Source organism: Diadema antillarum, unplaced genomic scaffold (assembly GCF_040938485.1).
Source record: "Diadema antillarum isolate AM-2024a unplaced genomic scaffold, OU_Dant_1.0 seq00000173_RagTag, whole genome shotgun sequence".
Lineage (NCBI taxonomy): Eukaryota > Metazoa > Echinodermata > Echinoidea > Diadematoida > Diadematidae > Diadema > Diadema antillarum.
Genome location: NW_027271242.1, coordinates 659,930 through 732,018, shown reverse-complemented (window position 1 = coordinate 732,018; position 72,089 = coordinate 659,930). Strand labels below are relative to the sequence as shown.

Sequence of the window (72,089 nt, the reverse complement as noted above, 5' to 3'; positions counted from 1 at the left end):
AGAGTTAACTCTTGCAATGAAACATCCATAACGTGCACCAATTAGCCTCTAATCATGTAAAACTGTTCTCAATATTAAAGCAAAATCAGCCAACAGTTTTTTTTTTTTTGGACAGGAACGCTTACATATTAGAAATAAGCGTATTTTGATGTTTCGCTTAGTTTGTTTTATTTCTCCCATTGAGCTTGTGATTTCATAAGAAAATCAAGAATTGTCAAACAAATATAAGCAAGAGTACTCAAGAGAAACCGATATAAATACGTGCATGATAAACATACATACATTTCATCGAAATTTATGTACCTTATAGGGTACATACATTATATCTATCGTATCTGAGGTATTTTAACAGGACTGCTGGAAGAGACCGTTATCGATAACTTAAGCAATTTGCTTGACCAGGAAAACAGCCTCTCTGCAATGTATAATAATGCTCAAATATATGATATATGTAAAAATGATAACATACTTTGATTAGGTAAGAGTGTGGTAAGAGTGATCTTTACATATTAAAATATGTATAGTATGATATAATATAATATAATATAATATAATATAATATAGCATAGTATAATATAATATAATATAATATAATATAATATAATATAATATAATACAATATAACAATATGATATAATATAATATTCACATAGACAAATACAAGTGGTATATAAATAATCAACGAATAACACGCTTCTTGCGCCTTGCTTACATTTCCTTTATGATATCAAAGTTTAGCCAATTAAAATTCATTTCCTAGAATCACGACCTCGCATCCTCCCCCACAGAGTCGTTGAGGCGGTACATTGTCTCGTCCAAACATGTTTTAATCAACTAATCCCTGTCCCACGTGTACCCTGTATCCCAACGCCCCTTTTCGCTGCACCGGATATAGGTATTTGCTGATGATTATAGCCCCTAAAGTTGTGGCGGCCCGAGTTGCGGTTTTGATGGCGTAGTGGAAAGGACACCGCGCGCAATCTAGACCACTTTTGATTTTTCCAGGACTACAAAGATGTTACTTTTTTTTACCTTCTTGAATCATTATTCATGTGTTATCCGCTTCATTCACGCATGCTTTTGTAGAAAGTTCAAATTAGCCGTCAGCTTCCTCATTGGAAAAGACTTAAAGAATTCAACCTTTGCTTTGACATTGTTGACAATTAAATGCTGTTAACTAGGCCAGCAATCCATCATACAATCATACATACATACTAAATGCTTTTTTATGTTTCTGTACTTGAGTAGGTTTTATTTACTGGACGTCAAAGTCAAGCTTGTAATAGCTTGAAATGACGAACCACACAAAATGTATAATTATGGCACATATATGTTCCTTGTACAAGCTATTTATATATGTGTGTATAATGCATAATATATTCAAATTGTGAATAAATCAAATCAAGTCAAATCAGATCAAATCAAATTAAATCATTGTGGGAATGAAATAATCAGAGAGACGGTCATGCGCTGCATTTTTTTTTTAAATTTAGAAAGGAGTCTAAAGGCATTGCTTTTCCCATGGCCTTTGGCTCGAAAGTTTTTTTGTTTTGTTTTGTTGATTATTTGTATTTGATTTTCCCCAGAATGCAAGCACATTGCACCGTGCTTGAAATGAGATGGCAACAGAGGATGAAGCCACACTGTAATCTTTGATGAAGTCATGCTATAATTCATAGCTGATATGAGTTTATTGACCTGGGAGTTTCAGTCATTAATGCTATCTCTCAAGTTTCAAGTTGATTTATGTCATTGCCAACAAACAAATAATTAGAAATACAATGAAACACTCGTATACACAGATGTAAGGAAATCAGTACCACAATGCGATGAACAGAATAACATTGTAAAAGAGATACAGGTAAATTATCAACGGAGATACAAATAACTGTTACGTCACTGTGGTACATGCATAAACAATATTGCTGGAAATGGAGGGGACTGCTTAAAAGCAGAGCTTGTAGAATGCAGTCCCCTCATATGCTATCTCTACGTATGCTATGAGAGAGAGAAAAAAACAAGGAGTAAAACAAACCCACAACTCTTGGTTGGAAGAACTCTTGCATAACGTGAGAAGGACAAGGTGTGATACAGATACTCTCACTAATTATGTTATTACTGGTGTGAGAATATCAGCCCAATTAGCAGTACACCCTCATGGCTGCCCAAGGTGACTCTTAAAGCATGCTTTAAAAAAAGGGGGGAGGAGCATCTGGCAGTGAAACTAATCCGTGCTCAAGTAGACTTTAAGATACCGTTGCGCAAAAAGTCACCAGTAATATCAACAACAAAAAAGAAAAAAAAAAGTTATGGAATCACATAGTCCCTTGTCCGCACGAGAAGGTAATATCTGGCAAAATTATAATCAGACCTGCAGAGGCAAACAGCCAATAACTTCTTCTTTTCATATTTTTCACTATCCAAGTCACTTTCATTGCTTTGTCTGTTTGACTTTACGCCAGTCAACATGAACCATGAGTGATGTTTCGATTGTGCATGTTATTGTTTTGTAAACTTTGATTTCAGAATACGAATAAAAAAAGATAGTTGGATGGATAGATAGCCGGAGAACAGAAAAGAAAAAGAGGACGAACCGATTAGTATGGGTTGTTATTGCTGAATACTGTGAAAAAAAATAAGATCACCAGGCAGCGAAGTAAAAGTTAAGATTTTGATTGCACTTAAGACTAGAAAATTGAGAAATTTTAGTTTCAGAAACAGCACTTTAAGTAGCAAACAAAAGTTTGTAAATGCGATGAAAAGATGACGTCACAAATAACTGTCTTATGCATCGGTCGTTGGAAGACTTATGATGTGATTACAGCATTATCTTACTAATTTGCATAGACGCAGTGGTGACGATATCATTGTTTCTTGAATTTACATAAATCTTGAGCATTATGCAATTTTCATGGTCTGTAGTCTTAACTCTGTTTTCTCAATAAAACTTCTGTCTTTTCGTTGATTTTTCTTTATGTCTTATGGTAAATGTGTGGATGGAGTTGAGTGTCACCATAATGGGGCACATTATTGTGACAAGCCAGATCGATAATCTAATTGATAAAAATTGGTATAAAAATACAGACATACACACGACTGAACACACACATTATCAATATACATATAATGTATGTAACCATTATAGCACTGGAAACGATGACAATAGGTACATATCAATATCAGCCGTAAACAAGGATCCTGGGTATGGTTTAAAAGATTTCTCCTCCTTCCTGGCTACACAGGACCTTATTTGGGCAAAAAAATCAAGACGATAATAGCAAAAACCGGACTGACGTACGATAACAATGCATTATTCTTAGAGTTTGTAATATGGGGGGGGGGGGGGGGGGTAAAAACTCCCCCTAATGGGAGAGAAGGGTAAAAACACTTGCATCTTCCGATGGAGTTTGATAGACAGCACGGGCTGGGGGTCACCGCCTAGAATGGGCGTGGCTGGTCGGGTCATGTGCTCCCACTCCTATTTCTGTCCCCCTCAACGCCCATTTTGTGGAAAAGGAGAGGAAGATAGAAGATGAATATTAAAAGAAAAATAATGCACCAGTGCTATAATGGTGTCTCCCGTACCTCCCCCCCCCCCCCCGTCTCTCATTCTCTTTCTCCCTCTTCCTCCTACACATGACATTCAGGTATGGCGTGTTGAAGGTAATTAATGCCAATAGCTTCCAACCGCGATGATAATATTAACAATTTGCCAGTATCGTTGTCGTCCTAGCGGTTTTGACAGTTTTGATGGTATTAGTCATGAACCTTTTTATATACACTCATAACCAATTTAACAAAAAGAATATGAGTTTGATATGAGTGTTGGAACACTCATGGAAAAAAATGCTTGCTTAAAATCACCTTACATTTTGAAGACCCTAATTAATAAGTAATAAGTAATATTGATTTGCACTTCAAAAATATCAAAGTGGTTTTTTTTTTCTTTTCAGTAGTAAAGTCCAACGAGAAAATATATCTGGGACCATTTGCTAGGTTACCCCTGTCAAACTATATTAAATTAAATAATCAGATTCATTCAATTCAAATATCATACTTCTATGATACTTCTACACACACCACAATGGTGGTGGATAAGAATTTTTAAGATACTGAATGTTAGCAATGGCGGCCTTGTGACTTATTGTTATGTATTCTAATGCAATTAAAGGTCTGCAAAGACTGGTTTTAACAGAGAACGTAACATTTGAAACTCGATCTGAAGCTTGGTACGTAATACTATAATGCCTTTTTCTCTTCTTTTCTTTTAATTCTCTTCTTCTGACACATAGCAATTACGATATTCTGCCTCACCCACCTCTAAAAAGGTCATATCCCTTAAAACTCAAACAATAATTCTAAATTTGTATGATGTACATCTTGAATTGGAAACAAAATAAGTTTATGATAACGGACGGATAAACATTGTGCAGGAATTGGATAGAGGATTAGACAGACAGAATCCTATTGAATCCTACCAATGTTTCGGTGTGTTTAGGGTACTAAGTATGGAATTTTAGCCCTTTTTAGAATTACACGGAATTATCAGTTGGCATTAATGTAAATAACAACATCAAATACCGTTACAACTGAACTCTTGATTAAAATCAAGCAAAAGCGTAGCAGTTTTGGAAATTTCTGCTTTTTATGTTGCCAAAAATTATCACATTGGTTGTAATTATGTACCCAAATTAGATAGGTAATTATTTTAATGTTTCCAGGTTTCCAATAATTTGCAAAGCAAACAAACAATCAAAGCATAAAATCATTTCTATACAATACTAGTAATTGTAGCAAAAGAAATCATACGAATTGTCTACATTTTCAGCGTTCGTTGTATCAAATCAAAGTTTCCAGCTAAATCATACACAGATTTTTTGCCATACACTATTTATCTTCAACAATCATATCACTTAAACAACTTAAACAGCTGAATATTTCCACGTTTACATAAAGAGATAATGGAGAAACCTCATAGTAGACACAAGAGTTACACTGGCGCGCCTCCCTTGGCTCGACGAAACATTTGCATATGTACCAGATGTGATATGAAACACAGGAAAAGATGTATGTACTTCCGTATATGAAATACATGAAAGCCAGCCAATACCGTCGAATGAATTCCACTGATATCCGCTTTCTTCTACACCCGTATGTTTGTCATAATTCTTCAAACTAAGTGAAGGTTGAGCTGCTTTGAAACTATAAATAAATTATGATTTATTTGGTGTGGTCAACATAATTATTATCAAAGTCACAGCATAGCATGAAGGCATAAACGCATCGAAGTCCTAGGTGAGTATCGTCTGTGAGACGTTTTCATATTGATTTGATTTTGTAATATCATTTTCCAAGAAATTGGTGCACATTCGTTGGCATCTTTTTTCAGATGTATTTTGATATTGTTGAGCAGTTCTTAGGCTTATAGAAAAAGACTGCTCTGCAATCTTTGACATCTATTGTCTCATTTCATTTTGCTCTTTATAATTTTTCTCTTATCATCGCAGATAGCGCAACATGTACCATCATCCTTTCGGCTCCGATCATGCCGCCGTTCCAAGAATCAGCGACAACACTCTCCCGTTCGGCCTCGGACTCGGAGTGCTTGGATCGAAACTCACGCCGCCGTCGACCACGTCGTCCGATCCACTCGCCAGCCATGACGACATGGCTCACCATCCGTCGTCACATCGCCAACCGATGTCGCCCGAGAGCGCCAGCGGCGACATGATGTTGCCAGAATCGGCGGCCAGCGGCATCCCGCGATCGGCCAGTGGCGGCAGTGGAGGTGGAGCTGGGCATCCTCCACCCAGCTTGGGCATGGGTGGACAGCTGGTTGCTGGCTTGCACAACCCGACGGACCGTTCGATGACATCGGACATGGATGGCCTCGGATCGCCTGCTCCACGGACGGCCATGGGATCACTCGGGTGCGATGAAACAGCGCCATCTCCAGGCGGAATGAGAGATGATCCCGACAACGTGATTCTTGACGATAATGTCGACGATGGAAAAGGTAAGGGAACTTTATCAAGGTCTTGCCGGACTAGAAGTATGTGTGTGTGTCGGGGGGGGGGGGGGGGGGGGGGGCTGCAGTAAAACTCTCTTGAATTAGAGCCTTGTGCCGAGGTATTGATCTTGACCGGACGGATGGACAACGTGCTAATTTTTACCTGTCCTTTAATTTAAAAAAACAACAACTATCAGATAACTGCTAAATATTGTATTGCAAAACTAATATGTCGGCATTGCGCGTTGCAATGAGATATTTTCGTTTGCAAAATCCTAACACGAAAATAAATCATTCGTGTTCAATTTTTGTTTAACTTAATTCCAAAATTAGTTAGTGACGTGTTCCCTGAATTAAGAACAATGAGCCTGCACAAGGAGCATGCTATCTACGCAGACCTAACGAGACCTATGAGAACATAGTATAAGAATGTTTAATGTAGGGCTCATTCAGACTGTAGTACCGCTACATACCTGGTCAAGTGGCATCGTTATAGCCCTATTCAATCTCAACTGACGCGCATCTTGACAATACCGAAACGCCTGCAGAAAAAGTATGATAGCCAACGAGAGAGGGCGTACAATAGGCTGTGAAATCAAGACTTCGTGCTCAGTGCTTCGAGACGAGAAGGTCGTTCGCACTGGACACGAACGTGCATGAAGTATACGTGCAGTTTTACCTATTTTTGTAGTAGCTCCTTGTCTGGTCTATGTCACCTCATCCCATTCAATGATCGTTGTTGCAAAGTCGCCAAAAAAGCTCTCTAATGGTCCGAAGTTTTAGAACATTCAATAGAGCTGATACTTGAAACTCCTGTGTGAGGGCAGTGTTGTGTGTTAAACCACTGTTCTTTCAATATGAAGCTGTAATTTCTCCAGGTTTTGCAATATATTTTATCATAATTTTAGCAACGCAAGCACAGAAAGATGGATGAAGTTCTAGAGATCTCCTAAAGATAATTCCCCATGGTATGGCAGCCAACAATTCAATTACTTCAAAATTATGCTGTTGCTTGTTGCATTGTCGTCATCGGTACAGTGCACACCGTCACAAGCGGAGAACAATAACTGATTCTAGTTTCAAATGAGTTCGGAGGAACGCGACGGTTTGCATTGTCTCTTCATGTTATTAAAGTTGCAGGCAATCTGAGCATTTTTATGATGACGTAACACCACAGATTTCTGTCTTTATACAGTGGCGGATGGGGGGGGGGGGACGCATCGGGTGCACCCCCTTTATTTTTTGTTAAAACAAAAGAAATAAAAAGAAAAAATGGGGGGGGGGAAGGAGTGGGTGTGCCCCTTTAATTTTGTAAAGGCATCCCCTCTTTACGGAATTCCTGGATCCGCCCCAGTGATATGTCGTCAAAACCACTGGTTAGTACATTGTAGTTCGGCCGTAATTTGGCTTTAAATGCCAGTCACTGCGGCACTGTAGTTTTGCCGCGTTTTATTTCATTTCAAGGAATTATACCCAACATCTTACAATTCTACACGCAACATTTTCTCAGAGCCCCACCCCCACCATAAACGGTGCCCGTTTGACCCAATCATCAAGGAGTTATAGCGGACGCACGTTCCATAAATTAACTCAAAATAACGACTTAAAGCGATACACACCGTATCATTACTTTCTGGCTTCTGATGAACACTTCTCCGCGAGAAATGGAATTCTGCTACCGTGATCAGATGAAAGAAGGGACATCATAAGACTTCAAAGAAAGAAAGAAAAAACCCTAATTTTAAGAAAGAGATATTCAAGCAGGACCACTGCTGAGTACCGCATGATAATTCTTATGACGTCCTTTTTCTAAACGCTGATATTGGCATGGAAGGCACACGGAAATTAATCGACTACCTGTACTGTAGGGAATTTTCTTACAGAAAGTACAAAAAAAAAAATCGCATAAGTTTGCTACATGAGGTGTCGTTCGAAGCCAAAGTAGGCGATTACTTCTCATAGAGCTGCTAACACCATTCTAGTGGTAAACCGTTAATTCGAAATAAAGTCAGCCGCTTTGTACAGTTTACGTTCTCTATTTTCGGAGAATGTAAAAAAAAAAAAACTAAAAAGAAAGGAAAATGTAATTCCGTCTTTAACAAAGGGTACTCAATTGCTGCATCACTGTCCTTGAATACATCAAATACAAAAGTATGTGTGCCGATGCGAGGTGAGGTGGCACCGTTTTTATAAGGAGTGCGGCTTGAAAAATGATTATCCGCTTACATAACGCGGCAAAGCGGATACCACCCGCGGCTCAAGAATTGTTTAGTCTTCTATAAACAGAAGTTTTAAACCCAAATTTCGCACTTTTGGGGCCAATCGGTTATTCACAGTGCATTCTGAGTTTTACTGAGGCCTTTTCAGGGAGCTCGAATGGTTGATATCGCGTGCGTGTGTAGCGTTAGCAAAACATTGGTATAGATCTCATGTGTCTCGAATTAAGTGCGGAGTGTCATGATTATTCATTAGCTCAATGTTAAGTAGGATAAGATGGCAACATAGACGACCAGAAGAGACAGACACACAGAGGTAAAGCAGCAGGTACACTGATCTTTTTACTTGTTTATTCATGGATTTGGGTTTTGCAATTGCGATTTGGGGGAATGGATGTTAATGGAGGAAGAATCTTCTCCGGGCTTTATCCCTCGTCAACATCATGGTCATCAGAGAAGACGCAGATGGACCTGGTCGACTGTTCTCTCACGAAAGCACGAGCAGCGTGACCGCCGGAGCACATGGACTGAGTCCTAGACTAGCGATTTACGAACGTTTAAAAGGGAGGGGACATATACGAACATAACTTATCCTCTCCAAATACACCCCTGATCATAAACCTGTAATTTGCTTCAAAGCCTGACACGCTGCGCTCTCTCTGACCACCGGATTTTTATTGGCATATAAGCTGTCACGTCCGTCAAAGGGGAAAAAGAAACGTGGAATGATCGTGTTCCAACTCATTGTTAGACAATTTGGCACCGACACCAACATTACTAAGCAAGGCTCTCACTAGGAACGCAGTCCTACTGTTACAATGGCGCATCGCTGCACTCACCTTCATACTCCGGCGTCATCGCCTGGAAAATGCGGCAATGGTAAGCTTTTCATATATGGTTAAAGTAGAAAAAAAAAAACTTGAGATGAATAGGAGGAATCAGTGGTAACTTTACTCCGCCAGTGTTTTAAGGCGTTCCACATCCCGTTCTGTTCGGCACGAAACTTCTGCATGCCTCTTATCAATCGATCGTCTGAGCTTCCAATGCGCGCGAAAGTGATGTGTGACCAAGGAGGTAGTGTTCACTAGTACCTCCTTGGAGTTACAAATTTCTTGCATTAGTGTACTATGCAACATGTCCAGCATTGGCAATACCCGAACATTGCGTAAAATTGAAGGGATGCTGGAGAAGTAGATGTAAGAAAAGGGCGGCGCGCGGCGGGAGCTGGAAGAGGAGAGACATGCAGCCAGAAATACTGAGTAGTATACTGACAAAAAACACAAATTCAAAATGTTGTTGAAGAACGTAAGAGCAGGGAGGTGTGAGAGAGACACCTCCCTGGTAAGAGTAAGGACCGTCGACCATGGAGCCATTACCATGACTACTTCCTTTTATTTTCGTCTCCGGTATCAATACTTTCATGCAGGTGTTAATTGTCTTCCTCATGATTACAAGTGTATGTGTGTGTGAATACAGCTGACGAAAAATTTCTAAGCTCTGACGTATCCTATACTCCTGCACTTTGTTTAATATCTTCGCTTTCATGATAAATGTCAACAGTTGTACTCCATAACATCGTACTAATATGCTCAAAGCGTAGTCTGTGCAGGGAGGGTCTCACCTCCCTGGTCTGTGCTAGGTCTCCTCGTTCGAATGGCGTGATAATTTTGACATCAGCCCGCTAGAGTTCTTTCGTACTTGTCCTATCGGACTTGTCATGACATAAAGCACAACAACAACAACATTAGCAATAGCAACAAGAAAAACCAAAAGAGATAGTATGGCGAAATGAGAGGAGATACCCCCTAAATTTTATCGGACACCGTAGTGGCGTAATTATGTTTGTGAGATTATTTGCCCTTTACTTTCAATACATTGTCGTCTGAAGCTCGTCAGCATTTAGATATAGAGATTCCTGATTAGTATGAGCTGTGTTATGATGGGTATAATTGGTTCTATTTTGGTCCTAAAGGTTGGCTGATTTGTACAGAAAATGTTTGTTAGGTTGTAAGTCTAACTCAGAGAGCTACAAAACAATGTATAGTCATCGATGCGCCAGGAAATATCTGCAAATATGCTTTGTATCTGCCTGTTGTCCAGTCCATCAATCAATCAATCTATCTATCCATCTATCTATCTATCTATCCATCTATCTATCTATCTATCTATACATACATACATAATATACATACATAGGCCTACATATGCATGTAGCTCTACATATCTGTTTATTTGTTAATTCATACATGTAGGCCTATACAGTATATCGGTATGTATCTATTTATTACTGTTTACTTATCTATATTTTCATCTATCTATTTCTGTCTACCTATCTAGCCATGTATTCATCTATATATTCATAGTTTTGTATAAATCATCTAACTACATTTCCATTTATCTGTCTATAGAGCTATCTTCTCATGTATTTATCTTTCTACGAATTATTAACTACTAATGACTTAATATTTATCTTCTAACCTGCATCTTTTTTCTTATTTATCTATCATTTTTTATTTATATTTCTCTCTAACACTGTTTACTTTAGTATGTTTATCTACTCATACTTTCCCCTGTCTTTCCATCTTTTTGTCAATCAGAATATTTGGGAACCTATTTTTACCTTCAATATGCCTCATGCGTGTATTGCAGTACACGTTAGCTGACGGAGAGCGTGTCGAGTGTGTAGCGATCGGATGTAGCCATTGTTTTGGACGGTGTAGTTGTTTGAATTACTCATAATAGCCTAATTAATGAGATTAAGTGTGACTGGGATTGCTCTAGCGTAGGTGGCGTGATTGAATTGACAACCATTTCGGCACATCAAACAGGGCGGGGACGCGAGGGTACCAAGGACATGGAACTCCCGTAGATCGTGAGTAATGAAAAAAACTAGTGAACGAGAAACTTCGTTGCCGTGTTCCATCCAGGCCAAACATGTATTTGAGTGACGGCTGTCTCATATTTGCCAATCATGTCAAGACCTGTTGCGGCTGTAGAAGTGCTCCTTCTCAGCTAATTCATTTTTGCATATTTTTGTATTGCCCTCTTTCTGACTTGTCTGGAAAGAAACACCCTTTCACATAATTATGATAAATAGACATATTATAAAAAAAGGTGGTAGGAATGGTACATCACTCAATCAGACAGAAACATTAACATCAAGCTATCAAGGTGATACACGACAACACGTTGGGTTAGATATTTGTGCATATATATCATTAAACTGATAGGCGCAATTACGTACGGCGTCTTGAAGGCGCCTTGAGCTGCTATTGTATACACAGCCAAAAAATGACTACCGTAATGCTTCACGATCAGTTGGTATGAATGACAATGATGTTTATATTTCTTGAAACCGTCATTTCATCAGTTGATGATACTATTTGTTACCTGTCTGGTTGGTATGGGGTATTTTGCACTTGCTATTTAGCACCAAACACTTTCTTTGGACTGGCAACAAACGCTGAGGGCTCTAAAACAGTACGTTTCCCTCTTTTTCTTCCTCTTCTTTTTATTTTACGTTTTACAGTTTTTCACGACGCAGAGACTTTGAATTTGTATTCTTATCACCTTGATGTTTCTATGCAATGTTATTTTTGGGAAGGAATGTTGTGAGAACAACAAACGAGTATACGTTTAAAGGGGATGGCTAGTAACCGATCAGTGGGAATCAGTGGGAATGCTGAGGGATGATTTTTCCAATCCTTATGGGATTCATGTAAGAGTACATTATATATCTACTGTTGTGTGAAAATTATTTGCTTCAGAACGGTCTCATATTCAAGTAATGTGCAGATTAATGCCCCGTCACTGACCAGGGACGCTTACCTGGAAACATTAAACTGCACATTACTTGAATATGAGACCATTCTGAAGCAAACAATTTTCACACAACAATAGATATATAATGTACTCTTAAATGAATCCCACAAGGATTGGAACAATCATCTTCCAGCATTCCCGCTGATTCCCACTGATCAGTTACTAGCCATCCCCTTTAAATAATGGTATATTGTCCAACGTCATATATATACTAACGCTTAGTCGTAAAGACGCATTGGTGGGGTGGAGCAATGGTGGGATGGAGGCCATTTAAGATCATCAGGTTCCCGTAAGAAATGGAAATGAGGCATGACAGTTTTGAGTGTTGACAAAGTTCTTTGATGTAAAAAAAACAAACAAACCCAGAAATGAAACTCCGATTTCCATATTGACTAATAGGAAGTGGACGAAAATTCAATAATTTTCTTTGGCAAGTGGGGGTCTGAGTTTGATCAATCTTTAGACACAGCCTGTGTGATGATGTGTACCACAGGTGTGGAAATTGCGAGGAATTAAAGAAGGCGTGAATATATTGGTGAAGGGTATGTAACTGTTCTGTTGATTTGTAGGCCTAGATATCAAAACGCTTATAGATACGCTTTAAAAAAGATGGTAATATTGGTTACTTTGATCCCTCTGTGTATTCGTGTATTGGCAGTCGCATCACTTCTTCCTAAAGTTGATGCTGCTGTTTTCTCTTCACGCACTAGAATCAAACGTGAATTCTTGCGCCAAGAGATGGGAAGAAACGGATTGAGTTGACAAGCTTTCTTACTGGCATGTTCGCCAAAATTCCCTCAAATGAAACAAATTGCGACGAGAGAAATAACGAATAAAGCACTACACAATTGTTAATCATTTAAACTAGTAGGAAAGTTGTCAAATCACGAAAGTAGTCAAATCATGCATGCAATTCATTGCTGAGATGAATAACAACAGGAATGTGGAGAATCCTGAATGACGCATTCAGAAAAGGGATACTCAGAATTTTCCAATCTTGTGTGTGATCACCATTCTCTTCCTCTCGATTGCCGTAGGAAGTGAAATTGTTATTTGAAATCATGTTCGAACAATTAGCAGAACGAGAGACAAAAAGGACGATAAGGTTGACATGGTTGATGGGTTTGATAGGAAAGCGAGCAGCTGTCGTGTGTACTGATATACGAGAGAGTGGACGCCCAACAAGCAGCGCAACACACACACACACACGCACGCACTTTTTCTTTCTCTCGTTATTTTTTTCTTGAAGTTTAACTTTAGTCTTGATTTTCTGCTGGTCGTGTGGCGGTAGATCATTAAACGACATCCACATCTGCATATGGCGTGCTCGCAAGCATAATTGGGATCAAGTAAGGTGTGGTGGAAAACTCTAAAAATAATGTCCACCACTTTTTGCCCTTACATCACGGGAGGGATCAGCGCCTTCGCATGCAGAGGAAATCAATTTTTTTGGGACGAGCCATTTTGGAGCACTCGTGTGTGACCTATGACGGCTGGGGCAGAGTCATCACATGACCCCGTCTTTTTTGTATTAAAGATTGACACAACAAATTTCCAATGTGTCCGAATCTCGTTCGTAGAATTGAAAATAAATGTGTAACAGAAATTTCTCTGTGGATAGAACAGTTCACAGTGAACTTGAAGTGTGCCACCCTGAAGGGTTCTCTCGTCAGTCAGGAGGCAAAAAAGCAAACAGACAAAAACAAAACATAATAAAACACAAAAGACGAAGAAATCAGGTCCAGTAGCTATGAAAGTTGAATAATGACGTTTCGGTAGGCCTCTCTTCTCCCCACCCATATAACAAACCGCTGTTTGTCAACATTTCGAAGCCCCTTTAAACTTTTATACTTGGTAGGAAGGACATTCTTAATTCTACTTTCTCCTCAACAGGAAGAAGAAGTTGGATTATCAAGAACTAACGAAACGTTTGGTTTTGACCAGACAGTGATGTGCGACCCGGAAGTGGTCTACCTCCACCTCCAAATCCGTAACGTGACTTCCGCCATCGAGACCATCAAGGGCAAGGCGTTGTGGAGAGTTGCTATAGAGCGGTATGGAAACAAAATTTCCGTCTCACAGAGAGCGCACGTTAGTGGGTTTGCGAGAGAGAGAAGTTCTTAGATTTTTGATAAAAATTAATGAAACAATAAGATGAAAATCAAGGCAATAGTATCAAACAATAAGCGGAATTGAACGAGCAGCATACAAAGTATTGAACATTTGCATTATCGTATATGTCATCGAATACGACGCGCCATGAGCATTTTTGATTCGCTACCTTTTGAGCACAGAGTGACGTCAATTCCACCAAATTTTCAAACACTTGCAGTTTGCAATTCGTTGGGATCTGTTTTGTATTCTTCTTCTTTTTTTTTCTGTTCTTTAAAACAACAACAACATTTTTTTTTTTTCTGGTGGGGGGGGGGGGGGTGTTCTGTGCAGTGGGTTAAAATGTGCCCCTCATTACCATAAGTAAAACTTGTCATTGTCATTATGCTATATATCAAGTTAGAAAAGGAAGACAATCCAGCATTCTAAACTGAAAAAAAAATAACAAAGGCAATTTTTTTCATTATTTTTTTTTTACACCCATTGTCATCCTCTTCTCAACTAGTGAGACGTTTTTCAGTTTTGCGAGTACGTGATAATGGAAGAGCCACAGCTTGTGCCAGTTACCAAGTTTGATGGTTGACACACAATTGTCTTACTTTTGATTGATGGTAGAAGCAGAATACACCATTTGAAAATAACGTCAAACTAAATGGACAAGTCCCCTCCAGTAACTGTACTTCCTCGGAAAAAAAGTACCCTTTTCAATTTCCTCATTAGAAGTCAAATGTATATTATTTTATCCGTGGCTGGTTTTACTATGCTTCGCTTGGAATGCGGCGATTTTATTTTTGTTATTTGGACAAGTCTTGTCGGTACAGAACCCACCAGAGAGCCGTTGCGGTGAGTGAATTGCCTCTCCCAGCAATCGCAGCACTCGGGGCCCAATTCACAATCTAAAATTCATACCGTACATAATACATACATACATACATACATATACCCAGATATACCTGAGCATTCCAGTCTGTCAAGAACAAACATAAAACCTACGATATGGAATATAACATATATCATTATGCACATACATGTATTTGAACATTTATTCACTCAGTTATACATCCATGTATTCATGTATTCATTCATTCATTCATTCATTCATTCATTCATTCATTCATTCATTTCCTTTCATTCATTCATTCATTCATTCATTCATTCATTCATTCATTCATTCATTCATTCATTCTTTCATTCATTCATTCATTCATTCATTCATTTTTAGCTGCATTTCAAGATGAATCTTCTTCTCGTCGTCTGCGCTAAATAAAAAAAAAGAAACTGAAATGATTATTATTATTTGTAGATGTTATTAACCTCCACTTTTGGATTGGGATCTGTAAATACTCTCCAGCAGCTCTCTTCGAAATATGGAATTGACTAGTTCATTAGAAGACTGTTATTTCATCATACAATAAGCAATCACATCATTATCTTTATCCTTCGCTTCTCCTCTTCCATTCCATCTTCATCATCATCCGTTTTTCCTCCTCACTCTTCTTCTCCTCCTCCTCCTCCTCCTTCTCCTTCTCCTTATTCTCCATCTCCTCTTTTTTCTCTTCATTCTTCTCTTTTTCCTCCTCCTCCATCTCATCTTCTTCCTCTTCCTTCTCCACCGTCTTCTTCTTCCCCTCCCCTCCTCCTTCTCCTCATTTTCCTTTTACATCTCCATCTCTTTCTTCTTATTATCATCGTGGGGGCGCTGTGGCCTAGTGGATAAGAATCTTGCCTTCCAGTCGATGGACCCGAGTTTGAATCCCTCTCAGTGCTTACGTCCCTTGACAAGATGTGTGTCCCTCTTCATCCTGGTGTATAAATTGGTATACGTGACAACGCTGGGGTAATAAGAATGGCAGGGCCCTCTGGAAGAGCAGTGACAACACTGAAGTGGCTACCCTGGATAAAGAAGACAGCACTACTAGAATGTTATTATCATCCTCCTCTTCCTCTTCTTTCTCCTCCTGCTCCTGCTCCTCATCTTCCTCTTCCTCCTCCTCCTCCTCCTCCTCCTCCACCTCCTTATTTCTCCCACCACTTGTGTCTCCTTGTATTTTCTACTTGTTCATCTTTTCTCCTTGCCCGTCACCTCTGCCTTCTTGGACGATTTCACTCACATTATTATAATCCTCCTCCCTTCTTGTAAACCCTCACAAATCTCAAACATGCTTACCGGTAAATTCTCCTCATCTCTACACCCTGATGCCATGGAGCTAGCGAAATGCTGATACACTGACGCTATCGTGCCTATACATCAACCCGCTGCTCACCCCTCTCTAGACCATGGACACTGGTTGACGATTAGGTCTCCTTTGGTGATGACACTAGTCATCCGCAACCCTAACTTTCCTTTCTCAGCGTCATTCCCGCCGTCAATTACAATTCTCGTCATTCTTCTGTTCTCAGGCTCCTGTTTCTCCTCCGTTCTCTAACAATGTTATCATTACTATTGTCTTGTACAATTATCATTTTTGTACCACAACTAATATTGTTATTATCAATATCATAATCATCAATATTATTACACCACCAATATGTTATTAATAAACATATCATTAATATCATTAGATCATAATTGTTATAGTGTCATAGATAGTATTGTTGTTATCATCATCATCAGCATCATCATCATCATCGTCATCATCGTCATCATCATCATCGTCATCATCATCATCATCATCATCGTCGCCATCATCATCATCATAGTTATTACAATAACTACAACTTCTGCTAAACTATAAGAGTAGGACTCTTTCCACCTACCACTGTTTTTTAGATAGGTACCTACATATTATTATGTCAGTCATGCTAGAAAGGAATTGAATCCAGAACCTCTTGTGCCAGGCGACGCGTGTTCACCGTGTGTTCACCATCATACCACCACGTTACCAGGGTATTCCTCACTATATTCCTGCGATGAATAGGGCAATAAATTTTCAACAATAACAATAACTTATTGAAAGACTCGTGGATGTAGTCAACCTTAGTTGGAGATACTTTTCTGTCATTATTGTATTCATCAGTTGTACAAAGTCAAAAGAATTTTAAGGTTTTGATTCCGAGAGGGTTGACACCAGGGCCTCATTTCATAAGATATGTTAGGATAGTAACTCTTGCTGGAATGGCAACTTCCCATAGCAACAGTCAATCAAGAAGCTGGATTCTTTTCGTTTCCATGGCAACTACCATTCCAGCAAGAGTTGCTATCCTTTCACCTGCATGTTTATGAAATGGTGCCCTGATAGTATCATCAGTGTGCTGAAACTGCGCTGATGTAGGGATGAGCATTCCATGTGCATATGAATAGCGTTTCACCACCATAGACCAAACAATTTATTCCTGTGATACACTGGGCGGAGTTATCATTTTTTTTTTAATGAAAGAAAATATCTTGCAATTTGTAGATAAACAGATGACTTAATTCTGAGATCAGTTTATATAATCCACTGACGTGTGTGATTTTAAAAACCTGAGTATATTCCTGATAACTATTAATATTCACTTTGAGTTTGTTTGCAAGGGGAACTGATTATGTTACAATGGGGAGAAACAGCGACCTCTCAAACATCTTCTTATGCTTCTCTGAGCTAAGTTATTGTTAGCACCGACGTTTAGTATTATTATGTTCTTTTTTTGTCAAAGGCAGCAACAGGTATCATGGAGTTCCTTGACGTATATTATGTTTTTACGGAGTATCTTTTCGGTGTGAATGGATTTTTTGGTCCATTTATTTTCATCTTTCCTCCATCCCTGCCTTTTCTGGTCCCCGACGACATTTTCCTCGGGTCCTGTGTACTTTCCACCCGCCGCAGTGCTCCGTCAGAGGTGTATGGACTTGCTGATTGACGAAACTTGGTCCTCAGTGCACGACACGACCCCTCCTCCCCTTTTTCGATGTCTTGGAGGAGGGGTGGGGTCGAGCTTTCATCCGTCTATAACTTCGTGCTCAGAAAGGAAAAAAGGGAGGTTGGCGTAAAGAAACAAGTCATTATGCAGGTCAGCCTAAAGAATTCCTTTGATTGGTGGAACGCCGCCCACCATATCTGCCCAGTGCGCGTGCGCAATGACTCCTTGACACAGCAACTCTTTTGCTCTTACTCTTTCTCGCTCTCACCGTCTCTTTCCCCGTCTCTCTCTCTTCTTTTTCTGTATTCCGGTCTCCCCCATGTCCTTACACATACGCACACGTAATGTTTGTGTACAACGAGTGTATGAACACGTCCAGGGTTGGTTTTATTACATCGACGATAATAAATTAGCACTGATAGCCTTAATACCATTCATAAATTTATTGCGAGTTCCAAATTTGTGAGTGGCTAGTCAGGGTAATCTAGCGTTTATACTCTGACTTAACAACTGTTCTAAATCAGTGGAAACTGTCGGCTTGCAAGTGTTATGCATATAATCATGTTATTTGGACTGGTTAAGCTTGCTAAGTCTTTGCGTTGACTTTTTTTCCTACGGCTAGCGAGGGAGCCCTGTCCGCGTAACGAGCGGGCCCGAGCCTAGCTCGCCTGCTGGATTTCGCCGTAAATCCAAGAGGATTTCGCTCCGAGGATAAACGTACGGGTGTGTCGGGTCCCCACTCTAACCCGGAGTTAATCCATCCCGGATTTTCAGAAAGTTAAGAGAAAAATAAGGAAAAGGTAGGGGAATATCTTGACTCGCTGGAGGACATGGATTCCGTACCTGGGCCATTGTCGACTCTGGAGGACTTAGTCGGTGCAGGAATACCCGGCGAAGGGAGTGCAGCGCTCGTTGGGATGAGCGCACGATTCGGCTGTCACTCGGCCGACACTGCCCCAGCCCCGGGAGGCTATGCCATGGGCTCGGCGGTCAATAACATTCTAGCCGCGAATAACAACGGAATGGGTACGTGTTTCATTCTTCATTTTCTCTACCTTTTCACCCTAGACAAAAATAAGGTCAAATTGTCGTGTAAACTAAACTTGTACCTTCTTGACCTGTATGCTACGTGCAGACTGTATCCGTAATATCAGACAATCATGATTGTTACGTCTCCCAAGGCATTTGAGAATTAAGATAGATATATAGTGAGATACCTATCGTATAAATCACCCAGCAGCTCCCGGTAACACGTTACGTCCACAGTACAGATTTCTCGCTGACCGAGAGTGACGTGTGTAAGGTGCTCTGATGTCTCCACACAGTTGATGATATGAACCGATATTATCACCTGTACGTTGTTTTGGTTACAGTATCCATAATCATACTATATTATGCCACCCAGTCAGGGTTTATGGGGGGGATTCATTATACCCTTTGCATATTATTTATTTGAAATTTTGTCTCCCTTCTGCCCGCCAAACTGCGAAAACCTCCCAAAATGATGAGAAATACATTCCCTCTAATCACTGGCAATCCGTGATTGTTGTTTTGTCAACCTGTCATGTGTTCCATGTAAAAGTTATGCACCTGTGGTAACTAAAGTAGCCATCAAGACATGAAAGTATCATTGAGGCTTTCAAAATTATTGTCTTATTTTGCCGTGAAAGTTGTATAAGTGAAAGTGATATTATATAAATGCAGTAGACATTAGCCTATTCAAAATCAGCCCTGATAATGGTAACATATTCAATGCAAAATATTTTTGTTGTGATTTGATATTGTGAAGTGCAGTGGTAGAAAGTTTAGATTTTTTTTAAAAAGTTTATGGATGTCTGATAAGTCTTCAGGTAGGCCTATATTCTTTTGTTCCTCCGAGAATTCAGCCAGCTAAGTTTCATTCGGAAGAGTATCTCGAAACAGCGTAAAGAATAGACAATTTTATTCGAGATCGTAGCAATACATACACAATTATGTACAATTGCAAGGCATGCCAGGCACTAACCTGTGTCTCGTGATATGACCTTAGAACGTTGCTATCACTTCTGTCGTAATTTTTGCCTAATTACGGCAGACGGCGTCTAGAAACAAAGCCGGGTCACGTGACTATTAGTCATTCTAGCGTCAGTCCAATCACTTTCACTCTTTGCGCCAAGATTACTCACCTGAGATCCCTCTATAGGTTCCCCCGATATTATTCAGACGCCATGGTGTCAAAATAGCGACGAATTCGATGATATTCTTGTGATAAAATCCCTTGTGTATCATAAACTTGTATTTCTTTAAACCACAGTCAGAACGGAAGAGTGATGTTTAGTACGTGTAAACATGTTTGTTTTTTTCTTCACAAGCACTCTCAAGAAAAATGAGAAATTGGAAGAAAAAATATACGCGACTAGAAAAGAAAATGATTTCCGTCTCATCATTGTTCATGTCCGGAAGGCTGTGTTTTCTGTGTCTTTTGTCGCTCACCGTGCAAGTTTTGTGGAAAGGACTTGCTATCGGGTCTATACCTCACTGCGACATGTTGAACTCTGCGTATAAGCTTACATAAAACTCGAAATTTTCATACGACTAAGTGGAGCTGGTATATATACGCTTCTTTTCAGGGTTTAATGTCCCTCCTGGAGGCAACCACGTGCGTTTTGACGTATACGTAATAATTCAAACGCTCTTTCAAATTCTAGAAAGTAGTATATTAACAATTGCTACTCGAGGAATAAAAAAACTTATTTGAACTGGATTTTCTCTTATCTTTTATTCCCCCCGAAATGAGGATAGGCCACTGACTTGACTAGTCACGTAACCGAAGTATGTTTTTTGTCTCTCCCCTGGTGCCGCATTATATTTATAAGTGAGATGTTGTGTGATGTAATCTGTAAGTATTCTGTGACCACATAGAAGTTTGAACAGGAGGAATCACAGTTTCGGTTTTGGAAATTATGATAATCATAACGGTAAAAAATGGTCTGATGCGGTGGCTTCTATTTGTGACAGTCATACGAAGAAGGTTGGAGATTGGACATGTCAGGTGCTGAACAGAAAATGGCATATCCACACTTATTGACTTATAAATATCTCTTATGCCATTATGTATCTACAGAAGACGAAAACTTTGCATAAACATTCACTAAGAACATGCTTGAAAATTGTGCCAATCATCGTCGCCTACCACGAACAATATGCTATGAAATCATTTCTCAGATATTTATATCTCTGAGTGATTTCAAATAATATTTTCAATCATCATGATTTGCTGCAAATTCTACTTAATAACCTCAACATCCTTTGAAGAAAAAAAAATCCCCAAAGAGAAGAAAGGAGATATATGACAATTCACAAAAACAAAAAACAAAAACAAAAGAAAAACAAGACAAAATGTTGACTTTGATGAAGGGAGGAAAAATACACAAAACGGATCTTTCTTTTTTTACTCAAGTTTCAGAGGGCAGAACACGTCTCTACCGGACGTGTCACTCAAGACCCGCAAGAAACACACACACGAAAACAGACGCAAACGAGGTGTAATTACACGGTTGGTATTGTATGCAGACGTGCAGAAGATGAGTCCACATACGGACTTTCTCTTCTTGTTGTTGTTTTTTAAGCATTTTTCTCTCTCTCTTTTCCTATGAACGGGAAACATTTTGGGGACAACAAAAGCGTAACCAGGAAATGACCGAAGATATCGGATGGTTGCTTGAGATATAGTCCTTCTATACTGACAGATAACGAAAGAATCATACAGAAATTTATAATAAAAGCGAAAGAGGCCCCGTCTCATAGATACAAGAGCTGTATATTTTGATTTCAGTGGGTGGTGTTTAGACATGATTAAGGAAAAATAAGACGCTTGCTGAGATGAAAGAACCTTTACCCCATCAATAAGGAAACATAAACAAATACACTCCGTTGATTCCCATTCATCACTGCATTGTCTTGTGAAAATGTCTCACAGGCGTTAACCATCAGTTCACAGCAAACTAACTTTTGTAAACGGAACAGTAATACAACGGTGTTTAATTTTCGGTTGGGGGTTGCTTGTAGATCGTTGTGGGCATTTTGATCGCTATAAAACTTGATTGTTGTGTAGAATCTATGCCGGTTAATATGAAAGACTATATTCCTATAACCCTTTACAGCTGAAATGAATGAACAGCTAAAATGAATGCTGAACTTTGTTTAAAGCTATCCGAAATTTCTGTCAAAAGCCTGATTCAGTTGTAAATGCCTTGGAATTCACTTCGTCTTTCAACAAAGAAACTTTTAGATAACATACGAAATATTTGGAAAAATGTTCATGCTATTATATTAGTTCAGAGCGAATAATAATACGTTTTATCAGTCTCAATTCTGTCAAAAACAAAGAAAACCTTTCATAAGATTATATAATGTTGGTTTTCATGGAGAGAGATATATTTTGTGTTTCAAAAATAGATAGTAATGTGACGCACGTCATTTTCGCTGTTATGGGACATTCCCAAGATTAAGTATTTTAATTGAGCTTTCTCAGTGTTTCCAGAGATCGATCAGGTAGACGATGGTGTCGTATAGGCCTTTCATATGCCTACACAACGTCAACTTCCCGTCAGTCATCTATCGATCACGCGATCGTCGTTCAAGCACGATATCTACTGGAAAGATGAAGCGGCAATTAGAGATTCTTCGGTGCCCGAACCGCTGCGATGGGTTCCAGTTGATAGCCGCTCATCATTCGCGCGCGATGACATACGCCGGTTGTCTGCACAACGGCAGTCAGGCTCGTCCCAGAAGTACTTCGAACTTGAACTTCATTTTTTTTTTCTTTAACCTGGTGGGTCATCCTCCTCCGCAAACACGATTAGCTAAATATTTTCCCACAATTAATTGAAGTCACTCGTACACAGGCAAACGTCTTGAAAGATATGCCAGAGATACCCCCCCCCCTTTCCTTCTTCTTTGTACTCATCTAGGAGCTCACCGGAAGCAAACCTAATCGACGTATCAGCCAGAGGGAGTATAAAATAACTAAAACGCGCAGGAAGTTACAGTCGTGCATCAACTTTTTGCTAAATTTTCCTCTCCAAAGTAGTCATAGTCAGTGGCAGCTTTTTATCTTCAAAAAACTATTCATTATGATGTCTCGGAAAACGTGTAGGTAATTTAGCAAATCTTGGTAGAATTCTTTTAAGAGTGTCTGTACTGTTCCTGTGATCATACCGAACTTAGAGATCTCTGGGGTTATGGCGTTGTACCCCAACGAAACTATCATTGTCTTGCTGGAAAATAAATATTTCGTACCATCTTTCATCACGACTTGCCAACCAAATCGCGTCCAGATTAGCGATGAAAAGCAACCTAAGATGTTAACATGTCTTGGTGTTTGTTATTGAAATTCAAACTTTTACCCATCTCAACTGGCCCGAATTGTTAAAATTGCTTACTTTTTTTCCCTGGGAAATATCTACATGGAAATCTGAAACCTATCTGTTGATAGCTACATGCCTCGATCGAAAAGCACAAATGAAATGCGCATGCGTCAATAGGATAGATTTTTTTTAAAAAATCTCAACGAAGGTGTTGATATTTGTCAAAAGAGTAACATCATTTGACAGGAACTATAATTCTTATTGATCGAGAATCTTTGAGCAATGATGACGTTTTACTGGCTTTCATGGCAATATCAGTAGTTTACATAAAGACGCATTTAGGTTTGTGAATGAGGAACACAGAGCAGTATATGATTCGAAAGTTATGCCCAACTTATGCCCAAATTGTTTGATTTGTGATACAGCCCTGTCACGCAGAACTATATCCGTATGATACAAATGGAATACGGAAATGAGTGAGAACTACAATTTTAAACATTATTACTGCACGAATAGACGTCTTTTTTGTCCTCCGTTCAATAATGAAAAAAATTTAAATCTTCCAAATAAAATTGTGAGACATATACCATTCATATGACCTCAGGTTAATAATAGTAAATGTACACGCTTGTATCTTAGTGAGTTAAACACATTTTGTGCACAAATATGTTCACATATCAATAGACCATACGTTTGTTTAATTTTCCACAATAAATTATGATTCGCATTCTCAACTTTCCTCCGAGAATTCAGGTTCAGTGTTTGTTTGCTTTTTCACGTTAATTCAGTGACACTCATTGCCAGCAAATATAAATATATATGAGTACAGGTAGCATGCGATTAATTTTAAAATGATAGGGGCACATCTCTAGAAGTAGCAAAAAAAAATGTGACAAATAAATATTGACATTCCACAATAATATGCAGTCATAGCAAATAGAAATAGAAAACTGAGACGAAGGTTGACAAAGACACAGACACAGACACTGACACTGACATAAGCAGACAAAAACAGAAACATAGACTGGGATATACAGATGGAATGAAAGAATCATCGTTTCAATGCCCAGTAATTAAGGAGATGATTTGAATGGAAATTATTTTTCTTCTTAGAATCGGTGAATACCAATTTTTTTTAAAAATGGTTTTATCAGCTGTATTCATTATGAAATGCACATCACAGCGAAGTGCCTCTGTGCTGCCTTCTTTACCTTACAGCGTTTACACACGGTGTCAATATTAAGATAATCGTGTTATCGGTAATGAGTCCATCGTTGTGAAATTGACAACAATTGTTTATCTACACAGTCACATCGACTTGCAGGTTTATATTTTGTATAGAAACTTCGGGATGACTAAATTTAGTGATGAAAATGGCTTTCTTGCTCAACGAAACCGTATGCATGCCATGGTGGGTGATGAGGAAGCCAGAATCGCTGGCTGGCGATTCAACTCGCACCCTCGCCGCTCCGCACGCTCCCTCTCTCGGGCCGGGCTCCCTGACTCAGGTCTGATTTTTCCCCTCCCCACCCGATCGCATTGTAGTCAAATCGGGTGCAACAAGAGAATCGCGTGTATTCTGTCTGAATCCTATACCCGAATGTGGCGGCCCTGGCGACAGAGGAAATTTCGACCACGGTTCAGATTTATCTCCTGGTATTTCTTTCATTCTATTTTTTTTTTCTCTTGCACATATAAGTTAATAAGGACAGAACATGTTTGAAATATCATAACGATACGCGAAGCTTGCAAGTGCAGTTGAAACTTGAAGTTCTGTCTCGTAACTTGCAATGTAGTGGACGACGTACCTGTCAGCCCGTGTCTCAGATGATAGACATTTTCAGAAATTTTGTAACATAGATCATATTTGGATGATAGTAATGGTCCATTATGACGTATGATAATGTCACTATAGCCTGCCAACTCGGATTCTTATAACCTTTATCTCGGCAGCGTTTCCAATGAGCAGATTTAGGGGAGGCCTCGTATATCTCTCCACTTATCCCCCTGCCTGTTCTCTACAAAAAGAATTTACTAGTGGGAGTCTGACTGTGACAAAATGTTTCGCCGACTGACTATTCTTCACCACAAGTTAGCATTTCCGTCACTTCCCACGTCGAACTGCGTGATATGAGCTAGAAAAACAATCACAAACAAATGAGGAAGAAAAGAAGAAAAAAAAAGAGGAGAAAAAGGACTGATTTTGTTGTTTCTTCTCCTGAGGCGGGCATGGCAGCACCCAAGACGAACAGTCATCACTCTCCTTCTAACTCACTCCGATGGTCTTGTGGACGCGCGTCCTGATTAGTTTCGATCTGTCTAATCATGAAAGTATCTCCAGAGGACTATAATAGTGTCAAAGTTGTTCTGTTTTTGCTTCCCCATCATTCGTTCTTCTTCTATTTTGTTTGAAGGGGTTGCTTCATGATTTATTGTGTTACGTCTGTTTTATATATATACATATTTTTTTTTCATAACACATGTTCATCCCACATCTCTCTTCTTTTATTTTTGTTTGCGTATTGCGTTTGTTTTTAATTTGCATGATTTCACCACTTGAAATCCGATACTTCTGCGAGTTAACTAAACACGGATGATACTCTGAGTTGGATGCCCGCTGTCGGGTCGCGCAAGTTTGTAGCGGCCTATTATAGGGCAGAAGAAAAGAAAGTGGCGACGAAGCAGCCTTGACCTGCGCTGCCTTGGCGGGGAGATGAGTCAAGATGTGCTACAAGTTCACATGTTCAAGTACGAGATGGTGGCTGATCAAAGAATGATGATAATGATGTAGAACGATTCCAGGTAACCCAGAGAGATTACCGATCATAATGAATTCAAGTAATAACATGCGTATTTTCTGACGGAAAAAAAGAGAGAAAAGACTTAGTGTTTCTTTGATGTTTGAAAGACGTTTATTCGTTTGATTGTTTGTTTGTTTATTTTTGTATACTCTATTTATAATTGTTGATACGTGATACTTGTCACATAATAATAATTGTACTCAGACTTAATGCTGAATATGTTTTAAAAGATTGGTATCTAAGTAAAAAAAAAATACAACCCAAAGTTTATGAAATGTTCCTCGAGATACAAAATAAAAGCCATCTAACATTGCTTGTAAGACGTTCTGGAAGGAGTATTTCCCACATTTCCATTTATGCTCATGTATTGGTTGGTATACAAAGCACTCTCTTCAAGTAACCCAAATTTGCCAATACATGAGTTATGTGGGGAACATTTTACTTTGTGCATATTAGTAAGTAGTTATCATATTAGCAATGAAGAATCACAGGAAACATCGGACTATATAATATCCTCACACCCTCAGAGCAGATCATCATAATTAGTATTATTATATTATATCTTCGCTGGATTTGAATAGACGAGAATGCACTCCAACTTATAAATAGTACGATACAATGTCATAGATATCAATTCTTCGTCAGTTGGCATCAACTTATCTTGTGAAATAAAAAGTCAATCAAACAAAACACTATAGGAACTGTACTATTGAGTTCTTCACAATATTACGGACTCCGCTGCGAAGAGTATAGGCCTAGATATAGGAGCTCCTTGATTCTCCCAGTTCTCAAACATAGTATTATCCTCTCTTCAAACAGTCACTTCTGGGTTTTAAAAAAATATTGATGATATTATTATCATTTTTTTTTTTGGTTAAATGCGTCGGTGCGCTTCACTGATGAAGATCGTGTGGACGGTGCTCGAAATTGCGTGCTGCTTGTATGGCTTTTCCCCACACTCGTGCTCAAACAATTTTCCCCAAGTTAGCAAATACCGGAGATGGGGGCTTTAGCCTTTCAGTCCTGAAAGGCGGAAATTCCACCTGAACGCCCATTCAGAGACTCATAATTGCTTGATCTCTTGTCTTCTTCCTACGAGACCTCCCCCCTCCCCCTCCTTACCCTTCTCTTCAAACAACCCCATCCCCTTCTATCACCTTCCCATGACTATATAATTATTATAGTACAGACTTATTCCTTGTGCTTTTCTGCCCCAAAACTACAACCTATTATGAATGAAAGTTCAGTCAAATATCCAGTCTTTTACCTCAGGCCTGACGTGACTAGCCTGTGTCATCATGTGTTGTACCCCATAACTTGTAATCCCGGAGGAGTTTCATAATTACTTCATGAGTGTCGTCTGCTTTCTTCATGCCCTTTTTTCCCGCCATTATGAGAAAACAAATAAAAGAATAAAAACAAAACAATAAATCTTCTGTCGCTGAGAGTAGCTTTAAAAAATTCGATGTCGGCCTTCTTAAAGGGGAGAAGTAACCCTACCAAAAACCCCAAATACAAAACTGGTATAGCTCAAAACAGCTAGCCCTGCCAAAAGCAGCAACTAAGGGGAAATTCTTAGAAAAGTTTTTACTTTGTCAAACTGGCATAATTATCATGGTATCTACAATAACTTCCATGACCCTTTTAGGCTATGCTTAACCACATGCTTACTGTTCCTTTTGCCCAATTTTCAACTCTTTTAGATTGTACAGAAGAAAATAATGTCCTTTTTACATGAATTTGCACGCCAGTGTATTGGCAACTTTGTCTTGAAGGGCAATCAAAATCAAAATAACCAGAATTGCTTCGGGGTTTCATTCATTCATTCATTCATTCATTTTTTTTTTTTCCATTTTCAACAGAGACATATGAATATTTTACAGAAATTGAATCCATAGATTACATCACAATACATATTAAAAGATAAGTTTACAGATTATTTCAAGTAAATGGAAATGCTGGAAATGGAGAGGAATGCTAAAAAGCAGTGCTTGTACGGTGCATTCCCCCCCCCCCCCCCACACGTAAAACAACAAATTATATGATTGATATACTGTCATACATAAAGAGCGGAAATACAAAGAAAATAAGATGTTTAAACCAAACAAAGTCGAAACAAACACCCTGGAAAAATCCCTACACTAGCACTACTAGCACGCTGAAATCAATAGAAAATTTTCTTGTTAAATAGGACAAATAAACCAAACAAACAAAAACGAAATGAGCGTAATGTAATTTCCAGACCTGACGTCACAATCTCGTGAGCGAAGCACTTTTGTGAGATGTTAATGTTACTGTATGTAGGTATAGATAGTTGTCTTGACCCATTTCTTTCTACCCCCAGTGTATTTTAGTAACATTTCGATAAAGACGTTTCTCAATATATAGTATTATTATGTGTTGATGAAGGGTAATCAGAATAAGTATCAATCAACTCAGTGTATGGAATGAATTACATTTGTCCAGATTTTGGCCTCGAGAATGACATTTTTTTTTAATAAAGTTTTTTTTCCCCTGTAAAGGAACCAGATACTTCCTTAATGACGACAGCACAAAAGCTCATTATGACTTAATTCAATTTTATAGAATAACGAATGACGACATTCTTGACGTAATGAGTGATGGAAAACTCAAGGTATCATCCTCATTTGGCCAATATACGTCTACGGCTACTGATGGTTGTTATCGGATACGGTGTGATTTGAGGGCGGGCTAAAAGTGAGCAGTCCTGCTCCCAAGAGTTGCGGCGGGTGTGAAGTCTTCACGTCGCCTATCGGAGCGGCGCTGTTTAGAGCAAGTACAACTTGAGTAACAATATACTCGCAGTGCCCATACATATCAGTGACTCAACTTTTCTCTCGTTCTTGAAAAAAAAAAAATCACCCAATCTGACTCGCTGTCTTTCCGTCAGATGACTTAGCAACCCACTTACACAATATTGGCAGTGGTTGTGGGCTGAAACGAACGAAGAAAGCAAAAAAAAAAAAAAAAAAAAAAAAAATGAAGCCAGAGTCCGGTTGATTTCACGGAATCATGATTGTATGTATCTGTGTTTTTTCGGTTCTTCTGAGCCATTTTTCATGGTCGATATGAAAACATACTGCGTCCTCTGTTAATCCGCGTACATCACTTTTTTACTGCTGTATTCCTCGACAAAGGTTTCGAGAATAAGTGAACTCAAGTTTATGCGAATATTAAATCAGTTACATAATTATTGTGCCACTTCTTTACATTGTAGGTGCAAGAAACAAAAATCTTCTTTGACTTTGATAATTTATATATACTGTAAATATCGATAGATAGATAGATAGATAGATAGATAGATAGATGGATACATTAATAAATACATTGATATATATAGGTACTGATAATATCATGATACATTAAACAGTACATTTACCGTATGCGGTACAGGCATTCATCAAAATACGGTCAAAATCGTTTTAATTTATGAATCATACCAAACGGTTTCGTGCTAAGAGAACTTGCTATTGTTGAGATTTCATGGGCAGTTCAAAGACCAGTAGAGATATCTGCAAGGACTAAAGATGATTCAGTTCGAAAGACATGGCGACTTCTTGGGGATATTTGTTTACCACAATGTTATGGAATGTCGTATTCTGGAAAACATTATCACGTGAATTTCCTCTACTATAAAAATTGTCATAATCAGTATTTCTTTGCTTGCATCTCACCAATTAGTCTTTGAGTCTAAAGATTTTTTTGTAATTTCCCCCAAAAGGGGAAGACAACGTCATTATACCGGAGACTATCATTATGAGTTTACACATCTAAAACAATTGTAGAAAATTATGATTTCTCAGAAATTTACAGCGAGTCGGATTTTGTAAAGTAATGCAAAATTCCGCCTATTCTTTGGAAACCACGAAGTAAGGCGACAACATTGTTTCGATCTGTGGCATCTAATTATAAACCTTCAAATAATGCTGTCTAATGTGACAGATTTGTGGAAATGGATCTCGTTTTTTCGCCTTTGTTTGTTGCCTTTCATTTTTCTTTCCCGTCAGACTTTTAAACAATGAAAGCTACCAAATTACAGCCGTCAATATATCCGAGTAATTATCAATGTCTTTTAGCAGACGTGAGATCTAGTGGGATTCTGGCCCCTGTACTTTTTATTAGGTCACGGTCGTGGAACTTTGGGCTTGAATTACCGGGTTTGGCCCGATCATCGCAGCGCGGTGGGGCAACAGATACGGGGAGGAGAGAGAACAAATAATTTGCGGTAGTATTATATGATAATTTGGGCGGGTTTCGCGTTTCAAGTATTGGCAGTTATTTGACATTATTTTAACATATCCGTTGTTGGCATCCTATAGCGACGGAATGATGAGGGAAAGAGAAGATTTGGTCGAATTCCATCCATCCTGTCATGCAGTATGGCTGCGACTATAGCCTATTGACAGATTGCTGCTTGTCACCGAATTATAGACAACAACAACAACATCACAATCTCATCAATGTGAAATCTACACAAACGTGCATTTTTGGTCCAATTTAGTGCTAGTTCTATTATGACACTAGGAATGTTACGCCGGTTCATGTCAACAGACACACTGATATGTTTCTTACTCAATAGTTGAACTCAGATGTTACATACATCGACCTAAGTATGTCAGCCTCTGTCATTACTGTAAATGCTTTCTTAAACCTGCCTGTGAAATAAAACCGAAAGTCTGATTATGGTCATAATGTGTCCATATTCGTGACGAATTCTTTTGAGTTCCGCCAACGCTTTCGATTTCGTTCCAGTCTGTGATTTCTTTAAGTTTATGCTCCAAAATTACACGTTCTGGCGGATACACATGCACTAATGTGCCTTTAAAAACATCGGGATATTGAGATCATGTATGACATGCTAGATATGTTGTGATAAACCTGCGCGGGATCCTCAACAGTTGTCATGACAACGCAATCTCTTTTCCCGCGAAGGCCTACTTTCTCGGTAAAGGACTGCAGCGATTGTCTTATAAGAGAAGGTCATTTAACCACAATGACACATTGCTGATCAAATATTATGAAGCTTCGTAAATTTAGCGCAAACCTTTACAGTGAATGCTGATAGATGAAATGGGAGTCATTCCAAAAAATGTAAGAACATAAATCATTACCACCCTTCCCATTAATTTGATACTTATCTTTTCTCAATGTACCACAGACAATTGCCTTCATGTTACCAATCATTGCAAATATGTCATGTTACATGTTTCATAATTTCAACTCTACCTTGACAATTTAGTCTGTGAATTTATCATACGAATATCATATAGATATAAATTGCAATCAATGACCTCAGTACCCATGTTCAAACAATCGATTGGCCGTTCCCATGATTTCTACCCACTTATGGCACTAGATTCTTGGTTTGATGGAGGCAGAGAATATGACTGTTTGAGAGGAGTACAAGTTTCTTCCCTAGTAGGAAGGGAAATCATTGGTTAGTCCGTTACCCTGTCAGCGTGATATGATATATGGTTTCCCTTTACAAGCGTAGACGAATATAGATTCGGCTGCAATCATGTGGTATAGGGAACCCTCATGGAGGTCGCATTCACCTCATACGGAGATGCATATAGGATGAAACACCATGTACCATGCGTGCCCTTTGTATAACCTGTTCCTCCTTTTCTCTTTCTTTAACCCACCGCGGACCTCGAGTTCAGCATACCTTTGACATTGCTTACATACCTGTTTGCCGATTTTAATGACAGAGTTAATGAAGGAAACTTGAGGGAAATGACAAGCGATGTCATGAACCAAAGGGCACGGAAATATGCTCTCCTAAATAATTTGAATTTCATCATGAGTGACTTTGAAATACTCTGACTCACTGCTTGGTCGATTCGCAGCGCGTCGTAGTTCTCTTCGGAACATTCTGCTTGTATACTTTCTATGGTGTACCGTTTCGTGTCTTATTCTACGATTTGCAATCAAATAAGAATGACTGCAAAAGGGTCTCAGATCAAATTTTGACCAAAAAAAAAAAATTGTGGATCAGATTGACGAACAAACACGTGTTGCTGCTTGTTGTGCTTTTAGTGGTGTCTGGCAATCCTGTGTTATTTCCACCGTGGTTTGTTTTTGCGTGAAATCCACTTTCCCTGGCTTTCGTCTCCCCTCCTCAGTCCTGACCACACCCATCGTTCCAGAGGAACACCACTGCCCCCCTTTGCGTGCAGGCATCCCCTCTGCCCTGTCCCCTCTAGGCGAGATTTAGGCAAGGGCCATGTCCTGACGTTGTTCAGGAATGTTTTGAACCAAATGGCATGTAATTTGGCCCCTTTCTGAACTAGTGTCCTTGTTCGACAATCCCAGAGACAGTTGCCGTTTGCCTACTACATTGACACATTGCGAATCGAAAGTACAGCAGTTACAAGTCTTCATGTACATCCTTTGAAATGAAATCCATCTCAAAGATATAGATTCTATCTCAAGACGATATCACTTAACGACAATGATATAGGTAACTGAATATGTTTGATTGATTCGATGAATACAAACTTATCTTGCATCGTCTGACCATTTTTCATTTCCTCCTTGGTCCGACTGATCTTCCTATTGCATGGCTCGTGTGGAATTGAATCTACGTTTTCAATGATGAACTGAAGCTCATACATCATACAAGTCTTTTCCTTTGCTTTACTCTACATCATGATAATTTGTATCATTTTCTGTGTTGAATTTTGTGAAATCATTCATGCAGACGATGAAACCACGATCGAAATGACAAAGGTGGGTTGTGACGAATTGAAAAAATAGAAGAATCCAGCTTTATGTGACCTAGAAATGGCTACATCATGAGCATCCTGGACAGAGTTGTTGGTGTCGTTGTTTTTGTTAATTATTTTCCCTCCAAACCGCCACTTCCTCCCCCCTCCCCCCCCCCCCCCCTCGGTATTGCTCACCCTCAACCCCTATCCATACGATTCCGCATCCCCTGTATCAAAGACGCGGGATGCGCCCCTGAAATGTTCTGTCTAACTTTTCTTTTTCAAGATGTCTGCGCGGTTAGTTTACCTCAAGCGGAGATTTGAGGCAAGGAGAACCGTCTTTGAAAATATCAATGCTTGGGGTTTAACAATATTGCTGCATCCGTGAAAGTGGCTCCATCATGATTTTATTGTGGTCTTTTGTTTATTTCGGATATCTCCATAGCTTCGGTTCCAGTTCGGTTTGCATTTTGGCCCTGTTCTAATGATAACTCTTCGATCTTCTGCTATACGTTTCTTCTTCTCAAAGTTACAAATTACATGAAACAAAGTAACAAATTACATGAATTGGAAATGGAAATTATAATCAAATCAATATCAGACTTATATCTCAAAACTCTGAGCTTAAATGTAGATTTATTATTGTATGTTCACGGATTTTATGAACATGCCCATCTCAGGATCCATGCCCAACCCTAAAAAAAAAAAAAAATATCAAGATTAGCGATACCAATAACGTTGAAATGTTGTTCCCACTTTTCATAGAACCGCGGAAGAGTGCAGTTTTTGGTCCATATTCCATGTAGTAAATATGTCTGTAGGTATTCTCTGAACTGTTGTAGTCTTCCATCTCCTTGGAATCTCTAATAATGTGAAATTCTTGTTGTCAGAATAACTATGAAAAGTAATTGCATCCCTGGATTAAATTTCTCCACATGACTATAGCTCAGTGCTATGAGTGTCATTGTGGATTAAGCCATGACTTGTTCAGTTCATTTTCACTTATTTTCCATCCGACATCCAACAAAAAGCATAGCAAAATACGAAGTATAAATTACACCATTACATTATTTGATCAGTTTGAAAAAAAAACACATAACACAATATGAATCGTAAACTATATGATAAGATATAAAATGTAAAACAAAGCAGAAAACTAAGAACATCAATGCAAACTTTGAAAGGTTGAGCAATAAGGATGAAAACAAAGAGTGATCTACTAAAAAGCATGGCTTGTAATACATGGATCACTCAAAACGTAGAAATATGTTATTAAACAACATCATTTTAAACAGTCATCATTAAGTACAAAAAAAAAACAACTTCAGACTAATCTTACAATGTTACAATCTGATGTAGGCACTATTCGCTGAGCCGTATGTGTACCCAACGAGACAATGATGGCGAAGAATGAAATGCAGACAATAGAAAATACATGCACACATAATATTATACTTGTGCAAGGGAGACAATTAACAATTTTGTACGACAATTAACAACTTGTCCGTATAGTACGAGCAACACGTGGAGTAGTGGGGTACTTGATTTGGTGCTTCTGGACATAATTAATATCTATCCTCTGTCCTTCATTTCTTTCTTCTGCCCTTTCTCAAGAACTGCAGGCAACATCCTTCTGTCTCCCTTGCTTTTGGGTCACCTTTCTTCCTAACATAGAAATCCACTCTCCCTATAGCATCTCCTACCTAAATACTACTTCTCTTTTGAAGTTCTGTGAGGAGTTCAGATCCTTGTGTTGGTTTCCCGCCTTTCCCGTCTATCTCTACCACTTCTCACATCCTTCTCGGAGCTGCGGAGAACATCCTTCTCCACCCGGTCCGAGATTCTGTAACAGTTGTTGTCCGACCGTTCGATACCCCCACCATCTCATAAGCGCATTGTCATTTGCGCATCATCGCCTTCAATCAGTTTCTTGAGCTAAAACTCAAAGTTGTCTTCGCTTATCTTCCTCCATCTTCTCCGGCATTCCTCTTCTTTTTCTCTCTCCCTCTCTTACTGCAGTTTAACCTGCTTCAAGTTAATATCCGCTGACTAGCTTCTATCTATCTATCTATCTATCTATCTATCTATCTGTCTGTCTACCTCTCTGTCTATCTATCTATCTATCTATCTATCTATCTATCTATCTATCTATCTTAGTAGCTATCTATCTATCTATCTATCTATCTATCTGTCTGTCTACCTATCTATCTGTCTATCTATCTATCTATCTATCTATCTATCTTAGTATCTACCTATCTATCTATCTATCTATCTATTTATCTATCTATCCATCTATCTATTTACATTGTATCTAGTTATCTATCTCTCTATCTATCTATCTATCTATCTATCTATTTATCTAACTAACTAACTAACTAACTAACTAACTAACTAACTATCGATCTATTTCTATTTCTCTGACTTCATAATTATCATTTCTCGTTTTCAAGTTTCTCGTACTCGTGTTCTCTCTCGTCGTCCGTCTGGCCCATCTATTGATTCATTCAGACGTTCCCGTCGGAGTCAGTCCGTCTTTATGTCTCTCTGTGTGTCTGTATGATTGTTCTTCTCTCACTCTATCTATCTATATCTCTGCCTCTCTCTGTCTCTGTCTTTGGCAGTTGGCTGCCCCCTCCCCCACACTCCCCTTCGAGTCTTTCTACCCTTCCCCTTCCGTCGCGCCCGGAGCAAAGTCGGAAGGCTGTACAACGAACGAGGAGTGTCAACCGCCCGCCTATGCCTTCCTCCACGGCGCAATGACTAAACACCCTATTGCTTTGCGGCCGGAGGCGAGAGGAAACCCGATATGAGCGCTGCAATTTGGTTAATATGAGGGGGAATAAGAAATGGTTATTGTCAATAATTTTTATTTGAAGTGACTGGTCTGTTCTGAGCTGACGTCTGTACTCTCTGGACAGTTGCGTTGATATAGCGATACCGCTGTAAAAGACAGCCGATGAATTCGTTACAGCCGCAAGTTTTCTGGCCGGTTTTGTGCGTGCTTTCAAAAGTAATGAGAAATACCATCGGATCCGGTTGGCATTGTGTAGATTTGCATTCATTGCAAATAAAAGAAAATATATAGCAATAGTTTTATTTAAAGCGATGTTCACATGGCGTATAATTTTGAATAAATCAATGTTAATCTAGTTGTGCAGTTTACATCATTTTTCCAAAGTAGCATTATAGCAATGATACTTGCCAATTTCGGCCACACACCATCCCATTAAAAAAAAAAAAAAATCATACGCGTAAAGCGTGATGACATTTTCAGTGTATACGCTGTATCATATTATTCATGTTATGTTAAATGTCGCAGGTAGGACCATTGTCGTATTATATTTCAGCATAATGTTCCAATGAAACAACAAAGAATAAATGAGTTGTCAATCACCGTACTCAAAGTTCCCTTTTATGTCTAAACTCTTGAGCCAGACTCGGCTCATCTGCGACGAATTATTTCATTTCTCCCTGTCCTGTAATCGAATTTGCCAGTACATCAATCGGCCATTTACTGCGTCCAGAGATAAATCAAAACCGATGCGTAATCATCCTTTCTCGATCGACTCGTCACTGGCTCCCATCGAATTGCGTTTGACGTTGCCGAGTGAGTGATTTGTTGGGGACATGGAAACTGAAATTCCTCTTATACGAAAGTCTTCCCCCAAAAGAGAGAGAAAGCGTGTAAATTAAAACTTCGCACAAACGCAAGTGATTATGTTTGTGGTTAGAATCGTAGCGAATGAGTAATGAGCGGCGGTCTAGAAGCGCCAAGTCACCGCCTTTCCCCCTTTTTAACAAAAATAAAGCAAAACAAAACAAAAGAAGAATCCTCCTTGAAGTTTGACTCATATTATGTTTCACTCGCGAAGATACACCTTGGGTTATGACAGGGAATCGAGAATCACGCAACAAGAGTATATAGGGATTTGTCAATGCAAGCGCAGGGTGATGACGAAAAAAGTTTCGACCAATCAGAAAGCCCGGCTGGTTGAGGCAGATTTAGTTTGAAAGTCTATCTTTATATGGTCAGTCACTTTTCAGCATGTACGGATAGGATTCTTATTCGCTTACTTTATTTGATTCTAGTAATACCCTGTAAGATACATCATCCTCTTATCGCCAATCTCAACCACTTTTCAAAAGAATGTGGAATATGGTCACGTGATGATTTAAATCAGATATTGACGTGACTTTAGCTCTAACATAAAAAAAATGGAGCAATGAGTAATGAAATATTAGCTGAACATGTGTACTGCTCTGCGAGAAACAACGACTGATAACACTCAAAATAACATCTAAAATAATTGATAAACCTATTACTACGAACGTTCTTAAATAAATAACCCTTACGTCATATTATTTCGATGGAAGATTATTGTGCAATCGCTTCAACTGCAAACTGCAAACTGTGGATTTGCTGTTGTTCTTGTATTCTCCACGCCATACTAATCATCTTGCATCCATGGCGTCGCTATACAATATGATCAACGTCCATTCCGACCATCCGTAATCTTTCAATTAGGCGTTTATTGGAGCACGTAGCAGAGACTGACAACTCCCTTAGCTAGCTCTGATTAGCCCTCTTCCTGCTGCTCGGATAATATTTTCCCTAGAATCCAGTTCGATTTGCGAAGACGGGCACTTCTTATCGCTGCTATCTGGCAAGGATAATTCAACCCATCTTTAAGGGTAAACTAGAACATCCAAAGACAGCAGCGAATTGCGAAAGTCTTGATGGCCAATCATCAGTTAAGATACATTTGCGCTTCTTGAAAATGAGTGATCAATTGGGAATGAGAAGAATATTGATTCATTGATAGATCGAGCGCCATAAATGTGCCGTGAAAATATGACTATCACGTAACCACAACACGAACGTTGAAGTAAGTATAAGGACAAGCGAAAATAAACCACGGCAATAATTGAATATAAGCCTATTTCGAAAGACAATCATTATCTGTATAACTATCATTTTAAAAGACGTGTCATTGTTGAAAGATGGATAACCTTGCAGAAGACACAAGATTTGAAACCACAGTGTAGCTTTATAGTCACTGGCATAATATACCTCAAAATAAACTCGTTTGATTTCTCATACCGAATTTGTGACGACATAAAATTCGTCTTCCTCTCCAGGAACTACAAAAAAAAAAAAAAAGAAGAAGCAAATTCTGGAAATTTTTAGTCATGTATTATCAAAGTTGTCATGTAGATATGGATATTACGTGAACTTCAAAAAATATCCATTTATCAAGGGGAAAATAATAATCATGTTACTTTTTCAATATTTCAAATCAAATTCTCTGGATCCTCTTGATCCTCTGAAAAGTTAGAGAATACCTTACTAAAAGCACCCTACAAATTCTTTATAAGTACTCATATTACCCAATATCATTACGATTGTATGAGGAAACTGTGGTATCAGCTGAATCGACTGTATCATTACAAAAACGTTATTAATGGTTCTCACTACTTAGTACAAATTGAATGTTTGTAAGACTTTTAGATTCTCCGATATACATACGTGGCAAACACCAATATCAATTATGAATATGCTAATAATCAGCTCCCTGAAATGTTTGAAAATAATGCTAACTTCCTTAAAGCATTCATTCATACTCTGTCCGTTATGCAACAGATTATTACTTGGAAAATGAACGTGGTCCTGATGTATGGAACTCATTGACTGACGGTCTTAGACGCAGCTCTTCTCTATACAATATAGTTAATCATCCTATAATACAAAAAAAAAGACTCTTCTCGCAGTGTATCACTCGAATTACAAGTTATGCTCACCGATCCATTTCACCCCCAAATCATAACAATTGGTTCACTGTAAAATTATCATTGTTTAAAATACAAATCTTTAGGTAAAATTAGTTGGTCTTGTTTTCCTGTGTAAAGCTCCCAACTTCTGAACACTGCATGCTGTCGCTTCTCTTCTCTTTTCCCTCTTCTCTTCTATCAACTTTTCCTATCCTGGTGTCCCCTAATTCTTGCTTTTTCATTTCGTTTCTGTCTTGTTATATCGCCCTTGTGTTGTCCCCCTCGGTCAAATGACACTGAAAATACTCGAAAGTTCACGTTATCTATTCTGTGTTTTTTGTGTTTTGTTCTTTCAGTCAAAAATAACAGGAAACTGTAACAAACCATAATGTTCAGAGGTTGTTATCCAAGTCAAGCGAATTGTACTTATCGATAATGGTCTCCTCCACCTGTATACTTTAAGATATACCATGAAATAAATGTACGTAATATTCACATTCTTATACATTTCTAATGAGTACTCTTGTTTATGTTTTCATGTGATTTTTTTTGGGGGGGACTATGTCGTAACAACTGTTTCTTTCATACGAGTGGAGAAATACTGCAGGGCGTGTTTAGAAAGCAGATTTACAAAACTGAACAAGCCTACCCTGCAGTATTAAAAAAGAAATGAATAATAGATAGATAAATAAAACTTATTGAAACTGAAACAGAAACTAATTTTAGTCTCTGTGTAAAAATAATGATAAGATCATGACAATGTTACTCTACCTTGTGTTGGTAATGTACTTCGCTGTCGAAATCCTTCTATTGTATATTCAGTTGTTGCATATCAATGGCACAGGTAATTTCTTCAGAATGATTGACCTGCACTTTCATTTACCTGACATAAAAAGTCTCTACCTACCTACCTATCTATCTATCTATCCATCTATCTATCTATCTATCTATCTATCTATCTATCTATCTATCTTTATTTATACATGTATAAAAGCAATACAAGTAAATGTGTATCAGATAAAAAAGAAATACATATAATCATAGTGAAGAGTCGTGCAGGTGACTTTAAGGACAATCTTTCGAGGTATTGGTACAAATCGGTTTGCATGTGTTCCAATCAGCTTTTTGTCCCGACACCAAAGTAAGTAGTGTGGGACTGAGTACGACACAAACGGGGGGCCCCTGCTAACCCTCAAGAAAGTTAACCTCAAAAGATCATGGAAAGAAGTTCTCATGACGCGAGAGAGACACATCAAGCTTTGGGTAGCTTCCGGGTGTTCGTATATCGACCTAGTTGCGCTTCCATTCTTTCTTCCCGCCATTTCCTGTAACAGAATATGGATCGGCAATAAAATGCGGACCTTTCGTTGAAATTCAAGCTTTTCTCTGTGTGTCTAGGACGGAACAACGAGTTCCCCCATTTGGCCTAATTAAGCGGTTTTTCATGTCCTATCGGAACAACTTGCCACAGGGCAAAATGGCTATTATGCTTGACTTACGGATGAACTCTTGTCTGGTGAATGAAAGTGCAGTTAAGACATTCCGAAGAAATTGTAAATTGCAAGTTGCATAATCACAGCAAGATGATGAAACAGAGTTCGCAAACTTTGTTTGGGCTTAAGAAATGTATCTGTACTTCAGGAATATCCAGCTTCAGTTTTTTTTTATGTTTGGAGATAAATGTAGCGTGAAGTATTAGACTGTTGCACGCCAGAAACTTAGGACTTCAGTGCTTCGAGTAAAGTTAAAAAAAGCTTTCTCGTTGTATCGTACAGAAGTTGATAACATTTGCTTTGTATCGTACGCCGCGATGCTGAGTCCTTAAGCAACCGAGCGATGATAGTTTGCTGGTATATATTTGCTGTTTGGACTTGACGCTTGAGAAGATAGGAATTTCATTAAGTCTTCTTTATGACGTCAAAACAAAAGTTATCATTGTTGTCGTTTGTGACGTCAGGAGAAAAATCTTGCGTCTTCCGCCGTTCCATTGCGTCGGGTGTGGGATATTCCTATATGCCCACAAACTTCGCTCCAATAAATTGATCCGCTTCCACTGTTTGGAGCACTTTCTTGACACCCGTATTTTGTAACTCGATCAGGATTTTAAAAAGACGGAGATTCAGGGTAATGAGAGCACAAACATGACACAGGAAACAGAAAATAATAATAAGGTCATTCGGCGGAAGTGTGACATAGTTGTTGTGTTGGCAGCTGGGTCTCTCGGTCACTATCGATTTCATGAAACACGGAGAAATTTTGTAGCGGATTGGAAAGGAGGTAAAAAAAATTGTCTTCGACTATGCGACACTTCCCAAGATGGCATCGTATAGGGAAGAAAACCAATTTTCACAGCGAGAGATAGTACAAAGATAGAAATATTGAATTCGGTAAAGATGAAGCATACAACCATCCCAAACAAAACAACAGCAGCAGCAGCAACAACAACAACCAAAAGTGTTTGGCTTTCTAGATGTAAATAATTATTCGTCGTATGAGAATGTCGGTCAGTGTAGACAGCCCAGCTGTGAATGAAAATTAAGGCGTTAAGACACCAATTGTGTTGAATAGGATGCCAGCTGGTATAGTTTTCCTATTCTTTTTTAACTTTTGATTTGTGTGACCCAGTTTGATCACTTCCAGTAATTCATAGTGAACCATAACTTGGAGATGAAGTGTGATTGTGCGAAGAACCAAGTGTAATCTTATACACTTCAAAAAAACAGAACAACAAAAACTGTTCCATAAATGTTGCGCAAAATTCTGGTTTAAAAAAAAAGAAGATATTTGCTTATCAAGCTTATTGTATACCACAAAATCTGCCAAATCAAATCAGTCTTGTATCTTGCCTATAAAAGACAATTTCACACAACCTTCAAGTTGACTTCGACATTAGAGGATGGTAGAGGAAGGTTTCATCTAAATTTGGTCTAAACTACATGAGAAAGTTGGGAAATTTGAAAGATTCCTGTATTTTCACAAATCAATTATATTATACGCAACCACACATTCTTCTTGGCAGAGGTGATGATGTAATTTCTTTACATGACCAATGTCTCATACAACAACAAGAAAAAAAATATCCTGACCATTTACATTTTTGATACGACATCAATAAGGAGGAGATGATAAGATGAAAGCAATGATCGTCAAGGGGGAAATAAGAGGTTGCTCCTGCTATCGCGTGGACTACAAACAGGATAGATAGATGGATAGATAGATAGATAGATAGATAGATAGATAGATAGATAGATAGATAGATAGATAGATAGATAGATATTTGTGCTGAAAAGAAAGGAAAAGTTGTGAGATGGTGACATCTCCTCTTCCATGTTTGCGTGTACTAAGTCAAAAAAAAAGAAGCAAATTCTAGAGTTCCAGAACTTGTTTTTGTTAATTTCAAGTCCGATTTTGACGCAAGTTCTATCTATCTGTTCGTCTGTTGATGCTGTTGTGTGTGTGTGGTTTTTTTCTCTCTCTGTCTTTCTGTTTTGAACAACGTCAACTTGACATGGTGTGGAATACACTTGAAAGCCCGCTCGCAGTAATCGTTGATAAAGACAACGGAATTACCTTCTCACATGTTGTCATGAGATGGCGCCTTGTTAGTGGACACGATATCTATTAATGAAGTTGCTCTTTATTGTTGGTCATGGAGAAGAATAGATATTGGTATTCATTTAGAGCATTGTGACTGCAATAAGACAAAGTTTGACTAACTGATGACGATGTAAATTTAGCTCCAAACGCAAGCCTCGAAAAGTGCATCTCTTTTCTAGTTTTAGGATATGAAAGTGAAACGCACGCACACACACAAACGGTTGATGCAACAGCTCCTCAGGTCAATCAGTGTAATGAGAACAGTCCGAGTCGTATTCAAGGATCAATTTCCAATTTTTTCCTCCCATCTCACGCACCAAAGATGTTTGACAAAATGATTTGCCGAACGAAATTAGAAAGAAAATTTTTGCAAAGTTTCCATAGCCGACGTGCGTCGCACGTCTGTATGATTACCGCAATAATGCAGCAACTAAAATAATTGGAGCTCTGTCTGGTGTAGCGTCTCTCTCTCCCTCATTTCCGACGTTACTCACAAGTTGTTGCTGCGATGTTTCCGTGAGTTTCCGAACAAAGAGCAAACAGTTATATTTCCGGTGTCTTTAAAAGACGAAACAAAACAAAACAAAACAAGAACAGCGACACTGGCGTGACCCTTTCCAAGATAAACGCCCTCACAGTCCGTCAAAATGATTCGCACACCTTCCGCAAAGCGCTCCGATCTGAGTTGCTCCACTGACCCCTCTAGACTCACCAAAGCCAAGTCGAAGCGCGTTGTCACGGTCTTATGAATGTATTTTCCTTCTGGAATCTTTTCCAAACATATCGTGCCACCAGTCTGGCTAAATTTGTTGACTTTGCCGCTAATTTTCCTACTCCCCCGTTCCGTAGATATTTCTTTTTTTTCTCTTTCTCTATCTCCCTGACTCTTTTTTTCCCTCTCGGCCGCATGTAAAGGAACATGTGCTGACCTTGGCAATGGCGTAACGACAAAAGCGATAGTGGTAAATTGATCTCATATTATCAGTGCAAACAGTTCAATAATGTGTGAGTGACTTTGATGAGTTGAACAGTGCATTGTGTTTAAGGGTAAACGTAGAAGCGCTTTCAGTCTGTTTATTTTCGTTTGAGTCATACTCGTTGGAAACAGTTCTTCTAAAGTCTCTCTTCTTCGCTCTCTCACCTGATTGATGTGTCACCTGACGAGATTTCTGTGTTGTTGTTGTTGTTGCATACGTGATTGACGCTTTTTTTCTGTTTGTAGAGTGCGACATTTCTTTCATTGTTTTGTGCGAACCAACGCAAGTCACGATGTTACAGTCCGACGTGAGGACAGTACGAAAAAACGCAAAGGTACTAGGACTGTGTGATGCCCAAGTATTTTACTGTCGTGCCGGTTCGTGCAATCATCAGTGGCGCACCAGGATCGCCAAATTAACTGGCGTCGGCTCCACAGCAGTGCTCTCTGAGGCAAGGTGCACTGCTGTGCCATTCCATGACATAGATTGCGATAATACATCATTCGTTGTATATATGCACTTCAAAGTGAACCTATAGGCATGTATCACCGTGTCATCGACATAATTATGTCACTTTCTCTCAAACAGATCTTTCGCACTCCTGCTATCTGCATCATCCTTCCATCAACTGTATGTGTATGTGGTGGTGGTGGGGGGGGGGGAACGCCTCCCCCCCCCCCCACACACACACACGCAAACACATACCTCGCAGCTGTCTTCTGCATATGTCAATTAATCTCCATCATCTTCACCTTCTTTACCCCACCCTTACATACACCTACATCCCTCTATTTGCTTTTTTTGGTGCTCTCATTTAATCAGAAAATAATTAAAGATCAACCCGTAGTCGTTGTAGTCATCCATGCCAAAATGGTCTCAGTAATTTCAAATTCAGTATTTCTTCCAACCTTGTCCCTGATCTTTCATTTTAAAGGCGGTATTTACATGGCATAACTTTTGTAATACCGTGTGTATTTCACTTTCACGAAAATATTTGTTTTATTATTTGAGGTTTCTTACTTCCTTTCTGTTGAATATCAAATCATTACAGTCACGATATAGTCTTTGTTACCATTTTTTTCTCTGCTTGACTAATGGGTATTCACAATTTAGACTAGTGGATGTGAGCAACTTAACTCGGATGGATGTAAGCGACACAACTTAGCAATATTCTACGAAAAACAAAGGTGTATGCACATTGTTATACAATCTAATTGTAGCAAGGAAATGGGAAATTCCACAGAAGAAACAGCAACAGCTTGTGAAATGAATGAGTAGGTCGGACATCTCATGTTTCATTGTGGAATTTCAACACTTGCCTTGGTGAAAATTGACCGCTATTGTTGTCCGTGTTGAGTTTGAAACTGCCACCTCACATTTCAGACGACCAATCGATCGATAATAATCTTCTTATTTTCGATTTTGTATTCATTTGTGACACGTGCAGACGGTAACTGCGAAAAGTCGTGCAACGATCCGGACGCAGATGACGGCGGCGACCAGGATAACGGGAAAAAGCGCCGCCAACGACGACAGAGAACGCACTTCACGAGCCAGCAGCTGCAGGAATTGGAGGCTAATTTCGCACGGAATCGCTACCCAGACATGTCGACGAGGGAGGAGATTGCAGCCTGGACGAACCTCACGGAACCCAGAGTGAGGGTACGTTTTGTCATGATGCAGACGATGATATACGTAAAAAACCAAGATATCCAATTTTTACAAGACTGTAATGTCATTTCTTTAATTTGACAGACGGCATCCCCTTTGATACTGATCAGAGAATGGTGGATCATGATTGCCACTATTACGTCATTCATGGGCACATAAGTTCTTCTCTTCCACCATTTTCTCAACTACTAAATGTGAAATAAAAACTAAACAAAAGAAATTGCTTGGAAATGATTTCCAATGCTGTTACCCCAAGCCACCACCACTACTTTCAAAGCCACTTCTATGCGCGAATACCTCAGCATCCTTATAAGCCGCATGTGTTTGTGCCTGTGTGTGTGTGCGTGTGTGTGTGCGTTTGTGTGTGTGTGTTTGTTTGTTTGTTTGCTTTTCTGAAAATGCATGTCTATAAAATCACTTGCTTCATCTAAAAGTTACTCTTGGTAAACAGCTACATGTATATATTTACAACACCATGATGTATGTTTATTTATCAATTGTTTTAAATTCATTTATATATTTGTTTATTTTTTAGAGGAAAGTTTGAAGCATTACTGCAGCTAGGCCCCAATGTCCTCCTAAACTATAGTTATAGGGCCAACTTCCGCCTACTTGCCGATCCCTATTTCACGTGGTTTCGTGTAGAATAGATTCAATGTTACAAAACCTTCCATGACTTTTTCGTCTGCCTGTAGAATAAGAATCAATCTCTCTGACTGTGACGAACTTTCATACCCCCCCCCCTTCTCATTTGGTTTGAGACATACATCGAATCCATCACTCAACGGAAATTCATGTTTACTGTCAGAAGTCGCATCCATCTATTCCTCTTCCTCCTCACACAACCCCCCCCCCCCCCACTCCGAATCGATGAGGAAAATGAACGAAAAGGAAACGACAGGAAAGGAAAACACCGGGATTAAGTTTGTGTTTTCTCATTTCCTCCCAATGACTGATTGCAAACTATTAGGGAACATCTCTGTTATGACGAAACCGCGTGGAGGAAACAGAATGTCACAGAGATCAATGGAAACTGCAAACATTGAAACAGAAGTGATGAATAAAAAGGGAGAACGTGATGAATGGGGATATAATGACGAATTACGCGCTTTCAAATCTTCGCCCTTTTTTTTCAATATGATATCGGAACGACGCTGTTGTTCTGTTGCCAGTGAGCAGAAATTTGATATTTTCTTTTCTACGGGATCTCTCTATCAGAGCACGGTAAGAGTAGATAGTTATTGGGCTTACCGCTTGATTTACGCTGTCTGTCCTACAAAATACATCCCAACGTTATCAATATCGAACGAGTATCTTGTTTATCGTTCTTTTTCCGCAATCTGTTTTGCGTTATCCACAAGAGGGGGCACATTAATTTCATTAATTACAGATCTGCCTCATGTTCAGTGCATATTCAACTCTGTGAGGAAAAATATTTCTCATAGATAATTTCAAGTCTCCGTAGTGCATGTTTGTTCTAATAAACCATTATCAAATCAAATCAAATCATTGAATGTCTAGTAGCCCGGCCAAGTAAAAGTGAACAAAAAGCTTAAACGGAATAACATTCCCAGGATGTTGCTCTTATTTTCTGAAACGGTTGTTCTTTGAATTTCCCCCATTTTGTTTACATCAGCCATTTACATACAATCAAATCGAGGTTTCTTCCTTGCAGGGTGAGACCGTCTGGTTTTCGGCTTGTTATGTAAAGTTTGATGTTCATAAATTCAAATGGGCAACAATTTCACGTTTGAATATTATGATGGCCGAATATTAATTGAAATATCGGGAAAAAAATCATTTCCATCTGTAATAGTGGCCATGTTCTCCTTCGTTCTCGTTCGTTTGCCGATGTTAATTCGGGTGCAGTATTAAGATTCTGACACGAACAGTTTTAGGCAACCCTGGATGCAGTTTACTAGCTCAAGATGATACTCGCACGAACTCTGTGTGTGTGTGTGTGTGTGTGTGTGTGTGTGTGTGTGTGTGTGTGTGTGTGTGTGTAGAGTGTGTGCTCTGTGGGGAACAATTCGGCTTCATCCACTTTCTCCTTAAACTTTGAAGTCAGCGCGATGACTCAGCTGAAAAGAAGAGAGGTCATAGCATCCACAATCTATATTGTATTGTTGTATTTATAGAGAAAAGAGGGAGAAAGAGAGCTAGAGAGAAAGAGTGAAGTCAAAAGGGCGAAAAGCTCGTCACTCACACGCAAACCGCAGAACCACCATGGTTCATTGCTGATTATTGAATCATGAATTGAACCGCTGATGAATTGGTCACGATTTCTTCGTTCCTGTCTTCGAGTCCCTTTTCTTTTTCACACCAGAAATCCTAGGATACACCGTTTAACCCTTTCTGCGCCATTGAGTCAAACCTGTTCAAATTTCACACGTGTACATTATGGACAGGAAATTGATGTCGCATGCAGTGGGTTAATAAGGGCGTCAAAAAAACCCCACAAAATGTTAACGAGCTATAACAACTAGTATAATCGATTCGATTAGTCATCCACGGGGTGGCAGATTTCGCGCCCTGGCACATCAGACAAATGATGAAGCTTATTCTTATCAAATAGCACCCTCATTCCATTCACTTCCGGAAATCCATCTGTGGCAGACGGGTCCAATATCACCCCCTTCTCTATAACTAACTGTGTGTGCCCACTGCACTTTTGGTGTGCACCGCTGTAGTATCGAGTTTCCCACCATTTTCCCCCCTCCAAAAACCGCATTTTGATGAGTCCATGTATTTTGTAGAACTACACCAACAATGGATTAAAAGACAGTTGGACAACACTGATTAAAGTATATTTCATTTGTGTGTGTGTGTGTGTGCAATCCCCCACATGTCATTCACGTTTAACTCGATTACTCATAGTCCCGTATTAACTGTTGGACAATAAAACGACACGAGAATGTAGTTTCGATGCACTGAAAGAGAAGAAATCTACATTGAATGCGGGCACGCAGAACCACAATCGTTGAAAGTGGTTACCAATCGATGACACATTACTGGAAAATCCGCAGAGTTTAGTTCATTTTTATTTAATTCTCTTGTACGTCTTTTCCTCTGTCTCTGCACAAAAAGCGGAGATTATCACCTTCTCTTAAAACTTCCAGTTCAGATATGGTGAAATGATTATAACTTTATCCAAAATGTTCGGCTTTCATCATGCCCAGGAGTACATCCGGAAACTTAAGAGACGTGAAGCTGAATTAAAAAGAGTATCAGGCTTAAAAGTAAATGTATACTATATTTTTTAGGTATAGACCAAAGCAATATGGACGGAACTTGATCAGGATCAAGAGTGCTACCATAGTCTAAGAGCAAAAAAAAAAAAGAAAAAAAATGAGATAGGTTAGTTACTATTATTATTATTATTATTATTATCATTATTATTATTATTATCATTATTAGTAGTAGTAGTAGTAGTAGTAGTAGAAGTAGTAGTAGTAGTAGTAGTAGTAGTAGTAGTAGTAGTAGAAGTAGTAGTAGTAGTAGTAGTAGTAGTTGTTGTTGTTGTTGTATAGTCTATTATCCTATATCCATATTCATTATCAATTATTTATACATCGTTTTATAATGATTAGTTTTGCATTTTTTTAAAAATAAGTTTTACTTTGTTTTACTTTTTCCAATCGCTGAACTAGCGTTTGGTCACGTTGTGAAAAATTATATCCCACCCTCAATTCAGAAAAAGAAGAAGAACAACAAAAGATTGAATAGAGATTCAAAATAATTACAAAACTCAGAGTGGAAGAAAGTGTGAAAGAATGCTATAAGGCTAGAAGTATAACGTATAAAGTCTCAGAACTGATATGGTAGCGTATCTCTTTTAATTGCGTCTCGTCGAATGTCAAGTATCAGCTAAAAAAAAGCCAAACAAACGGACACTGAAATATAGTTGTAAGCAGAGAGATAAAAAGAGGGAAGGAGATATAGATAGATAGATAGATAGATAGATAGATAGATAGAGATACACGTAGATAGATAAATAGATAGATAGAGATAGATAGATAGATAGATAGATAGATAGATAGAGATACACGTAGATAGATAAATAGATAGATAGAGATAGATAGATAGATAGATATAGATATAGATAGATAGATAGATAGATAGACAGATAGATAGAGATGGATAGATAGATGGATAGATAAATAGATAGATAGAGATAGATAGATAGATAGATAGATAGATAGATAGATGGATGGATGGACAGACAGAGGAAGAGAGGGATAGGATATGTGTGTTTGTGCGTGTGTGTATCTGTCTGTTTATGTCTGTCTGTCTGTGTCTGTTTCTCTTGATGTGCTGTACGGAGCACACGCCCTTCGTGTCCAGAAGCCGTAACGACAGCCTGGTCTGGATGTCGCTTCTGTGGGTTCCCTCCGTGGATGGCTCCGCTAATCATAACTTACCCTGGAAAAAAAATCAACGAAAAAGAAGATGACAACAACAACAAGAAGAACAGAGAGCGAAAAAGACAATTGGTGCTCGGTTTTCAAAGCGTAATTTATACGTTTAGCACGATGCTCCAAGCCTATGACGCATTATATATTTACGTTTTGACAAAGTTGCGACTCGCCCTAGTAATTATTGCAAGTTCACGAGCGACACTGGGTGGAGTCGGTAATTGGACAATTGGAAAAGCTTCGCGTGAGAGAAAAATATAAATTGACAATTTCCGATATAACCCTCCGTACGACGAAGCCAGTACAAAACCAGTCCAGCTCTCTCCCAGTAGATAGACAAATACAGTGTAATGTAAAGAGGGGAAAGATATAGACACCACAAGGTTTGCAATAAAAAAAATACAAGTAATAAAGAGACTTTGTGTTCAAAATTAAATGGTTGAGTTTATTCGACATTGCAGAAAATATATGATACATGAACAAAAAGACATGAAAATGAAATAAAAAGATAAGCTATGTCATGTCCGTGATGGTGATTGAAATAAGAATAAGGAAATACAGCGACACATGATGCGCGTCATTGGTGATGCGCGTCATTGGTCTACAAACTTTTAGGCTTGAAACGGTTGACAATTGGCCTGACAACATTTTCAGCGATTTCGATAATAATGGTATATTAAATAACCAATGTTAGTCTTACAATCCAGTTCATGGTATGTTATGTTATTCTTTTGGAATTCGACCAGAGTATTTGTTAACTTGCTAACTACTGCCTAAAACAACTTGTACACATTGCCGCTAAACGATCCCGAAGAAACACACACAAAAACTGTGTCTGTTGTCGTAAGAGCAAAATTATTCTCGAGCAATAATTGCACTTCTTGGTTGGGGATTCCAACCTTAAAGAGACTCCTATTTAGAGTTCTTTCAGTCCGTCTTCCGCTTTAAAGATGAATTGATGTTCGTGAGTCAGGAACGTGATAATAGGGGTAATACTGTTGCCCGTGCAGCGGGCCTGCATTAGTCCACAGAAGACGGCAGCCGCGATAGCTGCTGCGACTCTATCCGAGACGGGCTTTGCGAAAGAGCCGAGTCACAGGGGGGTTTCTTGAAGGGTGCCAGAAGTATGTTATGGGAATGACGGATGACTGGATTAGCTTTATTTTGGGATGCATTGTCTTCAAGCAAAAGTACAGTTCACTTCTGCCAGTGGGCAATTCCACGTCTTGTCCGGCGGGCAAAGCACATCCTTTTCCCCCCTTGATTATCATCCATAATATAAATACCAACTTGTTGGTTAGTCCTCCAATAGGGCTCCGTATTCAGTAACTTCAGCCAGACACGTCTCCAAAGTGCACTTCATCCCGAAGGACTCGAGAACTTTTTTCTCCCCTTACACGCCAGAATGTCCAAGGAATAAAAACCGTCCCCCTATACTAGTCATTATGGACACGAAAACGAAGAAGAAAAAAGTGATAACTCATGTCACTTTACCATAATTATTGCACTATAAAGTTTCAGATTTTATACATTAATAAGCTTTTTGATGGACATGCCGCATGCAGATTATCATTTATGACTCTACAGTTATTCCTTCTTCAGTCATGACTAGCTGCAGACCAGGCGACTCCGGACGGCTCTTCTTTTAAACTCCCCCTTTAATTCTCCTTTGTTATGATTTGCTTTCCTCGCACCCATTATGTTCATGGCCAATAATATTTCCTAATGTCGTGCCTTGGCAAGAAAGATCATGCTTAAAATACAAAATACACGAACGCGTCCCTAAAAGGCAAATGAAGACATTTGTATAATATTGTTGAAACACCAGGCAAGGCTCCAGCTAGAATATATTATGGACATTATGTTTTCCTGTATTTGCATGTCCTTCAGTAGAATAAAGACTTAGCGCTGACCTTGTGCAATCAAAGATTTAGATGCCGAGGGTTAAAAACTAGATCGCTCCTCTCACTGATCACAGTCTTGGTTAACATGGACAGGAAACTCCCTCCATATATAGAATTGTAACCACTATCGTAAGTAGAGAAGGGACAACGAAAAGATTGTCCATGGCAACAGGTTACACGAGGTGCATTTTCGGGAAGAAAGGAAGCATGGGAAAGTTTCAAGAAAAATTCCCGATCTTTCCCCAAACTATACCAAAGGTAGCAAACGGTGAAACAGAAAGTGATTTGGGCCTCCTATTTTTAAGGCCAAGTCACGGTAGAAGACAATACCGTTTCATCACCCCCGTCTAGCTGTGTGCATGTTTTATGCGGGTAATAGAGTGTGCCTTTGCACATGTCAAGTTCAATACCTCAACTCATTTACTACCCTCATATTTTCTGACGGATGGTGTACAGTGCACGTCAAGACGAGCGTTGTGACGTCCAACCTCCTCTCTCTTTTTTCTCCCGCATCCTCGCTGGGCGATTGTTACCATAAATTAACCCCATAAACAAAGTCGTCAACGCATAGTGCATTTACACACAGTGGCAAATTATGCAGTGATTCCTTTAGCTTTGGTAGAGTTCATTAAAAGCTACATTAGAATGCTGCGCCGCCTTCTTATTTTGGCGAGTCGAAGTCCGGCGCAGTCCCTCGGGAAAACCGAGGGGGAAAAAGAGGTAGACAGATGCGTCTACAATTGCTATAATACGGGAAAGAGCATAAACACTTTTCTCGTTATGCCCATTGTACACGGTGACAACGAGTTCAAACGTTTGAATTTAGCCTGTCACTTGAGAGAGAAGGAAAATAGAAAGATAGGGAAAAGAGAGAGAGGGGAGAAAAAGGAGGGGAAAAAAGTATGACGAACTTGCGTGCTAGAGCAGGTGAAACCGATCCCTATGGCTGCCCACGCGAGACCGAGCGGCACGTCAGTGGACTGCGACCCCGGAGCTTCCCGGGTCTGTCGCACGCGCGCTGCCTGTCATTCTCGCGCTCATATCTCATGCGTTTTAGCGAGCTGTCTGAATCGGAGGCAGAGAAACAAATTGATGAATCGGGGAAACCAGCTCAAGTTACGGTGAATCGTAACAAAGTACAACTTAAAGGCGCATCCACTTCTTGTCGTATACATCATAAAGCTTTCACTTTCCTTTTCTTTCTGTTCCGACATTATGAAAAAAAAAAACCCAAAAACGAGAGAGATATACATTCCTGCTTTCACAACAAGTGCGACCATTTTATTGGGAACAAAAATTTGACTTGTATACTCAATCGCACGCAATGTTGTATTCAGCCTTGTAATGCATGTAACTGTGAATCATGAAGGTGTATGAAAAGTAAGGAGAATTCATCTCTTTGTAAGATTTGTTTATCTTTTCCGACGGACTGTTATAAATCGCGTTTTTATTTATTTTTTACTGTTAGTATGTTTCATTATTCCCTTTAGAGTGAAAATACAGAAAGATACAGTTTAGACCTAGGTGTATAAATGGGTACATGGCAACGCTAGGGTTATAATAATGATATTATCATTATTATTATCATTATTACTTAACAATAATTGCGGCCATCCCCATATGTTCAATGAATAAAAATGAAAGAATGAATGAATGTCTTACATAACATAGTAAACAACATCGTTACCAGAACGAGAAACGAAACATGAAATCACATGCATTGACGCGTGAAGCCTAAATAAGAATCAATGACTAGTGAAAAGTAGCCTATGTTTCTGGCGTATGTGGGAGACCACATTAATGTGGAGCCTGATTTAAGGGGAAATATAGTAATTGATATCTTCGCCTTGACATTGAGTATAGCGTCTTTCCACGCGTAACCGGCTTCCAGGTTAGGGCCAGACTCGCCTCCATAGTCCGGCAACCTCCCGCTGTCCCTGGAGATATGGCGTCCCGGTCGGTATTACGCCCCAATTAGCATGGAGGACTCCGTCTTCACGGCCTGATAATCGCTTAATTACCTTCTCTGCAACAGGATAAAAAGAAAGAATGAAAGAAGAAGATGCACGGGGAAGGGTTGGAAGGAGATATCAAGCTCACTCATTTTTTTTATGACGATTTTGTTACCCTTCATTCATAATCGTCTTCTCTCATACCACCATAGATAGAAAGATAGGACTAGGCATGAGGACTGGAAGAAGTAGGATTTGGAGAGCAATCTTGGACGTCGTATTATAGCTCACTATAGCTGGGATAGCACTGGGATGAGACGTCATTACACACGGTAACACAGAATCAAAGATGTCGGCTTAAGAAAAAAAGAGGGGGTTGGAGATGAAATATCATGAGTGTGTGTATGAGTATGAGCATCATTTTTTCCCTTAGAGTTAATGAGAGTCAGAGATCCAAGTGGGGTTTGTTTGTTGCTACGAGCGTCCGATTTCCCAAACCGTTCACGAATGGCAAGACTGGTTATCGTGGATGAGAGAAATCCCATCCGAATGCTCACTCCTTTTCACCCCCATCGCATCGGTGGTCGTTCTCAACCTTATTCTGCCAAAAACGAGCAGAAAGCAAGACGAGATAAACGTGTATTTAAAAAGAAAAGTTTCGATAAGATCGGATCCTTCGCAAGGAGATCTAGTGGAAGGGGTTGATACGGAGGGCACGATAGGGTTGAAATGCCGCCTCAGAGGCGTATGTTATCAACTTGCGGTATCGACATTCTAGTTCTACCGCCAAATTATCTGACGCATCAGATGATGTAAAAACGTCGCACCAAGTTAGCCGCATTAGATGTTTTAGCGGTGTTTCGATATTAGACGAGACATCTACTTGTGCACCCAGGGAACCAATGACTTCCTTATATACTTGCGTCATTTCAGTCCTTACTCCAATTAGTGAAACATCTACTTCTCGAATTACCTCCTTTGGGGTACGCATTTTAATCAATAACGCCAGCGCTATTTTGTCGTAATTATCATTTTATAGTTTCACAAAACTCTAAATCCTAAAAAGAGAACAGAAAGAAGAGAGATAGCTGGGCAAATTGTGTTCTCAGTGGAAAACAAAGTTGGAAACTCTTATGGCATACACAATATTACAGAGACAGTTCAAAGTAGAAAGGGTTTTGGTGTTTGCTTTTCTTTTGATTTTGTTGCGAGTTGATTCTTTGAAATCGTAATACCTTATACTACTGCCTTGCGTCTGGTAAAAAAAAATCCAATATTTCCCGTCAAAGAGGGGACTTTAAATGTTACTCAGTCATTTATTAAACAGAGACCATTTTCCTTTTACTTCTTTTTACATCGGCCTCTCAACAATTCACTTCTACCATGTACGATCACAATTTGGATAAACTTCCGAAGGTTCATTTCGAGGAAAAAAAAAATCGGAAATCACCAGATGTCACAATCAAAGCTTGGTAATAAATGTCTAATTTTCTTACAGCACACAAGTATTCAATTATTCATGTTGCAGTTGCTTTGAGAAATTGCAGAAGGTCTTCAAAGTGCATCAGACATGCATTGCAAACAGGCAATTTCGTTACAGTCCAATGCAGGCAAAATTATTTCACCTTCCACGCCACTTACCTATGATTATTTTTAAAGAGCATCATTCCAAGTGCTGCCATTTAAATAAATACCTGTAGTATCTCCTACGAGAGTATATCAAACTATTTCAACGTACATTTATAAATTCTTTCAGATTCTAATCGTCCTAATATCAAAAGCATCGTATGTGGATGTCATTGGAATATCAGCTCGGACCGATTCACTGTGATCAATAAGATTGCCATTGCCGATTCCTGTATTATGAGCACCGTCCCGTAAATTGCGCCATCTTTGTCGTAATTACACCAGGGTGAACGCCGAGTCTGGTATACATGTAGGGGGCCTACTTGCAAAAATATTCTCGTACATAACTGTGTGGAAAAAAAAATCGAAATAACACGCGTATTAAACTATAATCATTGTGTTAAGTACACACAAAATTTGTTCTGTTTTCAATGCACGTTTGTTTTCATGAAATTATTCCCAATTGTCTATTACTGTACACATCAGGTTGTTTTTCTCCTCGTTTTCTCTTACCAAGTACATTAATTATATCATGCTTCCCCACATTTACGTCGATAACAGAGTAACTTTTGATTGGTCAGATCCTTTTTTTTTCCAACCTCGAAGTCAAAACGGGGATTGTGATTCGCCGTCAGCACTGTAGCGTGTAGCGTGTCATGTGCTTTACTAATTGTGAAGCACATGACATATAATTAGTTCCAATGATTTCCCATTCTGGGATATCAAAATTGTTGGATAGGAGTTTTAAACAATATCAGGATATGTGATGATTATAATTATGCATTGTGTCTAGAGGCGTTAGAGCAAAATATTGTCTTATTTTCAAAACATAATAAGCTCCTCCTTTTTTCTTTTTTAGATTGGAGTGTGTCTGCCCTGTATACCGATAGTCACAGTCTTGAGTTAATGTCTTCTTAATAACTTTAAGTTGGATAATAGCCGAATGTTAAACAATAATAGAGGACTAAGATTTCAACTTTCTGACAAAAGTAAAAGAAGAATGTTCTCGAAAAGTCACTGCTCTCTGACATCGTTTGACAGCCAATGTAATTATTGTCTTTTTTCGTGTTCTTTTTATGTATCTTATAAGAAATACTCTTCCGCGATTAGATAGAACATTTCTATGCCTAAATATGATATTTACCCCGCTGTCCAGACGGTAGGTCAGTATCCATGTGACATTCTCATAAGTGTGTCGGCCTATATTTCATTTAATTTAATTTCAATTTATTTTCTTATTTCTCAATCAAGAATACATAAAATATTGCAATATGGAACTATGCGTGACATCCAGCTTGGATGCACGATGGAACATTACAAATAATCGATTATCTGTTTTGTTGTGGTTTATATCACTGCCTAATTTGTTTGACTCTTTTGGGACAACCTTGGTCTGTTTTGTTTTTTGTTCTTTAACCAATAGTCCAATCACTCCACGTTTGTGATCAGTGCAATTGTAATTTTCCACTGTAGGGCTTGGAGTATTAGTTTCCGTACAGTAATGGTCAGTGCCCGGCGAAATGATTTAATCATAATTTATGCAAGACAAGTCAGCAACATCTGTGGCTTCGAATTCCGTACAATAATTCTTGACATTCACTTTGTCATCGGACTAAATATTCCATATACCGCCCCATCTTACTGAATTTCTTTAATTCTTTCTTTGCTTTGATTTATTTTCAACCGCGACAGCACGATATGATTCACTTTAAAGCTACTGGTTTTCTTTATCAGTGTTTATGTAGCTGACCGTGCTTTGAAGTTCTTCGTCAGTTTTTTTTTCCTTCCAGTCCAGTCCCCTCCTCGTCAGTTTCTTGTATACGTGTAGACGTATGAATAAGTGATCAGATATTCCAGCAATGTAGGTTATGAGAACCCTTTGCCATTTTCCTCTTAAGAAACTCTTGCTATTAAAACCACACACACTGGCGGAAAGAAATTTAAATGGTGTATCGCCGGCTCTAATCGCCTGGGGGCGCGTATCCCTGCTCGCCCAGGTTCACTTTTCGCGATGTGATGGCTCAAATTTGACCTTCATCGTGTACTGTTGTCTGTCAAATATGATTTCGTGGGATTTTTTTTCCCTCTGCTTCTTTTTCCTTCTTCCTCTTCTACAGCATTCTTAGTCGTGTTTTCCGTGGTTATCTTTCGTGATGTGGGAATTGAGAAGATGGAAAATAGCCTCGGGAGGTTGTGTTGTAGCAGAGCTGCAGATGGACGGAGACGGGGGGAGAGAGAGGGAGGTTGGGGATGGAGAAGAGAGGGATGGGTTGGAAGTGGGTGGGACGCCGAATGATTTTTGCAACCCGCCAAGACCGTCCGTCACTCAGCAGCGACAAGAACACGTGCTGCTCCCGTACCTCAGCACATCCTCGGCTGCCGGGCTGTCCAGCCCCGCGCTCCCCGCTCATGGCCGGAATACGAAGGGGGTGTCGCCCATCCTCCCCTAGCCGAGGATCTTCCGCCGAGAATGATTGTGTCATTTTTTTTTGTCCTTTCATTATTCAGCATTTTTCGTTCCACCCTTCACAGAGAAATTCTTAATTCTAAATTCATGGAAACATGGTATAGTCCCGATGACGTGCACTCGCTAAAATGGATAGAGAGTCTGGCACAAAAATGTTGGCTGCAATGAAGAGCCGCGTTAGTGTTTCAGAGCTGAAAACTGATGCATTTTTGCATCAATAGGTGAAAAGAAAATTCACGCAACGTTAGAATAAATTCCAGGTAGGGTGACAAGCGTGGCAATTACTGGCACTACAGATTGAATTTCGACATCGGAACCACCCAGTCACGCCTCTGTGGAATCCTTTACACCCGAGCTTGCCAGACAGACACCCGCGCCAGGAAACTGTCCGAATGCTTAGAGAGCTAACGAATCTCGGTGCAGTCCCCACGGGTCACCCCATCCACACCCCCCCCCCCCCCATCCTCTCCTCCTCGTAGACCAAGGCGGATGTACGCTTTGCCAGAGTTTGTTGATGCGTTTGTCGATAACCTCGCAGTTTGTCCGCTTCGCTCCGTCGTGTTACTGAACCCAACCGTGTCTCCCTAAAACTTCCTTGGCAGGACACACTTAATTTTGCCTTTCTGAGCTCTGGTAATCCCCCATGCGGGACAATGCGCTTAGTAATTTCCCACGTATAACCACACGTTGAGCCGCGAATAAGAACATGAGAGGTGTAGGGTTTCGCATGAATGACAAATCTCTAACTTTAAGGTTCATCGGCCCGCTTTTGCAAAAGATACGTCTCACAATATTACAAACATGATGGTAGATGGAATTTTAGCTCAGAACGCTATACGCATCAAACTATAAATGGATTTTGCGTGGATTCTTTTCTTTTTTTTAAAGCAATTCATTGTCACGAAAAGTTAAAGGCGTCTTCCAGACGCCCTAGGAACAGATCGTTTCGCCTCTGTACTGGTATGACCGCCGAAACACAACTAGTATACCCTGTCAATTGTGTACCATATAATGAGTGTAATCTTTCCACTGTTCATCCTGGTAAATTCCATCTTGACAACCACGTTCTTCCATCGGGAAAAGCTGACAAGTTAAACAATAATCATTAATTTCTTTCAAAACCAAGAAAAAAAGATTCAACTTTAAAGCAAACAAGCCGACCCGAAGCATCATTCTTGGTCATTTCAGATTGAAGTAGCGGTGATTTGCCATGATATTGTTGTTGTGTCTTCTTAAATCTGAAATATTTGTGAAGAGTGAGTTTCGTTGACTTCCGAAATGGGGAGTACATTCATTGCATTTTAGAATTATGAAAAGGTCGACACACTCAGGAAGCCGAAATGGCAACAGACTGACGAGTTTCAACGTTTCAGAGCTCAAATACGGCAGCAGAATCTGTAAAATAAAAGAGGACACAAAGGAAAGGTAAATTTGTGAAGTGGTTGACATTTGTAAATTCTATCACAATAGATTCACTTACATTTCCTCATCTTACTTAGAAGTAGAACAAGTTTATAAGGTATCAGCATAGAGCTACTATTGTAGCTACTATTGCAGCTCCATGGTATCAGCAAGTGTATAATTTTATATTTGAAAAAAAAGAAGAAGTGCGCTCAAGGTACACAATAAAACACACAACAATGGACATTTTTCCTTTTTCCAAAAAATTTCACGGCATTATCATGTTCAGTGCCATTCGCTAGTGAGTAAAGCAAGAAACTGGGATCTCTTGCATCCTGAAGGCAACACCATGTGTTAATTAACTTAGCTATCCACTGTTATTACGCCGTCTCCACAAGTTGACATTAGTTTATCCCTCGCGGTATTATCGCGGCGAGATAGGATAACGGTGTCATCCCGGTGCGGCAGGTATATAGGGTCGCGGTGGCGGCGGGCGGCGGCGTTTCATTTGTTTATTTACGATACACCACACCTGAGCTGCGACTCGCCTCACCACCAACGCATAATCAACGAGAGAGCTGCCTCGGGATGCATCCCCCGGAGGCATTTCACACCCCAAAGGAAAGTTCGAAAGGTGAGAGCATCAGCAGCTCAAGGACTGACATTAATGATCCCACATTGAGAGGGGAAAAAGAAAATGATGTATATTTGCACCTAATCATTACATCGAACTTTAACTTCCCCAATATGACAGCGTATGTTTTTGTAGGATAATGGTTATGCATATATGGGTGTCATAAGTAATGAAACAAAAATGAAAAACCAATAACGCTCCGGTGTTTTTTTTTTTCCTGAAAGCTGCCCACTGAAATGTTGTCCCGTAACTCATGATTTCTAAATTAATTATGATGTGCCAACGACTGACTTTACTGGCTCTCTTTCTTTTCCTTGACTGCTCATTGATATGACGTCACACCAACTTAGATCTTATGAAGACGAGAAAAATTTGTGTCTATCAAACCTATTCTTACTGATTTTCAAAAACAAATCACAAGGTCATTATTATTTGAAAATGGAATGATTGATAGAAAAGGTAATTGTCGATTGAATTCGTATTCAGTTACAATAATGTCACCTTTTTGGTTGAAACAAATCGTTTTCATGCAGAGTTCGGCCAACTCAGAGTTAGATAGGAACCATTTTGAATCCTACGTTTAATTCATGATACTCTCAAACACTAATATTGATCCATTGATATCGAAGAAAATCAGTCCTTCGTACAGTGATGAACCGCATCCACGTTCTTTACTGAGGCAGCCAGTGTTTGTCTCAATAAATGGCGCCATTTCGCTGTCCAAGAGTTGGACAGAGTTGGACGATTTCTCCTGCTGTGGTTCTGTTTTGAGATGTGAACGGTGGTCCGCGGCTGGCAAGAGATATCAAGTCGAAGGTGTCACTAATTTGCACCTCGGCGGCACTGGTTGGTGAGGTAATTAATGACAGGGCGGGTCGAGTTTCATCACGATATGGCCAGATAGATCTAGCGTCCGCGTTTGTATGTATATACACTATGGAACGCCAGTTGTATCCTTATCACTTATTGGCTTGCTGACAACACGAAGCGTCTTTTGGAACCTCTTGCCTGCCGTAATCACTCACTTCAAAGGATTCGGCGACATATGAAATCAAAAGTGTATATTTCATATAATGAAGTCTATGTTCGAAATACTTTGTCTTAATCAGCTGAACTGGATATTTAGAAAAAAAAAATATAATGACTATTATCTTTTATTCATGGGCCTGCATGGAGAGTAGAATAACAACATGCGAGTCATTTTAAAGTTTTAACGGAATGTTTGATATATTTTAGCATGTTCAAAATTTGCATTTTCGACTAAAACCTTGAATGGATACTCATGTGACAGTACTCTCATTTTTAAGAACCAATATTTCAGATTTTTTATATCCGTTTTGGCGTTACATTCAAACATTTTTTTTTAGACTTGCTCACACCGTAGCAATATTACAAGCTACAGAAGATAAAAAGCTACAGAAAATAAAAAACACCGATGACTGATGAAAAAGCAACACTTGTTTGAGACGTCCTTTCATTAAAAGAATGAATAAATAACAACGAGGAGAAATATCTGACCTTTGGTTAGTAACATTTTAGGCGAATTTTGTATAATTAAAAAAGCATTAAATAAAACACTATGCGAAGTGAAAGCCAATGACTATAACAAAGATTTAATGCACTGCCGTGCTTTTATTTAAGTACAAATCTTTGCGAAAAGTATTTACGACCGTCTTAGGAAAGATCACTATGGGGATTGTTGGGGTTTTTTGTGCGTGTGTGTGTTTGTGTGTGTAAATTCTTTTTAAAGACAAATTGTCAGTAATTGTCAATAAGTCAAAGCAGGCATCTTAGCTCGAGAACAGATTGAATGAAAAGTTCCCCTCTTCTTGTGGCCTTGCAGCTGTACAATGTACAAAATTTCAGTGAAAATATGCAAACATGAAAAGATTCATAAGAAATACCATCGTCCCACCATCATTCATCTGTTCCTAAAGGCCGGTAAAAAGATGACATGCTTCTTCACAGAATAATACAGAGATGATGTTGCTCCTTAGTACAGTGCTCTTCGCTCCTAAAGAATCGCATCCCAAAGATGCCAAGTTCAGATGGATTCGGCCTGTATGTTTTCTCTCCTTCCAAAGAAGATATATAGAAGACAGAGGCGAGAGAGAGAGAGGGTCCAAATAGAAGGGAGGGAAGGTTTTTGTAAAGGGCGCTTTTACATCGTTGTCTGTCGTCGCGCCGGGCGAGCGGGGTGTCAACGCCGCATTACCGGGCCGATGTTGTCGCATTCCACTCCCCCACCGAAACCCATCAGCTTGCGCCTCACCTTTCCCCATCGAGACCCTTTGTTCTCCACCGACCAGGTGTAAAACTTGACATGCCGCCGATACTGATCTGACCCGCATGTCACTCAGGCCGGGAGTAAGCCCGTCTCTCTCGCCTTTCACTAGCTAGTTTTACTTCTACTCTCTGAGTTATACACACGCTCCCTCTCCCTCCTTCTCCCTGTCCCTTCTCCCTCTCCTTCCCTCTCTTCTATCTTTCTTTCTTTCTTTCTTTCTATCTTTCTCTCTCTGAGAGACAATCTCCTCCAAACACCCCAACGCCTCCACCCCACCCCACTCTACTTCACCCCACCCCACCCCGGCCCACTCGCGTCCTCCCTGTTTTACTCACAGACAACACCAGACGATGTTCGGTTTCCTGGTTCAAACTTGACCTTCAAAGTATCTCCTGACGAAATCTCTCCAAAATTGGCGTGGTAAAGACGATTTCCATTTGCCCATTAGCAGTGTCGATGTGTTCGAAACAAGACAAACTGTTATTGTTTGTTTTTCTATTTTGTTATTTTTTTTGCGTTGCTTGTTCTCTTATATTTTTTAGCCTTAAATTGATCCGCATATTTGCAAGGATTCGGGATCATAGTGGTATAGGAGAAAACGCACACAAAACTGGATACAACCTACAATAGTTACATTACTAACGATATAAGAATAAGAAAGGAAATCAACTTTTATTCAGGGAAGCATTATGTAGGCATGATGTAGTCCATGGTATTGTACCAAGGAGGTACCGGGCGAGCCTAGTACCTCCTTGATTGTACCTATTTTGTTGAAGAATTAACAGTGTTATTGGGATTTTAGGTAAAAGATTTTCTGCACAAGACGCGTTTCTTATTTCTTTTTAGCTTTAATGAGCAAGAAGCTCCAAAATGGACAGAGATTATGATGATGTCGTAGAGCCTCTGGGAAAATGTTTTCGTTGTTACCCCAAACCCAAACTGATCCGTGCGTGCCGCTGGTTCATTCACTTGATAATTTCATACCTGTTCGCACATCGCTTACACCGAACACCGGTCGGTGGAGAAACTCGAGCTCGCGCCGCATTTGGAGCGTATTATTTGTGCACGCCATGCCAGCCGCCATGTCAAGGGCTCCCTCCAATAACATGTTGCCTCGCACTGCATGCTGGGACGTGATGAAACATCCGCCACGGCGAATGAAGATGACACACTCGTACCTGCCCGGGGATGTACGGAGTGCATGCAGAACTAGAGACACACACACTAAATTTTGCGCCAGCGCCATGGCCGTTTCAAGTGCATTAAAATTGAAAAAAGAAGAAGAAAGATATCACAGCTTACTTTTACACAGTATACCAACCCTGATAATCAGAAGTACAGCTGCTAAAAGTATATTGTGAACAATCTTTGAAGGTTTACATAATGGTCCAAATTCACGAAGGTGGTACAAATGGAACCATGGTTTAAATCGTGGACAAAAACCATGGAGCGCCAAGTGTCGCACGGAATATCTCGTTACGAAATTGGTCATTTCGTCAACAAAATGACCGTTTCGTTAAACGAAATTATAATTTCGTGGACGAAATGTTCATTTAGTTACAAAATGTCATCATTTCATTACAAAATAATCATTTCATCGACGAAATTACTGATTTCGTAACGAAATATTGCATGCGACGCTTGGCGCTCCATGGTTTTTGTCCATGGTTTAAACCATGGTTTCGTTTGTACCACCTTCGTGAATTCGGGCCAATACGTTGTTTAAGACTGAACTGCTGAGCCCGCAGTTGTCATTTGAGTAAAGTTGATTCGTGAAACACTTTCACAAAAAGCTGTGCTGCAGTCATATACAATGTAATAAATATCTTAAAGCGTGCACACACGCACTTACTCGCATATAAAAAAAAAAATGTACAAGTCGCGTTGTTTAATCCAGTAAATTTCTGGTTTGGCTTGGGAGATTATATGGATTTTACAAACTATATGTATAAACGGACAAGTACTGTCGCCTCGATACGTGAAATCCTGCAGGAATCCTGTCGTTATCTTCGCCCTAACACGGTGACGAAAATGAAATAAAACAGATATTCAAGATGTTCCTTAAAGGAACATGGTCATCAGCATCCAACAAAATTACTGTTCATCGCTTAGCATCATCTTCATCCCTACCCCCCACCCATCCCCGTCATTAAAAAAAAAAAACACACACAGACACACACACAAATGCTAAGTTTCAAAGGAATCACATCATGGAAGGTGAACAATTCATTGTCACTTCTTACGTTATGTCGTATCACTTTTTTTCAGAGGGTAATTCAATCATGCGTTCATTGATGCATTTAAACTCGCAACATGTCATGATCAAGGTGTGTGAACGAAGTACAATTCCGAACCCACGAAGTAGTTTCTTATTTTCCTCCGCACATTAAATTTCAGGACTTTATCCCCGCGAAGTGAGCGTCCATGTTGCTGTAGATTTGTTCCATATTTTCTTTTCACCTGCGAGGGATCTCAAATTTTGAGCTGGACCGTGTGAAGCTAGAGAACGAGTCGAGAGGACACAGGTCGGTCGATGTTTCGGTATTCCAGACTTTTATTTAGTCTGACGAGAGATCAAATGTGCCTGTTACGTCTTTTCTGACGCAAGCTGCACGCGATGACAGAAGGCTGGAAAAAAACAAGTTAAAAAAAGGACAAAACCACGAGAATCATTTGTCCTTTCTGTCCTTGTATCTGTCCTTCATCCTACATCTATTATCGTTTTGTAGATTTGCTCGTAGAATAATCAATTCCAATTCGGGTTTGTTTGTTTGTTTTCGTTAAATAGTCAGAGAATAATCGCTGTAAGTCATTAGGCTGATATTCCGATGTGACAAACCGCAATAGCCCTGAGCTTAATTCGACTCATTTTGCACGACATCTGCTACTCGCGGAGGAGATAAGATTGTCACATATTATTATCGCTGCGTAGTGACAAGACAATTTGCAATCATTTTTTCCTTAATATATCACATCACATCACATGCTCCCTGTTTAAGAGTTGTCTGCTTCTCCAGATTGACATGCTTGACAGACGATCGACTGCTTTACACGCTACCGCAGGTAATTGTGAATCGCACTGGTTTTTTTTTTAAGTTGAAAACCTTGAAGAGTTTAAAATGAACGGTGCAGAACATTGTAACAGAGCTACAGAGAAAGACGTACCACAAAAAGACGTTACAAAGCTTATGTATCAAACTGTCGAGTTGTCACACCATTCAAATTCCGACAGCGTCTTGAAAATCACCTACAAGACGGAGTTTTTGTATCGGAATGTACTTGATTGTGAGGTGAACAAAATGTGACATAAAGGGATAGTCAATTATAAAAAATATGAGCAAAGAAAACCAAGAAATCCAAGCCACATGAATTAATACGACTTCGACAACCTGCCGTCTTAGCTGGTTAAAAAAAAAGTACTATTTAGCCACACGCCACTTGATGAGGTGAAAGTGACTGGTGGCAGGACATGGATGGACGGTGTAATCAAACGTGGGATGAGATGAGTTAATTTGGATGACACTTGAGTGACATCTTCCCAGTGCGATGGGCTCCCATTTTTCCCTTCTCGAGTTCTTCGGCAGTCCTTCCTCCGTCTTCCCCCCTCGTCGTGTCACAAGGGAGATAATTAAGTGTGGATATTTCACCGCGAAATTCTTGCCATTTTGCAACTGTTTTGCTTCAACACAATCCCTACTCGCGTGGGCCACGATCTTAAGCCGAAACTACTCCGAGAGAATATTTTCACCGAGTTTCTTCCAACACGTCTCAGATTCCATGTTACGGCTTCGACAGCCCCCCCCCCCTCCCTCTCTCTCCTTCCTTATCTCTTCTCTTTCAAACAAAACAAGACTTTTGTCCCTTAACCGGCTAGAAATCTGATTTACAAGCCATGCGAGCAGCCATCGTATTTCGCTCTCTCTGTTTAACTTGGCACTTGTTTCGATTAATATCGGTCATGTAAAGTATTGTTCAATTATATTTTCATGTTATGATTTATGTTATTAATCGATCTCGTCTGCGTTGATGAGAGAGCATGATTTCACATTACGGATGACTGAACGAGATAAAGCAACCGCAGAACGAAAACATCAGGATGGTTCGAGAGTTTTTCTAAAAATTAAAAGAGGGAGGATATATTCCAGCAGGAAACGCATTGTGAAGTGATATAAACAAACTTGTACGGTTAGAACAGCGCAAACGCTGGAATGTACGACGAAATTCGCAGGGATATATCTGTTTGTATTTGCTTGTCGCATTTTGTCGCTCGTTATTATCGAGAGACAATAATCTGCGTTTTAACAAGTCTATAGAGAGATTGATATTTCCTGTGGGATATTTCACGAAGAATTAAAGTCGAACTTAAAAAGTTATTAAAAGATCGACTTCAAATTATGGTATGCCATCGGTTTCTTCTTAAAGGTTATCCTATGTTTCAAATTGCTATCAAAATTTACAGAAAAAAAAATCTCTTGTCCCTTACTTAATTAATGCCTCTATGAAAAAAATCTCAAAAGTTTTCATTCTTATTTAAAAGTTAGAATATTATTGAAGTCACACACAGCCTGCCATAATTTGAAGTTGATCTTAAAATCCAAGATCGACTTATTTATTCATTTATTATTTTTTTTTTTTGCCAAACACCCCTCTTGTAATTGTATTTCGTGCGTTGCGGGCAGCATCAGAGACGCCGTCTGCTATTACAGCGTTCATCTGCCTGGTGCCTTTAGAAAATCGTTGTGTATCTTTTCGTAGTCTCTGCGGCAGCGGGATTCCCTTGAAGAAGAGTTTAAAATGTCGCTCAGTCAAGATCGATTTTTCTTCAAGTTTCCCCTTCCTGTGTCATCGGGAGTGACACGAAGGAGGGTGGTGGGAGTGACAATCGAAACAGTTTTTTCTCCTGACACTCTTCCGCGCCCACCTGCCCTCGTGTTCACCTCCTAAAACTTCCCCCTTCCCCATCCCAAATGCGTCCTCATGCCCTCCTGTATACCCTAAATAAGAGCGGGCCGATTACAACAGACTGATAAGTCACTCCCCTAGTGATTCGACGTTTTACGACGCGATTCATCCGATTGGACGTCGTCGACTCACAAGAGCATGGAAAGTGAGATTGTCGAAAATGATCAATCGGGGATGAGAGAAAAGAGAAGTCGTGAAAGCCCGGATGACTTTGGCCGTTCAGTTGCCCGCAATCTGATATATTGGCGTCTTGAGAGCTGGCTTAACACTGTAACATGGGAAACATAAATCAGGAATTAAAGATTGTTCATACACTCATAGAGTCGCAGTATACATACTCGCGGCGGTAGCTTTGGGATGAGAGTCGGGGCACAATTTGACCCACTTTGCGTCGTCGCACGTCTATATGCTTTACAATAGCATGTAATCCCGCACAACACTACAGCAATAATTTCATTTCTGTGTTGTATTTTGTTGTAAATCAAGTCGACATGAAAATTAGTATCGCGAAGCTTATCTTCGCATATTTTTTGACGTCTTAAGGTCGGTACAAAGCGACAGCGAGAGCCATACCACAATTCTAACTTGTTTGGTGACGAAAAGAGTCTCGAAGACACCAGAAACGCCAGAGATATAGGCACTTTTGGTGTTATATGATCTGTAAACTTCGTTAAAAAGCTTTACTCTCCCTCCTTGCTTCATCAAATCATTCAGGGCGTTTTTTATTTTCTATCATTATTGCACAACAAGATGCTTCTTCTGAACCAAATATCAAATCCAGGTGGCGTTAAGTAACCCCGTGTCAGCAGCAGTAGATCCCAACACCACGAAAGATGACGACATTGAATCAGTAGTGTGGGGACAATGTGTAAAGGGGTTAAAAAGTCCGCTCGATGTATCCAACTTTTCTTACGGTGATAATTGGCGGCCAGTTCGCACCATCCAGTTCGGGATTTGGAAATGCGCCCTCCGTTGAAGACTGGCGGAGATCTGCGTGTAATCCGGTTATTTTGAGAGCGCATCCTCGGGTTGGAGAGTGGGGGGATCGTACGGCTGATTTCACCTAAGACTTGTTGATGCCTTTGGTGTGGACACGAGTGCTTAGCTAAGATTCCAAGGGAAGTTGACACCAACGTACAAGACGCTGAGAGAGAAAGGGAGATGGAGATATAAAGAGAAAGAAGGTTTTTTTTGTGTTTTTTTTTACAGTATAGTTCTAATGTTGCATAACAGCAAAACAAATACCCCCACGAAGTCAGAATGGCTATTGATTCTCATGAATTTGGACATTATTTAATGCAATCATCGAGTGTCATCAAGATAAGCTACTTATATATGTAACTGTTTGTTTGTATGTCGACGAAGGTTGTTGTTGTTTTGTTTTTCATTGCAATGCGTATTCGTAGAAACAAATCCTGGATATGTGATTTTGTACGCCCTTTTGCTGACATCTATCAGTCCATGTATTTTATCAATGCGGAGTATTATTTTTTGTTTAAATGTCAAACGATACATCGTGTATTTCTTTTAATTTTAGCTCGAGTATTTCCGTTGTGAAATTGGCAATGACCAGTATATTTGTAGTGAGTCTGAAAGCCCGAAGAATCATGAATTGTAAACATTGTTGACTTGTCGCGGAATGAAGAAGCGAAGGACGAGAATTATGATGGAGTGGTCTGTCGCCATGTATCGCATCGTGCATAGAATGCTAAAATCGATTCTGTTACTGAGTGTGATTTGTGATGAAGATGGGAGATGGAAGTCCTGATAAGTGTGTTGCTTGCGCTCCCTCCCCTATCCCCTCCCCCCCTCTCTCTCTCTCTGAGTAAATTGAAATCGTTCTTAATGCACCAGATGTAACCAGAGTGAAGACATTTTCCCAAGTTCGTTCATTGTCGTGGTAGTTGGTAAGATGTCATCGTCGCGGTTATTCTTAGACCACGGCGCGGAAATCGAGGCTTTATGAGGAGGCAGCGAGTAAAACACACATTTATTCGCCTCTCGTCGCAGATTCATCGGGCTTGTTACACCTGCCCCCCATGATCAAAGCAGCTTAGAGCACACATTTGAGACAGATAACCACTATGATAAAGTTGTCGTGGTGAACTTTTGCCCTATGGCCCAGTTTAGAATGTTGCACGAAAAATATGTAGTCCTACTTTTGCGATAAGCCACCACATGCAAATATTTCTCACAATGCATGGATGGAACGAACGCACACAGGAGAAGGAGGGAGAAAATTACTTGAGATTGTCACCAGTTTTGTTTGGGGTTTTGCTTTCCGATGCTCAAGACCCCATGGCGAAAACACATCATAATGATCTAGCAGACTATTCAGTCAAAGAAATTCCTCTCAAGCAGGCTCATTTAGAAGGAATTTTCTGTATCCGGTTGTTTCAGTTCAGTGTCTTTCCAGTATTGTTCTCATTCTGTATGTTCGGGGCAATTCAAAGAAAATAACTTTTTCCGTTGGCTCGAAAAACTAATAGCGTTTTTGGTCCCCATCCTCTTGGCGCTTGATTGGTGAAGGTCAATACCTATTGTGACTTGCTTAGAGAGCTAGTTATAATCGATGATCATAAATATTATGCCTGGCCAAGCCACTCTGGGGGAAAAAGAAGAGATAATGGACACTCAGATGTAGCGACTTTTTGGCAAGAAACTGTTATACAGTGCACTCGATTGTAGAGTTGCTCTGCCAACAGCCATGATGATTACATTCATTTTGTTTGGTTGTTTGTATGTTTTTTGTGACCAGTATTTCTATCTTCTCTGAAGGTTCTAGTGAGAAGACGCCAGTGGCTATAAAATGGGTATTTATGTTGAAATGAATTTTTGCTTGTGCAACGGTAGAAATAGGAATCACAGTTTTTTCGATCATCATTATAGATCAATTGACTCCATGACTTTAAATTATATCGCATTAATTTTAAGGAATTTCTGTGTGAAATTTACTTCAGTAAAATAATAAAGTAACAATCCATTTTTATCACCTCATCCTTAATAACTAATAAACTATAGTTTGGGTTGTGTGTGTGTGTGTGTGTGTGTGTGTGTATGTGTGTGTGTGTGTATGTGTGTGTGTGTGCGTGTGTGTGTGTGTGTGTGTGTGTGTTGTTGTTGTTGTTGTTGTTGTTGTGGGGTTTTTTTGGGGGGGGGGAGGGGTATACCATTACGTCGGTTTTTCACGTTGTGTTTGTCCAAGCACTTGCCTCTTGTCCTCATAGGCTTTTCTGCCCAACTTTGCCGACAGACGCAAATCTAAGCCGCGTATTGAAACGGCGCGGAGTGTTGGCCGTCGCGTCAACTCACACGTCGATATCATCGGCTTATCTAGATTTTTACAGTCGGCGTTCCATACACTTGCCGCCCCAAGCCAAACTGTTGTTATCATTGATTCATACACTCCATGCTCCCTCTTTGATTAGGTGTTTGGTTTGTTGTAGTTGTTTTTCCATCAATGAACGCCCGAAGCATTTGAAGCAATTGAAAGCTTCTTGAAGGATGTTTTATAATAAGTTATTCACCCTTGGATATGGAAAGTGAACATAAGGTGGTATTAAGAGAACGAACATCAAACACACACTCGACCCTATCGGTGTCTTATCTGGTATAATTGTATTTTTTTTTGTAAATAAATAAATAAGCACACATTTCACGATGACCCCATATTTTGCAAGCAATGTTTTTCAGTGGGTCATACTCCATTCATCACAAAAGACGATACTTTAGCTAAGGATGACGTACAAAATTGCACGAAATTTAATTGCCATTGGTGTTGTCAAAATGAGAATGTGTCTTCGCCCCTTCGGTTGTGATGTGACTAAGTGATTCAGGATGATAATGATGAATTATTATGAAGATGTGGATGTAGATTTATTATGAAGAAAACAGTAATGTCACTTTCTGTACTCGATAGTTTTGTTTCCGATAATTCTTTGAAACATACTTCAACGTATTAGTAATCGGAAGAATCGTGATCTCGTTGAGTACTCGTTAAGGGGTATTTTAGTTATTATGAAATAAAGCGTCTTTTTAATGAACTATTTGTTACGTTAGATGACGTTGCATGCGAAAAGACACTTTAATTATGTATGATCCATTATGGACATAACTCGTCAGAGGCCATGTGTAATATTGGCCTTTGTAGTATTTTTTTTTTTTATCGTGGCTAATGTGCTTGTTCAATTTTTTCTCACATTTATAATTAGCACTTCTCTTGCTGAAAATACATTCCTCATAACCTGTAGTCACAATATCCACTTACAACATGTACATGTGTAATTATGTCAATTTCATTTGAGACTTATCCGTTGGATTATAAAGCTACATCCTCGAAGGTGCTGAAGGTGTTCATTTTAGATTTTGAAGTTTGTGTTTATCTTGTTTCATACTGATAATTGACGATGGAGAGTTATTTTCTAACCATGGTTTGTCTCTCTTTATATCCTGTGTTCTTTCTCTGACTCAGATTTGGTTCAAGAACCGACGCGCCAAGTGGAGAAAGCGGGAACGCAACCAGCTGAATGAGTTGAAGAACGGACTTGGGCAGCACCACTTCAATGGACTTATGCAGCCATTTGACGACGGACTTTACCCGGGATACTCGTACAGTAACTGGGCCACCACGGCCAAGCCCGCCGCGCCCATGAGCTCCAAGAGCTTCGCCTGGCCACTCAACTCAGTCAACCCGCTCTCGGTAACCAGCCAGCCAATGTGTTTCAACCCACAGACCAGCATGACGACTTCCTTTTCGCCCGCCACGCCGGTCAACGGCGTCGGCTCCCAGCTGAACTCTCTGAACAATGCGGCGGCGGCAGCGGCCGCCGGCGCCGGGCCGGGCTGTCCCTACGCCACCGCACCGGGGACGCCGTACGTGTATCGCGAGCCGTGCTCGAACAGCATAGCTTCCCTACGGCTCAAAGCAAAACAGCACTCGGAGAGCATGACTGGCCTTACCTACCCCGTGCGACAGAGTCCGACATTCGCGGCGTGTCAGTACGCCGCCGGCCAGTATACCAGCTTTAGCGGACCTTCTTGATTTGCGTTGTCCAGCGTACCATATTCGTTCCAGATTCCTGTATATTTCTTATAGCATTAAACAAGCAAGATAAAAGACAGAGGCCTGTTGTCGACTAAAAAAAAAAAAATTAAGATATTTATGCCATGACGTGTGTGGTTTGTGCCATTAATAGACGATTTGCACCAATTATGCTACGCATTCATTCGCTCCCACCGAGCGACAATGAATGTGCAGATGTCGCAACAGCACACTCACACAAACTTTCAATTCTGAAAGTGTTAGTCCAACCACACTGCCATTGTCAATAAACGTCATCATCAGAAGATTTCGGCTGAGAAACGCCAAACACTTACATCAGTCCTTCGTACTAGAGTCCCGTCGTACTTTTTGAAACATGCAGAGGTCTCGTGCAGAAAAAGGGCATTCTATAGCTTTTATTTTGTCAGTTTTCTTTGTCTGTAGAGTAGTGTTTCGTTGGATTTTTTAGTTTACAATAGTGATAAGAGGATTAAGGAATACAGTAA

The 72,089-nt window shown here is 39.6% G+C and overlaps 2 protein-coding genes across 2 annotated transcripts; both read left to right on the top strand.

The window, feature by feature from the left end:
* Positions 1–5,517: 5,517 nt before the first annotated feature.
* On the top strand, positions 5,518–14,172 carry LOC139728344 (uncharacterized). Its single transcript, XM_071639288.1, has 3 exons — positions 5,518–6,016; positions 8,978–9,105; positions 13,942–14,172. Exons 1-3 carry the CDS (start codon positions 5,518–5,520, stop codon positions 14,170–14,172), a joined length of 858 nt encoding a protein of 285 aa, XP_071495389.1.
* A 4,330-nt stretch (positions 14,173–18,502) lies between these two features.
* LOC139728331 (pituitary homeobox 3-like) lies at positions 18,503–71,583 on the top strand. Its single transcript, XM_071639275.1, has 3 exons — positions 18,503–19,026; positions 44,671–44,885; positions 71,014–71,583. Exons 1-3 carry the CDS (start codon positions 18,831–18,833, stop codon positions 71,581–71,583), a joined length of 981 nt encoding a protein of 326 aa, XP_071495376.1. The 5' UTR covers positions 18,503–18,830.
* The last annotated feature ends 506 nt before the right edge of the window (positions 71,584–72,089 follow it).

Excerpts from the sequence above, each read along its gene's own strand:
- LOC139728331 (XM_071639275.1), top strand. The coding sequence starts at position 18,831 with ATGGATTCCGTACCTGGGCCATTGTCGACTCTGGAGGACTTAGTCGGT. Across the intron at positions 19,027-44,670 it reads CGCGAATAACAACGGAATGG|ACGGTAACTGCGAAAAGTCG; the intron begins GTACGTGTTTCA and ends TGACACGTGCAG. Across the intron at positions 44,886-71,013 it reads TCACGGAACCCAGAGTGAGG|ATTTGGTTCAAGAACCGACG; the intron begins GTACGTTTTGTC and ends TCTCTGACTCAG.
- LOC139728344 (XM_071639288.1), top strand. The coding sequence starts at position 5,518 with ATGTACCATCATCCTTTCGGCTCCGATCATGCCGCCGTTCCAAGAATC. Across the intron at positions 6,017-8,977 it reads TAATGTCGACGATGGAAAAG|ACAATTTGGCACCGACACCA; the intron begins GTAAGGGAACTT and ends ACTCATTGTTAG. Across the intron at positions 9,106-13,941 it reads GCCTGGAAAATGCGGCAATG|GAAGAAGAAGTTGGATTATC; the intron begins GTAAGCTTTTCA and ends TCTCCTCAACAG.